Source organism: Triticum aestivum, chromosome 5A, assembly GCF_018294505.1.
Source record: "Triticum aestivum cultivar Chinese Spring chromosome 5A, IWGSC CS RefSeq v2.1, whole genome shotgun sequence".
NCBI lineage: Eukaryota > Viridiplantae > Streptophyta > Magnoliopsida > Poales > Poaceae > Triticum > Triticum aestivum.
This window is the reverse complement of record NC_057806.1, coordinates 113489214-113561302: the sequence shown is the minus strand read 5'-3', so window position 1 is coordinate 113561302 and position 72089 is coordinate 113489214. Positions and strand designations below refer to the sequence as shown.

Here is a 72089-nt window from a genome sequence, read left to right as displayed (position 1 = left end):
TTATTTCCAATAAATCCCATCTGAATTCAATAGTCTTCATCATAAAAGAACTAGTACAAGAAGTATCGAGCATGGAACGATTGTTGTCAGAAAGCCGATCATAAAATTTTTGATTAATCATTTCTCTTGAGAGCTCATGATTGGGGCATGAATATAACAATGACTTAAGCCTCCCCCAAGATTGAGCGATGCTTTCTCCTTCGCAAGGCCAAAAATTATACATATAATTACGATCACGATGAACAAGATGCATAGGATAAAACTTCTGATGAAATTCCAATTTCAATCGTCTGTAGTTCCATGATCCCATATCACCACATAGCCTATACCATGTCAATGCATCTCCCTTAAAAGATAAAGGGAAGACCTTCTTCTTGATAACATCATTGGGCATACCTGCAAGCTTAAATAATCCACAAACTTTATCCACATAGATTAGGTGCTCATCAGGATGTAATGTTCCGTCTCCTGCAAAAGGATTAGCTAGTAGTTTTTCTATCATACCCGAAGGAATTTCAAAGTAAACATTTTCATTTTCAGTAGGTTCAGTAGGTTGAGGAGCAACTCTTTGCTCTACTGGTCGAGGTGAAGATACCCCGAACAAGCCCCTCAAAGGATTACTTTCCATAGTAACAAGTGACAGTAAATTTCAGCACACTATATAAATTTTTCTTTACCAAATTCCACCTACCAAAGGCGCTTCACTCCCCGGCAACGGCGCCAGAAAAGAGTCTTGATGACCCACAAGTATAGGGGATCTATCTTAGTCCTTTCAATAAGTAAGAGTGTCGAACCCAACGAGGAGCAGAAGGAAATGATAAGCAGTTTTCAGCAAGGTATTCTCTGCAAGCACTGAAATTGTAGGTAACAGATAGTTTTGTGATAAGATAATTTGTAACAGCAACAAGGAACAAAAGTAAATAAAGTGCAGCAAGATGGCCCAATCCTTTTTGTAGCAAAGGACAAGCCTGGAAAAACTCTTATATAGAGAAAAGCGCTCCCGAGGACACATGGGAATTATCGTCAAGCTAGTTTTCATCACGTTCATATGATTCACGTTCGGTACTTTGATAATTTGATATGTGGGTGGACCGGTGCTTGGGTGCTGTCCTTACTTGGACAAGCATACCACTTATGATTAACTCCTATTGCAAGCATTCGCAACTACAAAAGAAGTATTAAGGTAAACCTAACCATAGCATGAAACATATGGATCCAAATCAGCCCCTTACAAAGCAACGCATAAACTAGAGTTTAAGCTTCTGTCACTCTAGCAACCCGTCATCTACTTATTACTTCCCAATGCCTTCCTCTAGGCCCAAATAATGGTGAAGTGTCATGTAGTTGACGTTCACATGACACCACTAGAGGAGAGACAACATACATCTCATCAAAATATCGGACGAATACCAAATTCACATGACTACTAATAGCAAGACTTCTCACATGTCCTCAGGAACAAACATAACTACTCACAAAGCGTATTCATGTTCATAGTCAGAGGAGTATTAATATGCATAAAGGATCTGAACATATGATCATCCACCAAATAAACCAACTAGCATCAACTACAAGGAGTAATCAACACCTACTAGCAACCTACATGTACCAATCTCAGACTTAGAGACAAGAATTGGATACAAGAGATGAACTAGGGTTTGAGAGGAGATGGTGCTGGTGAAGATGTTGATGGAGATTGGCCCCCTCCCGATGAGAGGAGTGTTGGTGATGACGATGGCAATGATTTCCCCCTCTCGGAGGGAAGTGTCCCTGGCAGAACAGCTCCGCTAGAGCCCTAGATTGGTTCCGCCAAGGTTCCGCCTCGTAGCGGCGGAGTCTCGTCCCAAAAGCTTGCTTATGATTTTTTTCTCGGACGAAAGACTTCATATAGCAGAAGATGGGCACCGGAGGGCCACCAGGGGGCCCACGAGGCAGGGGCGCGCCCCCCACCCTCGTGCCCAGGGTGTGGGTCCCCTCTGGTATTTTCTTCGCTCAGTATTTTTTATTATTTCCGAAAATAACTTCCGTGGAGTTTCAGGACTTTTGGAGCTGTGCAAAATAGGTCTCTAATATTTGCTCCTTTTCCAGCCCAGAATTCCAACTGCTGGCATTCTCCCTCTTTATGTAAACCTTGTAAAATAAGGGAGAATAGACATAAGTATTGTGACATAATGTGTAATAACAGCCCATAATGCAATAAATATCAATATAAAAACATGATCCAAAATGGACGTATCACACCCCTTGGGCGCGCCCCCCTACCTCATGGACAGCCCGGAGATCCCCCTGACTTGTTCCCGACGCCAAAAGCTCTTATATATACCCAAACTTCCAGAACGAAACCTAGATCGGAAGTTCCGCTGCCGCAAGCCTCTGTAGCCACCAAAACCAAATCAGGACCCTGTTCCGGCACCGTGCCAGAGGGGGGATCCCTCACCGGTGGTCATCTTCATCATCCCGGCGCTCTCCATGACGAGGAGGGAGTAGTTCACCCTCGGGGTTGAGGGTATGTACCAGTAGCTATGTGTTTGATCTCTCTATCTCTCTCGTGTTCTTGAGGTGGTACGATCTTGATGTATCGCGATGTAGGACCTTGAAGTAGATCTGTCTAGAGGGGGGTGATTAGACACTTAGTGCTAAAGTTGCAATTTTTAGGCCTTTTTGGTTTGAGTGGAGTTTTAGGCACAATTTCGACATACACAATACATATCAAGCAAGCATGCAAAGAGTATATGAGCAGCGGAATGTAAAGCATGCAACTTGCAAGAATGTAAGGGGAAGGGTTTGGAGAATTCAAACGCAATTGGAGACACGGATGTTTTTCCCGTGGTTCGGATAGGTGGTGCTATCCTACATCCACGTTGATGAAGACTTCAACCCATGAAGGGTAACGGTTGCGCGAGTCCACGGAGGGCTCCACCCACGAAGGGTAACGGTTGCGCGAGTCCACGGAGGGCTCCACCCACGAAGGGTCCACGAAGAAGCAACCACCCACAAAGGGTCCACGAAGAAGCAACCTTGTCTATCCCACCATGGCCATCGCCCACGAAGGACTTGCCTCACTAGCGGTAGATCTTCATGAAGTAGGCGATCTCCTTGCCCTTACAAACTCCTTGGTTCAACTCCACAATCTTGTCGGAGGCTCCCAAGTAACACCTAGCTAATCTAGGAGACACCACTCTCCAGGAAGTAACAAATGGTGTGTAGGTAATGAACTCCTTGCTCTTGTGCTTCAAATGATAGTCTCCCCAACACTCAACTCTCTCTCATAGGATTTGGATTTTGTGGAAAGAAGATTTGAGTGGAAAGCAACTTGGGGAAGGCTAGAGATCAAGATTCATATGGTAGGAATGGAATATCTTGGTCTCAACACATGAGTAGGTGGTTCTCTCTCAGAACATATGAGTTGGAATTGTGTATGTGTTCTGATGGCTCTCTCCACGAATGAAGAGGAGGTGGAGGGGTATATATAGCCTCCACACAAAATCCAACCGTTACACACAGTTTTCCAATCTCGCTGGGACCGAATCAACAAACTCGGTCGGACCGAAAAGGTAAACCTAGTGACCGTTAGAGATTTTCGGTGGGACTGACATGCAACTCGGTAGGACCGATATGGTTAGGGTTTGGGCATAACGTAATCTCGGTGTGACCGATTACACAAACTCGGTGAGACCGATTTTGGTAATTAGCTAACCAGAGAGTTGGTCAAGCAAACTCGGTGGGACCGATTTGCTCTTTCGGTGAGACCGAAAAGTTACAAAAAGGAAACACTAAATTTACATTGCAATCTTGGTGGGGCCGATTGCATATCTCGATGGGACCGAGAATATTGCAATAGGTAACAGAGAGTTTGCAATCCCATCTCGGTGAGACCGAGATCCCTATCGGTAGAACCGAATTGCTAGGGTTTGGCAGTGGCTTATGACAAGTGAAACTCGGTGGCGCCGGATAGAAAGAATCGGTATGACCGAGTTTGGCTTAGGGTTTAGGTCATTTGTGGAAGTGGGAAAGTAGCTGAGGATTTTGGAGCATATCATTAAGCACATGAAGCAAGAGGCTCATTAAGCAGCACCTCATCCCTCCTTGATAGTATTGGCTTTTCCTATGGACTCAATGTGATCTTGGATCACTAAAATGTAAAATAAAGAGTCTTGAGCTTGAAGCTTTAGCCAATCCTTTGTCCTTAGCATCTTGAAGGAGTTCCCACAACCTTTAGTCCATGCCACTCCATTGTTGAACTTATCTGAAACATGCTAGATAGAAATGTTAGTCCAACAAGAGATGTGTTGTCATCAATTATCAAAACCACCTAGGGAGCACTTGTGCTTTCAATCTCCCCCTTTTTGGTAATTGATGGCAACATACATCAAAGCTTTAGATAAAGATATAAAGAACAGCAAGTAAAGCTTTGGAAGGACATGTAACAAGCATAGGCTCCCCCTACATGTATGCACTCATGTAAATATGAAATATAGAGGCATGTGAGAGCATAACCATGACAGAGTAGGCAATGTGTTACATGTATCTTGGCCATATGCATCAGAGCAAAAGATTATCAAGGAAAATACCTTCATGCTCATGAGTCCTTCTTGCAAACAGTATGTACATAAGCAAGAACTCCTCATACTCATGATTTTGATGCATATACTTACCTTGTGGTCTTGAGTTGGCTTAGGATGGAATGAACCTGCACAAACAAAGTTAGATAACACAGGTACATCCACTAGCCAGAGCAAACAAAAGAAACCACAAGAATACCAAGACTGGGATGACATGTAGAGAGTGAGTACAAGGTACCACATTGGATTCAACATGTCCCCAAGAATAAAGATATGCAATGAATTTGACTGATTTCTTTCCCTTAGGTGTCTTGCTCCCCCTGAATCTTACATGGGATATTGGGAGAAGATAGGGAACAGAAAATCAGAGCTGAAAGATACAAATGAACATGTCTTTCCCCAAAAAAGCATGTGACATCTCTCCTCTTGAACATCAAGCATCTGGGATCCTTGAGTATTTTCTCTCCCCCTGGAAATCTCTTTCTCCCCCTTAATACTTTCTCTTGTAGGTTTGGTCCTTGAGACTTTTTCTCTCCCTTGATGTGATCTCTCTCTCCTACAAGCTTTGATGTGATCTCTCTCTCCCCCTTTGACATCAATTTCCAAGAAGGGCTTTCTGGAATCTGTCGTATAGGTTTGGTCCTTGAGACTCAGCACAAAGCAAAGGATAAAACTGTGATGCTTGTAGAGGACAAGATTCATTGGGTAGAGTTAGATCAGAAGAAATATAGAACAAGTGGCAAACTGATTTTCCTGTTGCGAAGTCGGTGGCACCGAGTGGTATGTTTCGGTGGCACCGAAAAGATTCGGTTGGACCGAAAATTACAAGTCGGTGAAACCGAGTTCACACAGAAAAACACTTGTCACCTCAGCTCACTAGACATGTAGGATCTCACAAAGATTTGCAATGAATTACCTGAAGGATTTGCAAGGAATTTAAATGCAGAAAATACAGAACAAAAACAAAGAGAAAAGAGAAGAAACTGAAAGATCTAGATGAAGTTTTTTTTTGAAAAAGAGAAAGAAACTAAACATGCATGAGACAAATGCAATAACACAGAAAAGAACACAAGAGGACTTCATCTAGAGTTGGGCGGTGACATAGTCACCTATGTTAGAGTATATTGACTTAGGAGTCAAGTGAGAACACTTGATCATAGGTCATACTCATCGTTTAAGCTCAAAATGGGGTTACCATTTTTCGTTTAAGCATCTTGATGTATTCACATCTTGTTGAGTTGCTTTGACTCATGTCTTGGAGTAAAGCTTCTCTAAGATGGAATAACATACCTTGGGTGGTGGTGTGGTTCTTGCTCATGTAGTTGAACTTGTGTGGGTGCTCAAGGTTGATGTAGCTCATCAAGAGTTGGGAGCACCACTTGGAGTTTGAGTTCATCTACCTACATGGGTTAGTTCTTGCAAGGAAGAGCACTTGTGTATCCAAAAATGACAATCATGAAGCTCAACATAGAATTTGTCAAAGGATATGTTTGAATGGTTTTGTGCTTCCTTGTCTTCAACCACCATTGTGTAGAGTCTTGGTGATGTAGAGATTGCTCAAGATGTGAGTGAGTCGCAATCTCATGGAATTAGATTCAACCAAGCACCTACATGGGTTAGACAACATGCAAGGTGCAAATATATCCAAGACATAAGATAGTTATCATAAGAGATATATCATGGATTAGTCATAAGCTCATGTCTTGCATGTATCCAATGGAGTTTCTACTCCAAGTTCGAAGCATCAATGATGTTCAATTCTCCTCTCAACCTGCAAAACACTTTCTCATCAAGTGGTTTAGTAAATATATCCGCTAATTGCTTATCGGTGCGAACGTGCTTAAGATTAATGTCACCCTTAGCAACATGATCTCGAATGAAATGATGACGAACTTCAATATGCTTAGTTCGAGAATGTTGTACAGGATTATGACCAATTTTGATAGCACTTTCATTGTCACAAAGCAGTGGAACATGTTTCACATAAATCCCATAATCTTTAAGAGTTTGGGTCATCCAAAGTAATTGAGCACAACATGAACCAGCGGCAATGTATTCCGCTTCGGCGGTGGATAAGGATACCGAGTTTTGTTTCTTGGAAGACCAAGACACAAGAGATCTACCAAGAAATTGACAAGTACCCGAAGTGGACTTTCTATCAACCTTGTCTCCGGCATAATCCGAGTCGGAATAGCCAACAAGATCAAAAGAAGACCTCTTAGGATACCAAATGCCAAAATTTGGTGTATGGATTAAATATCTCACTATCCTTTTCACAGCCTTAAGATGACATTCTTTAGGAGCAGCTTGATATCGTGCACACATGCACACACTTAGCATAATATCGGGACGTGAAGCACATAGGTATAACAATGAACCAATCATAGAGCGATAAACCTTTTGATCAACCGGTTCACCATCTTTGGTCAAATCATTATGTCCACTAGTAGGCATGGGTGTAGACATACCTTTGCATTCTTGCATATTGAACTTCTTGAATAAGTCCTTGGTGTACTTTGTTTGAGAGACAAATGTACCTTCCTTAGTTTGCTTGATTTGCAAACCGAGAAAGAATTTGAGTTCACTCATCATAGACATCTCAAACTTCTCTGACATTAGCTTTCCAAACTTTTCACTAAAGAGAGGGTTAGTTGAACCAAATATGATATCATCAACATAAATTTGGCATACAAATAGTTCTCCATTAACCCTTTTAGTAAAAAGAGTAGAATCAATTTTACCAATTTCAAAACCACTTGTAGTAAGGAACTTGGTCAAGCATTTATACCATGCTCTAGGAGCTTGTTTAAGACCATAAAGAGCTTTGTGAAGTTTGTAAACATGATTTGGTTTCTTAGGATTGATAAAGCCGGGAGGTTGTTTGACATAAACTTCCTCCTCTATTTCACCATTTAGAAAAGCACTTTTAATGTCCATTTGGTACAAGGTGATATTATGGTGATTAGCATAGGCAAGTAAGATGCGAATGGACTCAAGTCTAGCAACGGGAGCATATGTCTCACCATAGTCCATACCTTCGACTTGTGTGTACCCTTGGGCGACGAGACGTGCTTTGTTGCGAACCACTTGTCCATCTTCATCTTGCTTGTTGCGAAACACCCATTTGGTACCAATGATGTTGTGGTTGTTGTCGGGCTTCTCAACCAATGTCCAAACTTGGTTTCTCTCAAAATTGTGTAGCTCTTCATGCATAGCGTTTATCCAATCCGGATCTTCCAATGCTTCTTCAACCTTCATAGGTTCAATGCTAGAGATGAATGAATAGTTTTCACAAAAGTTAGCTAAACGAGTTTTTGAGCGAGTGATTCTCCCGGTTTGTATATCATTGAGGATTTGCTCGACGGGATGATCTTTGGCAATTCTTGCTCGAACTCGTGAGAGCTTTTGCTTGGGTCTTCGTTGAACATCTTCTTCATCTTGTTCTTCTTCTTGGCCTTCTTCATTGTTGACGTCGTCGTTCTCTTGTCGTGGTGGAGAAGGAGGTTGTTGATGTTCGTCTTGATGTATTTCCTCGTTTTCTTCATCTTGGTGTGTCCCACTTGTGGATGCTTCCGTGTCGATTCTTGGTTCACCTTGTCGTGAAGTAGAAGCTTCCACTTGGACGGATGAAGTACTCTCCTTCACCTCCGTTGGACGAATTTTGCCAATGGACAAGTCTTGGATTGCTTCTGAAGGGTCTTTGTCTCCTACATCAATTGGCAATTGCTCTACTTGCGAGCCATTAGATTCATCAAACTTCACATCTACCGTCTCTTCAACCTTTCGGGTGAAATTGTTGTAGACACGGTAAGTGTGAGAGTTTGAGCCATAACCAAGTAGAAAACCTTCATGAGATTTAGGAGCAAACTTTGAACGACGATGCTTATCAAGAATGTAGCACTTTGAGCCGAATACTCGAAAGTATCCAACTTGGGGTTTGTTACCGGTGAGAAGCTCGTATGCCGTCTTGCCGAGTAGCTTGTGAAGATATAAGCGATTTGTTGCGTGACAAGCTGTCTCAACCGCTTCTGCCCAAAAGTGCTTCGGCGTCTTGTATTCATCAAGCATCGTTCTTGCCATTTCGATGAGCGTCCGGTTCTTCCTCTCAACAACTCCATTTTGTTGAGGTGTGTACGTAGCCGAGAACTCGTGTGAAATCCCTTCTTCGTCAAGAAAGGTGTCCACATTTGCGTTCTTGAACTCCGTTCCGTTGTCACTCCGAACCTTCTTGATCTTCACGTCAAACTGATTTTGGGCCTTCCTAGCGAAGTTTCTGAAGATCTTCTGGACCTGCGACTTGTCATTAAGAAAGAACACCCATGTAAATCTTGAAAAATCATCAACTATAACTAGACCAAAAGAATTTCCACCGAGACTCTTGTAGGCGTTGGGACCAAAAAGATCCATATGAAGTAGCTCGAGTGGCCTTCTTGTGGTCATGATGTTCTTCACGGGATGCCTTCCTCCAACCTGTTTACCTGCTTGACAAGCACTGCAAAGTCTATCCTTATCAAATATGACATCGTTAACTCCAAGGATATGATTTCCTTTAATAAGCTTGTCAAGGTTTCTCATGCCAACGTGACCTAGTCGTCTATGCCACAACCAACCTTTTGAGGATTTAGCAACAAAGCAAGTTTTAGGTTGTGCCTTTTTAGAGAAATCGACAATGTAAAGATCACCTCTACGCATACCGGTAAAGACCATTTTATGATTGTCTCGACGAAATACTTGGCAATCTACCTCAGTAAATAGGACATTCAAACCGAAATCAGCAAGTCTAGATACTGAAAGTAAGTTGTAGCCAAGAGATTCAACGAGCATGACATTTTGAATGGAACTATCATGTGAGATGGCCACCTTACCAAGGCCAACCACTTTACCCTTTGAATTATCACCAAAGGTGACATATTTTCGAGGGCCGTCATTTTCAGCAAGCTCACGAAACATCTCTTCATCTCCGGTCATATGATCAGTACATCCACTATCAAGAACCCATTCCTTTCCTCCTGATTCATATCCCCGAAGATTTGCCATAAGACCAAAATGTCTCATTGCATCATCAAGATCGAAGTCACTATCATCATCATCATCATAGTATCCATGTTCATCATGATCTTGTGACTCATCATTTCCTAGAGAGGGTAATTCATTAGATAAATGATCATCAAAGTGGTCACTTTTATGAATTCTTATAGCTTCGAATATGATATCACTAATGATTCCAACATCTCCTTTAGCATGCTTAAGATTGGTAAGTTCAAATAGACAATTACCAAAACTAGGATCACTAGAGTTCATCTTACTCAAGGCAATAGATTTATGGAGAATTTCATCCAAAGTTTTAAAGGAATGATCGGGAAATCGTTCCTCAAGAAATTTCCATATAGTATAGGCACAATTAAGAGTAGGCAAACTAGCAATCAAATTTTGGGCAATCCTCTAATGATGAGCTCAATAGTTCTAAGATTGCGAATCATGTCAATATCTTCATCTAGGGTAGGATGCAAAGGATCAATATGAGGTGCACAAGGGCTAGCAATATACTTGTTTAAATGATATTGATTGAAGATTACAAGCATCTCATTTTTCCACTCATGAAAATACTCTCCATCAAGAATAGGCACTCTATGTCTAAGACTCCCTAAAGTAGACACATCCATCTTCCTCCAATGGTGATTAAACCAAGGCAATGGAGACCAAAGCTCTGATACCACTTGTAGGATCTAGAAGTAGATGTGTCTAGAGGGGGGTGATTAGACACTTAGTGCTAAAGTTGCAATTTTTAGGCCTTTTTGGTTTGAGTGGAGTTTTAGGCACAATTTCAACATACACAATACATATCAAGCAAGCATGCAAAGAGTATATGAGCAGCGGAATGTAAAGCATGCAACTTGCAAGAATGTAAGGGGAAGGGTTTGGAGAATTCAAACGCAATTGGAGACACGGATGTTTTTCCCGTGGTTCGGATAGGTGGTGCTATCCTACATCCACGTTGATGGAGACTTCAACCCACGAAGGGTAACGGTTGCGCGAGTCCACGGAGGGCTCCACCCACGAAGGGTAACGGTTGCGCGAGTCCACGGAGGGCTCCACCCACGAAGGGTCCACGAAGAAGCAACCACCCACAAAGGGTCCACGAAGAAGCAACCTTGTCTATCCCACCATGGCCATCGCCCACGAAGGACTTGCCTCACTAGCGGTAGATCTTCACGAAGTAGGCGATCTCCTTGCCCTTACAAACTCCTTGGTTCAACTCCACAATCTTGTCGGAGGCTCCCAAGTAACACCTAGCCAATCTAGGAGACACCACTCTCCAAGAAGTAACAAATGGTGTGTAGGTAATGAACTCCTTGCTCTTGTGCTTCAAATGATAGTCTCCCCAACACTCAACTCTCTCTCATAGGATTTGGATTTTGTGGAAAGAAGATTTGAGTGGAAAGCAACTTGGGGAAGGCTAGAGATCAAGATTCATATGGTAGGAATGGAATATCTTGGTCTCAACACATGAGTAGGTGGTTCTCTCTCAGAACATATGAGTTGGAATTGTGTATGTGTTCTGATGGCTCTCTCCACGAATGAAGAGGAGGTGGAGGGGTATATATAGCCTCCACACAAAATCCAACCGTTACACACAGTTTTCCAATCTCGGTGGGACCGAATCAACAAACTCGGTCGGATCGAAAAGGTAAACCTAGTGACCGTTAGAGATTTTCGGTGGGACTGACATGCAACTCGGTAGGACCGATATGGTTAGGGTTTGGGCATAACGTAATCTCGGTGAGACCGATTACACAAACTCGGTGAGACCGATTTTGGTAATTAGCTAACCAGAGAGTTGGTCAGGCAAACTCGGTGGGACCGATTTGCTCTTTCGGTGAGACCGAAAAGTTACAAAAAGGAAACACTGAATTTACATTGCAATCTCGGTGGGACTGATTGCATATCTCGGTGGGACAGAAAATATTGCAATAGGTAACAGAGAGTTTGCAATCCCATCTCGGTGAGACCGAGATCCCTATCGGTAGAACCGAATTGCTAGGGTTTGGCAGTGGCTTATGACAAGTGAAACTCGGTGGCGCCGGATAGAAAGAATCGGTATGACCGAGTTTGGCTTAGGGCTTAGGTCATTTGTGGAAGTGGGAAAGTAGCTGAGGATTTTGGAGCATATTATTAAGCACATGAAGCAAGAGGCTCATTAAGCAACACCTCATCCCTCCTTGATAGTATTGGCTTTTCCTATGGACTCAATGTGATCTTGGATCACTAAAATGTAAAATAAAGAGTCTTGAGCTTGAAGCTTTAGCCAATCCTTTGTCCTTAGCATCTTGAAGGAGCTCCCACAACCTTTAGTCCATGCCACTCCATTGTTGAACTTATCTGAAACATGCTAGATAGAAATGTTAGTCCAACAAGAGATATGTTGTCATCAATTATCAAAACCACCTAGGGAGCACTTGTGCTTTCACGCGAGCTTTGCTATTATAGTTGGATCTTATGATGTTTCTCCCCCTCTAGTCTCTTGTAATGGATTGAGTTTTCCCTTTGAAGTTATCTTATCAGATTGAGTCTTTAAGGATTTGAGAACACTTGATGTATGTCTTGCATGTGCTTATCTATGGTAACAATGGGATATTCACGTGATTTACTTGATTTTTTTTGGTGATCAACTTGCGGGTTCACCTTGTGAACTTATGCATAGAGGTTGGCACACGTTATCATCTTGACTCTCCGGTAGAAACTTTGGGGCACTCATTGAAGTACTTTGTGTTGGTTTGAATAGATGAATCTAAGATTGTGTGATGCATATCGTATAATCATACCCATGGATACTTGAGGTGACATTGGAGTATCTATGTGACATTAGGGTTTTGGTTGATTTGTGTCTTAAGGTGTTATTCTAGTACGAACTCTTGAATAGATCGATCAAAAAGAATAACTTTGAGGTGGTTTCGTATCCTACCATAATCTCTTCGTTTGTTCTCCGCTATTAGTGACTTTGGAGTGACTCTTTGTTGCATGTTGAGGGTTAGTTATATGGTCCAATTATGTTATTATTGTTGAGAGAACTTGCACTAGTGAAAGTATGAACCCTAGGCCTTGTTTCCTAGCATTGCAATACCGTTTGTGCTCAGTTTTATCACTTGCTACCTTGCTGTTTTTATATTTTTAGATTACAAAAACCTATATCTACCATATATATTGCACTTGTATCACCATCTCTTCGCCGAACTAGTGCACCTATACAATTTACCATTGTATTGGGTGTGTTGGGGACACAAGAGACTCTTTGTTATTTGGTTGAGGGTTGCTTGAGAGAGACCATCTTCATCCTACGCCTCCCACGGATTGATAAACCTTAGGTCATCCACTTGAGGGAAATTTGCTACTGTCCTACAAACCTCTGCACTTGGAGGCCCAACAACGTCTACAAGAAGAAGGTTGCATAGTAGACATCACGGACCCTATGGGTTCGAGAACTATGTAGACTTGACCGAGACACATCTCCGATCAATAACCAATAGCGGAACCTGGATGCTCATATTGGTTCCTACATATTCTACGAAGATTTTTATCGGTCAAACCGCATGACAACATACGTTATTCCCTTTGTCATCGGTATGTTACTTGCCCGAGATTCGATCATCGGTATCCTCATACCTAGTTCAATCTCGTTGCCGGCAAGTCTCTTTACTCGTTCTGTAATGCATCATTCCGTAAGTAACTCATTAGTCACATTTCTTGCAAGGCTTATAATGATGTGCATTACCGAGAGAGCCCAGAGATACCTCTCCGATACTCGGAGTGACAAATCCTAATCTTGATCTATGTCAACCCAACAAACACCTTCGGAGACACCTGTAGAGCATCTTTATAATCACCCAGTTACTTATGATTTTTGATAGCACACAGGGTGTTCCTCCGGTATTCGGGAGTTGCATAATCTCATAGTTAGAGGAATATGTATAAGTCATGAAGAAAGCAATAGCAATAAAACAGAATGATCAACTTGCTAAACTAACGGATGGGTGGGTCTTGTTCATCACATCATTCTCTAATGATGTGATCCCGTTTATCAAATGACAACACATGTCTATGGTCAGGAAACTTAACCATTTTTGATTAACGAACTAGTCAAGTAGAGGCATACTAGGGACATTCTGTTTGTCTATGTATTCTCACATGTACTAAGTTTCCGGTTAATACAATTCTAGCATGAATAATAAACATTTATCATGATATAAGGAAATGTAAATAACAACTTTATTATTGCCTCTAGGGCATATTTTTCCTTCATTTCGAACCTCCTCTACCATATAAGGGGCGAGGAGAGCAATATTCATTTCATCTGTCACTTCTCTTCTGACGAGGGATAAAACATCCGGATTCGGTTGAGCAACTTGTGACGTAAATAGATTAGAAAAGTAACCCGTAATATGGTTTCTCATCTCTGTATCTTGCAGCCAAACACCATTATCATCAAGCAATTTTTTAATCTGATTTCTTTTTTTTTGGTCGTTGCCGCATTGTGGAAAAAAGAAGTGTTGCGATCATCATGTAAAAGCCAGTTTGCATGACCCCTTTGTAGCAAGTAGATCTCCTCTTGCTCTAAAAGATATTCAATAATGACAAGAATCTCTTTTTGTCATACTTGGGATTCCGCATTTATAGGACCCCTCCGCAGCTTCTCCAATTCTTTTTTTAATTTATTTATTCTTTTTTTGGTCCTCTCAAAATATCACGGTCCCAAATATGCAAATCAGCATTCACCGCTCGTGTACGCTCAACAAGAGATGGCCCAATACCCCGTGTCTTTGCTTTTTCCCATGATGTACGTACAATTTCTTCAAATGTTTCTTCTTTGAGCCATCGGGCTTCAAATTGTTTCAGTCGGCTTCTTGGTTGGTTAAAAACATTACCTTCAAAATATTCTGTATCCAGAATGAGAGGGCAATGATCAGAGTGTACATGTTCTTCATTTATAACTCCAGATCTAGGGAACTTGTTTGCCCATTTCACTGGCTCAACTGTTTTCTTTACTTCATGTATCCGTGTACTTCTTTGTTGGGTCTAACCTGCTACCTGATATTGGGGGGGGGGGAATTACGCATGGCAAATGGAATGTTTTTTATGTCAAATTATGTTTGTTGAGAATGGTAAATTTAGTTGGTGAGCATGGCAAATTCACCTTAGGTTAATTTTTCAGAAAATTGCCGTGCTTGTACACTAAATTTGTCATCTTCGCGTCAAAATAAATTGTCATGAAAAATGTTCAATTTGCCATACCTAAAAATCCGACTTCAAATTTTTAGCATTCCGGAAGAACAAATAAAGTTTTCCCTCAATTTATGGTTTCATCCTCTCGTCGTCAGCGTTGAGTTTAACCCTACCCTTGTCTCCATGTCTCCTAGCCGCAGACTATTCTCACGATGATCAAGGGGCGGTCTTTTCACTTCTTCCTAGCCTTGGAGCACTTTGCATCTAGGGTTTGGCTAATTTTGCATCTGGTGGCACCTTGTCCTTGGGTACGGCGGGGGAAGATGATGTCGAGAGCTTGATGAGGAGCTTGGGCTTGACAAAAGAGGGATCATGATGATGTTGTGGTAGATGATGAGTCATTGCCGCCAGAATCAATCAAATGGTTGGCGGTGGTTAGGGTTCACCGAGATAAAGAGTATAGCCAGCTCTTCAAGAATATGCACAAAACATGGGATCTAAGGGTGAGTTGAGGTAGCACCGGTGAGTCAAGGAGAGGACGAGGTCTGGGATGTTGGCTGCAACGGATGTGGGGGGTGTTGGCTGGCTGTGGACGATATTCATGAATGGCAAGCATGCGACGAAAAATGGGGAACATGGATCGATTTTATGCTTGAAGAAGGATGGAGACACTGTGCTGGTTGCCTGCTCGGTGATTTTTCTCATGTGTGGCGGACAAAAAACTGGCCGAAGGTGGCAATGACGAACGGAAAAGAGTGTGTGGAACGGACGAAGGTGGCAACGATGAAGCGGGAGTTGGAAGAGGTAAAAACGCTCGTTGAAGGGAGGAAATCAAAGGGAGTCATGCAATTTGTTTTTTTAGTTAAAACCCTCTGTGGAAGAGGGTGGTGGGATGTGGAGACGACGCTACCAGCTCCCTTTTAATGATAGAGATAGGAATCCGATAACGTCCGGACGTCAGCTACGAGCACATGGCAAATTGAACGTTTTCGGTGACAAATTTAGTGACGTGAGGATGCCAATTTTAGTTGGCAAGCATGGCAACTTCGTGCTTTAGTTTTTTTTTAACAGAAAATTGCTTTGTGTGTCAACTAACTTACATCCTTGCGTCACTAGACTTGCCATCGAAAACATTCGATTTGTCATGTGCTCATACCAGGTACTTATCATTTGGGTAGAGATATATGCCTTTTTTAGGGACTAGATGACTCAATCAAACATAAAAAATAAAAAGAGGAATGGAAAATACGCACACGAATCTTTACCTGAAATTAGTGACATACTTCCTCCGTTTCGAATTACTGGTCGCAGAACTGGATGTATCTAGAACTAAAAAATGTCTAGATACATCTATTTCTACGACAAGTAATTTCGAATTGAGGGAGTAGAATTTAGATGCGTAATACTTAGGGCATGTATCTAGATGTGCTTTAGTAAAACTATAGTGATTTTAAAAAATAATCTATGCAAGAATTCAAAAAAAAAATCCATTCTTATTGGCAACCGCCTCGAGTCTAACAATCATCATTGATTCCCGTCCTTTGTACTACAATGCAACCCCTCAGAATATAGTGTTCCATCATCAATAATGAATAAATGTTTGCCCATAAAAAATAAATAAAAATAAAGAATAGCTGTTCACTTTACGATTCACTGCAACAAAACAAACTACAAGCACGCACGTTGTTGCGGTGAGGCCAACGTCTGGGGAGCGCGCCCGGAAACGCAACCGGCGCTCACAGCCGCGTCCGGGTGGGCCAGCCCAAGAACAAAGTGCGGCGTGTAAAAATCCGGCAGAAAATTGCTAGAGAGAAGAATCTCTACTCCTAATGTCTCAGTTGGTAGGTCGCGTTCCGGATTTTATTTTCGTCCCACCTCACTCGGTCTTTTTTGGTACTTCTTTGATACTTCCTCCCACCTTCCTCCCAGCCGCGAAAAACCAAAAAAAAACCGCGATCGAGTCCCGCACCCGCCCAACCTCCCGTCCTGGAAGAAAACCTACGAAAAAAACCAGAAATCGCACGCACGAGCGAGACTGCCCTCTCGATCCCCTCGACCTACGATCTGTGACTGCAGACGCACTAGATCGCCGCCGCGGACCTCGTAGGGAAGACGCGAACGAGATCCCAAGCCGCTGCTCCTCCTCTCCCGGGATGCAGCCGCCGCCGCCGAGTCAGGGAGACGCCGGCGACCGTCGCCGCCGTCGTGGATCACCAGGACGCCGCCGCCTGCACCGCCACCACCGCGCCTCGGATACGTCGCTGCGAGGCCGAGGCGGATCCCTGGGAGCGGGAGGAGGTAGGGGTCAGCCGCGTCGACAGCGGCGAGGTGGAGCCCTGGGGCTGGGAGTGGGCATGGGAGGAGGTGGGGGGCAGCTGCGAGCGCAACGGGGTGAGGGGCGTCGATGAGATGCTCCTGGTGCCTCCCTCCGAGTGGGAGGGGGAGAGGGACGTCAGCGGCGAGCCGGATGGGGCGAGGGGCGTCGATGAGATGCCCCCGGCGCTTCCCTCCGGGCGGGAGGAGGAGAGGGGCGTCGGCGGTGAGGCGGGTGTCGGCGGCGAGATGGTCTCTGACTGGCGTGATGAGGCGGGCAGCTTAGGCGTGAAGCGTGCGTTCGTGGAGGTATTCGCCAGGGCGCTCTTCTATCCGACGGTGATGCTCAACTACGGCCGCAGTTTGATCGAGCCCGAGTTCCACTGGTGGGATCGCATCGACAAGGTCAGTTCACGTCTGTATTCTTCTTCTTCATTCACGGGGAGAATTTTGCGAGAGAATAGCAAGGGAAGGTACCGGATCATGAAATGGAACTGTTCTGTTTTCCGGAACACAAGTAGTGAGCACGGTAGATTCTCTGTACGTTCGCAGAAATCGTCATTGATACTAATTACAGCAGTAATTACATCGAGATGGCTACGGTTAACTCCGTTTGAACTTATCTGGGTCCAAGACATATTGAGCACTTGAGCAGTACCTTGCCGAATACATTCATTACCTAGACATACTCAGCTAATTCACTTTGGTTTGTTAGAAACCTTGTTTGTTGAATCTGTATTGATATTTACTGTATTTTCAGCTGTATGGATGTTGCTGTTTGAGGAATACTGAATGCTGTTCATCTGTATACATTGGACTAATTTTAATTTGTATCGATCCAGGATATTTGGATAGGGGCAGTTCCTCACCAACCAATGTCATAATTTATCACGTCCGCAAATGATTTTTGGACTGTAGTTTGGATTGTTCTGCCGAGCGTATAACAACGCATGCTATCTATCAAAGCTTCGACTCATTTGTTTTGCTGCTCTGGAATATTGAGACGAGAAGAATGGCCTTGATGCTGGAGGTACAAAGAGGCACAAATAAACTTTCACTCATTACACTAGCACTGTTTTACCATTGACGGAGCATTGTGAATATGTTAACAGACTACTTGGGTGTTTTGATATCGAAATATGTACATAATATAAGTATATACCATAACATGCACTGCTGCTTCTAATTAGATGCAATAGCTTCTCTCTTTTTTATTGTACAGCTGAGATCTTCATTACATTACAACCTTATGTTTTGCTTATTTGTTTACTGAAATTGGTGTTCTGTCTCTAGGTTAATGGATCACCCTGGGAACGATTTTGAGGGCATTATGCCAGCTACTTTGATGGCAATGGATTATGGAATGGCAAACTAACAGGGCACATCGCACAACTGGTATAAATGTGTTGATATGTTGCATTTCAAGGCAGTTTCACTCATAAATACTACACAGGTTTACAAAATGTTCACACAGTATTTGGTTCATATCACCATCGTTTCATGCTCGATTGACTGGTGCGGTTCTCTTACATAGTTTGAACAATTTAGCATTTGGGACCACGAGGATTCCGATTGGGAGAACGACGTCGTCCATAGATTAATGGTGAGACTTTGGTGCTTTGATTAATTTCCAGGACCATTGTTTCCTGTCCAGTGATGCAATCTGAAAATCATGCAAAAATTTGTCATGTTTGGGCATTGTCAGTATGGGAACATCGAGCCAACCCACTTTACAGGACAGGAGGGTTGACCGCTGGGCGATGCGCTGCACGAGTAGGCCAGGAGGAACAAGAGTAGAAGAGGACTGTAGCCTGTAGGTGAGAGAAGATGATGCCATTGCCATCTTGACTGAAGGTTGGGCATCTAAAGATGCTTGGCAACCAGAACTCTGAAGGTATATGGTGTGATATTTACTAAAATTATATTGACCAAGCACAACATATCCAATCATCTGGAACCTGTCCTCTTCTTTTCTGGAACTAGCGGAAACCACCGTTCTTTGACTGATTGTTACAGAGTTTATCTGGTTTTGAAAATTAATATTCTCTGAATTTTTTTGCTAGCTAAACACCACTTGAAGGTACCTGGAAATACATTACTTGCTGAAGCTGCACATCCTACGCCCCAGGAGGAGGCCAAATGCATATTCCGATCATGTGATCTAAATACTAAAGCTTCCTTGCTGGATCTAAGGTTTAATTTCTCTGCCCCAATGCTGGTTCTTAGGGTAATACAAGTTCTACTCCATATTTTTTATGCCCTCCACATAAATCCATCACTCTCTTGTTGCCTTGAAGCATACTTCCGTAGCAGCCGGAGCTGAACATTTAGAGAGACCATACTGTAGCAAGCTTGCTTTCCAGGGACCTGGTGTTTCTGCAAACCCAACGATAGGCGTGTTTGAAAAAAAAAGGTCAGTTCGTGTTGCAATTTCATGAAAACTTGCTTATGCGGTGTTATTGCACTGGTACAAAAAATGTCATGGTCTTTTTCTTCCTGTTTAGATCGCCACCTACCTATGAATTACGACTCTGGGCATGGCAGAATGTCACCATAATTTTTGTTCAGCAACTAGATTTCATCCCAAGATGTGCCATCTCTCTAATTTGACTCTGAGCATGTAATACAGTTAGTTAATCATGTGGGTTGGTCTTGTGTCTTCCAGCTGCAATTGAATTAGTCTAAGCAATCGAGGTCCTACTAATTAATTAAGCTGGCTATTTGCTTGCTTCTTGTACCTACGGCATGCTCTCTGATTTTCTTAATCGCAGTATGCAAGCTTCTAAGCGCCGGATCGATGTCGTACTAACAAATTAAGGTGGTTGATTACTTGCTTTTTTTTCTCAATATTGCAAGCTTTACTGTGAATTAAAAGGAATTAAAAGGATGGAGCCAGTATGCCTACAGTTGATTCACTGATGTTCAAATTAACTGCAGTAGCTTATTTTTCCTACACCTTCATTGAAAGTTCCTTTGCCGTATCTAATTATCTAAAGTTTTCCTTGTACCATTTTCCATGAGATTAATGTAGTTGGGAATACCAGTGCTTGTTTGAATCATTTAGTTAATTAATTTTGTAGATAAAACTTGTATTTATATGTTTTAGAATTACTATTATCCTGGTAAAATGACCACAAGTGAAAGGGTTGTAAAGATTAATTATTCTTTGTGGAAGCATTATTGGTCTAATTAATAGATGTACATGCATCAATAATGTTGTTGAGCTTTAGTTGATTCTATAGTGTCGTACTATTCGCAAAGTTCTATTTTGATAAAAATAGCAAATTTTTGCTTGTGGCAGCTAAATGGCGCGCCCGCTGTAGCAAGTGAGTGCCCATCGAAATCACCTTGAGCATATTTGCGCTGATTTTCATGATTGCTCTTCTGCCAGCAACAATGTTCCTCGCACTTCGACCACACAACTGTATGTTCATGTTCCAGAGTCCTTATTCATAGTTAATTTCAATCACAAAGTGACAAATGCCAGTCTATTAGTTAACATGTGTATCTCCGTTTCTTCTAAGTTTCAATCGACCTACTCTGAAGTTGTTCTAAGACAGTGCCTCAAGCAAAGGGAATGAGCCTCAGTTAGTGTATCTAGCGAGTTCGCGATCCTTTGTTGGGATAAACATTTGTGCAAGAGCAAGTCTCGTCACTGTTGGTTGTTCGTACTGTTGCTTGATAATTCTAATTGTTAATTCAGTTCATAAGGCAATGTAGTTATGCTTGACGCACGATATGAAGACTGCCATTTTGCCTTTTGACCTTGGTTTCTTCCTCCAGTAAGTAAATGCACATAGTTCTTTTCTAAATTAGAGCATATGACTTGTTGATCGATCTCTGAGCTCAGTAATAATATTAAGCCTTAATCTGTTTATTGTGCAGACAAGATGAGAAAGAAATGCTACCCAAGAATATGTACTTTATAAACATTTCAACTGTAATCTGGAATAAAATTAAATAAATAAGGAAACAGTATATTCATATATCTTTTTTGTACTTTGATGGTTTCACACCACAAGTTCCTAGATGGTAATTGTGCTGCATATGTCTGCTCTCTTACTTTGTTTTTCTGAACTGGTAGGTTCCGGAAGATGTCATGAAGAATTTCTTTCAGAGAATTTGCGTGAGGTGTGTCTAAATGATTTTTATCTTCTGAACATATTCTTGTATGACTAACTGAATTCATTTTCTCAAAACGTTGGTACTTTTCCTTTTTCATTTATGTTGCTCGACTGAGTCTCTCTCGGATCATGTACACTCCACATGCTAGCTGATCTGTAGCAGTGCGGAAGGTGAGCTTGGCTGCCGGCAGCAGCTCCTTTGGCTGATCTGCGGCGATGCAGAAGTTGGGTTGGAAAAAAGCACGACCGGCTGCTCTGAAGTGGGTCGTAGGGAGAGCTTCGTAAGAGATAGGGAGGGAGCTCTATTGGCCCGTGCATGACATCCAACCCAATGGCATCATGCCCTGGTAAGCTTCTTATCTGTTCCAATTCTTGCACTTGGTCTTTTTCTTTCTAACCCTGAAAATAGAGTTTGCCTTGATTCCTAATCATGCTTTAAAAGCTGATATCCACCTCGTTTATGTTGCTACTGGTGGTAATGTGTGCAAGTATGATTTTGTGATAATGCCAGATGTTGTGTGCCTTCTTTATTCATGGTACGAGTACTCTAACCTGGCTCGTATGATAATGTATCCCTGCTACAGAGCACAAACGACGTGTTTTTAATTATATTTTAGTTGACATGGATTTCATTTATCTTGTGAATTGTATAGTCAGATCATGAATTTTAATGATTGATTGATTTTCATGGTCACAGGTAGGCATGGTTGCATGGCCACGGGGAGAATGGAGCAAGTAGCGTGTGAGGAGTTTAAGAAATGGGGACAAGGGACAGTTTAGTTAATTAAGTCTATGTTAGTTTTAAGTTTTATCCTTGTTGCGGTAAAAAATTAAGGTTGGATTAACCACCATGTACATCTTTAATTACTTTTAAATAAGAAATATAATCAAAATATTCTTTTGAAATCATAAAATTTATATAATTTGTACAAGTACATGAAGGTGGAACAGGAGGAAGGGTGGGAGAAGATTAGGCCCCGTTTGGTAACAAAGTATTTTCTATGTATTCCCATAATACTGCAGTTTTTTATAATACTGTAGTTTTTATTACAAAGGGTTGTTTGGCTGTCTCTAAAAATTTTAATTTTAATACTGCAGTTTTTGGCAAACCACAGTATTTTCTCTGCATAAAAAAAAGAACCACATACCTCTTTTTTTTTAAACTAAGCTCGCTGAGAAAAGAGAGTCCCTCGCTCATACCTTCTTCTCAACACGCCTCATGTCCACGACCGTTTTATCAGGATCTTCTGCTTGGTGATTTAGTTAGTTCGCTTCCGTTTGTTGCTCCAAATTACAGCCAACCACAAAATCGTTTTGAAGACGTTGTTGCCGTCCGGATAGCCAGTTAGAATATGTGTCTTCTACGTCGTGTGCATGGCCGTTCTTGGTGCATGGCCGAGTAGTTGCATAAAATGGCTAGCTAACTAGAAAAGCACGTGTGTCTGCAGCTGCTAATGGTTTTAGCTAGCTAATTTTGTGTCGCTGAAAATGGGATAGCCAAACAGGTTGTCTGTATTATCAATACTACAAAATATTCTGTTATGTTAAAACTGTGGTATTTCACACCTGTAGGCTAAATTACTGTAGTTTTTGATACTTAGGTTTTTGGGATACTTAGGTTTTTGTATTATTGGATACTTAGATATCGTTTCATTTTCTTGCAAGGAGAGGATGGTTACGAAGAAATAACAAGAAATGGAGAGAGAATCAGTTTTATTACTGTATGGATGGAAACCACATGCCAGCTTGTCCAACATATTTCCACATTGAGTCAATTATTCGACCGCTATGTTTTTTTTATTCCATGGCAATGCATGGTCATTCAACTATTCAAATTTACAGGCTGTTCATCCACTTTTTTCAAGCTATTTACATATTTGTCACTTATCAGCAAGTTTGCATATGATGCTAGGAAGTGAGCATAAGGACACATAAACGTTGCATTTTGAATATGAAATAAACTCAACATCCAAATAACAAATTTGTTGCTCCGTCCATCGGCGAGAAGGAAATGTAAGCATCCTTCTAAATAAGATATTACCTATCTTGAAGCTGGAAATGCAAGAATTCTTCTAAGTAAGATATTAGTTATCTTCATGATGGAAATGCAAGCATCCAAAATTTACAACAATATTTCTAAAAACTGAAAACAATCTTTCAATCTTGATATAAGAATGAAACATAAGCAACATCGCAGAGTTTGCTATTTCTTTTGAAACACAATTACCAACAAGTGATATATAGGTGAATGTCAGGACCCCGACTCGATGTCACATCGATCTAGCCGGTAACACTTCATATCACTTTGCGGCCTCACGCACGGTATTCCCACGGGTGTCGCCTTACCTTTGCCCGGGACCGTTTGCGCCTTTTGGCTCACGTATATGATAGTGTCGCTAGCATCCATATGATAAAGAGCCCGGGCTGACATGACTAGTCGTAAACCCAAAGTGGCACAGACTTACAGGGACAGGCATCCATGACCCAGCTTCGAACGTGTCGGTCATCAGCAAGTGGGTCCGGGCTGTAGCACTGGGCTAGCAGGACTCCGGTAAACCGGGCTGTAGCGGGCTAACAGGACTCCGGTACTCAAAGCGTGACATTTCCCCGAAGGGACAGACACAGGAACGAAGAAGGACACATGCCGGCCAGCCTAAGTGTTCCAGAGCAGTAGCAAGCTACCATGGCTCAGCGGTAACACTAGGAGACATTTCCCGGTAAGAGAGGCTACTAAAGATAAACAACTAGATAGTCAGATCCCACACATACCAAGCATTTCAATCATACACACAATATGCTCGATATGTGTAAATACAACGGAGCATCACAACATGACTCTATGACACAAGTACTTTATTTAAGGCTCAGGGAGCCATACATATCATACACACAGGTACGGGTCTCACGACCCAACATACAAGTCATACAGTCATACAAGCCAACAGCGGAAGTAATTTGTCTGAGTACAGACAACTAGTTAAATAAAAGAGGCTTGGAAGCCTAACTATACTATGTGGTCCATCACAAGCTCAGGGTCACCACCTGGGTCTTTAGCCTACTCGTTGATGTCAACGTCTACATAGAACCCATCAGAAGGGGTTGCAGCGTCTTCTGTAAAAATGTAGATTATAGCAACATGAGTACAAAGGTACTCAACAAGACTTACATCAGATCCTACATACATGCATAGTATCAAGAAGGGTCGGTGGAGTTATTGCAGTAAGCCAGCTTTGACTCTTGGCTAGACTATCCTACGATACTCCATTTGAAATAGTTTTGCGCACACGAGTCCACTATTCACCACTTCAATACACTACCGAGGATCCACCTCCGTCTTCCTACGGAAGAGCCATCCTCGGCACTCACACTTGTCTTGAGGCTTTTAACAGTTTCCATTTACTTGTCTATGAACTGTATAGGCAACCAAGTAGTCCTTTACCGCGGACGCGGCTATTCGAATAGATCATGTTAACCCTGCAGGGGTGTACTTCTTCATACATGTTTCCACCACTTAGCGTCTGCACACGACATGTGCTCGGCAGACTTCAAGCGAAAGCCGACGTGGGTGTAGACCACGACCTACCTAAACACTTAAGCCTCTAGTCCAGGTTTATCGCCTATTCAGGTTCCATCCGCAGGGAGTCCGGCCGAGGTTTCCCATACGGCCCCGAACGATGTGAACAGGGTTCCCGAGATACCTAACGGGTATTCGGTACACCGTGCCACGTACCTACCGCATCACAGCCCACCCCTACGGTCAGCGCTGTCCACGGCCTCCAGTAGGCTACAAACACCAGAAACTACTTGCAACTCCTGGACAGAGAGCTAAGGTGAATAAGAAGTCGAGCGGGGTCATATTTCAGGGCCCAATGTATGGTAGTAGCTGATTCTTAAATCACACATACAGATCTCAGTGCCTAAGGTCGGCTTCAATGAAACAACCCACCATGTACTCCTACATGGCCTCTCATCGATACCTTTACCAAATCGTGTTCACCACACCACTCTCATTACCGACATAATCATTTCACTCTAGCCCATCACCCAGATGAACCAGACCTGACACGACTCTAAGCATAGCAGGCATAGCAAGGTAGGAACAACACATACATAGGGCTCAATCAACTCCTACACATGCTAGTGGGTTTCATCTAGTTACTGTGGCAATGACAGGTCATGCAGAGGAAATGGGTTCAACTACCGTAGCACACAGCAGTTTGAATCGCGTTGTCTTAATGCAGTAAAAGAGAGCAGGAGCGAGAACATGGGATTGTATCGATATGATCAAATGGTTGGTTGCTTGCCTGATGGTTCGTTGCACGGATACGGTTCTTCGCTAGGGTAATCACGGTACTCCTCGGGAACAGATCCTGTCGCAAAGGATACCGATACACAACATTACCAAACAATATGCAACAATATGATGCATGCATGGAACATGGCAATATGAGTGTGTTGGGCTAATGCAACTAAAGCCAGTAGGGTTTGAGCAAATTTGAATCAAAGATTCAAATTTCAAATTCAAATATGGCCTTTTAAAGTGCCTTTTCTTATTCTGATTAAAACATCAATTTAACTTGTTTGATCATGCATGAAAATAGTACAGATGGATAGATTGGATTTTTCTGATCATTTTTCATATATAATTTGTCCAATTTGGAGTTACAGAATAAAAGTTATGAATTTTTGAAGTTTAAATAATATTCTGAATTTCCTGATTTAATTTATATCCAGAAATATCATTTACTGCGTCAGCCTGACATCACAGTGACATCAGCAGGTCAACAGAGCTGGCTCGGGTCAAACCTGACGTGTGGGGTCCACACGTCAGTGTCACAGGGGCTAATCCCGCGTTGACCCCGGGCTGGTTAGCTTTGACTAAGCCCTGGGCCCACTTGTCAGCGTCTGTAGGTGGTGGTTTAGTGGCTAATTAACTAGGCCACGTCAGCTCGCCGGAGTTCTGGCCGGCGGCGACCAACAGTGCGGCGGCGATAGTGGTTTTGGTCGTTTCGGCCACCAAATGGACCGCGGAGATCACCGGAGTGAAGCTGAGGACGACCCGCGGCTCTTGGCGGAGTCCGTTGGGGTCGGGGTGGCCGGAGTTGACGGCGGTGAGCTCGGTTGCGGCCGCCGGGGTTTGGTCGTGCACGGGAACGGTGCTGGAGCTCGAAGTCGAGCAAAGTGAGGCGCTAGGGATGCTCTACTGGGTTCTGTGAACGCGTTGGACTCGCCGGGGTGACCAAATGGTCACCGGAGCTGCGTCGACGGCGAGCTCGGCGACGGCGGAGGTTCGGCCGTGGTGGGAAGGAGGCTACGGTGAGGGAACGAGGGGGAGAAGAGGGGGAAACGGTGGCGTAGCTCACCGCGGTTGCAGTGGGCGTCGAAGCGGGCTCGGGGACGCGCTGGAGACGGCGAATTCGTCGACGACGGTGGTCGGAGCCCGAAGAGGGGAACGGCGACGTGGCGGCGATGCAGGGCTTCCGGGGACTCGTGGAGCGGTGGGGAGGAAGAGGGAGTTGTGGCGGAGCTTCTGAGCTACTCGGGGGAGCAGGGGTGGCCGGAGACAGTGGCTACGGCGAACGGCGGCGACGGTGTGCTTCGGCCGAGAGCGAGAGAGAGCGAGGGAGAAACGGGGGAGAGTGAGCGAGAGCAGGGGGAGAGGCGTGGCGTCGTCCAGGGCGTCGAGCGAGGAGGGGAGGCCAGGCAAGCAGGCGAGCAGGTGGCGTGGCGCGGTGGCGCGCGCGCGCCGGCCACACTCCCCTCCCTCTGTCTGGACGAAGACGACAGAGGAGGGAGGTGGGCTGGGCTGGCTGGGCCAGCCAGCTGGCTGGGCCGCACAGTGGAGGAGCCCAGGTAGGTTTTTCCCCCCTTTCTATTTATTTTCTGTTTTCTGTTTTATTTAATACTTCTGCAGCTGTGTTGAATTAATTAAAATACCTAAGCAACTCCAAAATTCACCAAACTACTCCTGGTCCATAGTTGGATTATTTCCAACATGAAACATTTTAGTTTGGAGATATTTGAGCATTTAAAATTTTTATATTATTTTAAATGCCCAAATTCAAATAGTTATGATTTAATTCAAAAACCCTAGGATGGCCTAGAAAAATGTGCACCACTTTTATCAGAGGTTCTGAACCAAGGCTAAAATGATGGACATTTTAGAAGGGCATTTCAGGTTCATTGAAAAATTATTTTAGTAACCCTAGTTGGTTTCAGAGGGGACTGGGGGTTCTGTCATCCCCATTTCAAGTTTCTGATGAAAGAGTAAACATGATGCAACACTCTAATGCAGGACTAGCTAGGATGTGACAACTCACCCCCACTCAAAAGAATCTCGTCCCGAGATTTGGGTTCCTCCGAGAAGAAGGCGGGATATTCGAGTCGAAGACGATCCTCCCTTTCCCAAGTTGCTTCATCTTCAGAGTGATGCGACCATTGAACCTTGAGAAACTTGATATTATGACGTCGCGTGGTACGTTCGGTTTGATCGAGGATGCGAATGGGGTACTCTCGATATGTAAGATTATCTTGGAGATCAAGCGTTTCGTGGTCCACTTCACGGATAGGATCCGAGAAGCAACGTCTGAGTTGAGAAACGTGGAAGACATCGTGAACTCTGGAGAGGTGCGGAGGTAATTCCAATTGGTAGGCAACTTCTCCTCGTTTGGCAAGAATGCGAAAAGGTCCAATGTAACGAGGAGCCAATTTGCCTTTGATACCGAAACGATGGGTTCCCTTCAGAGGGGTGACCCGAAGGTAAGCCTTCTCGTCAACCTCGAAAGTCATAGACTTATGTTTTCGGTCATATTGACTCTTTTGACGGGATTGGGCTGTTTTCAACTTTTCACGAACGATACGAACTTGTTCTTCTGCTTCCTGAATCATATCCGGGCCAAAGAATTGTCTTTCCCCGGTCTCTGACCAGTTAAGGGGTGTTCGACATCGTCGTCCATAGAGAACTTCAAAAGGGGCTTTACCCAAGCTAGATTGATAGCTGTTGTTGTAAGCGAATTCGGCAAATGGAAGGCACTTCTCCCAGTCCATTCCGAAAGAGATAACGGAGGCTCGAAGCATGTCTTCTAGAATTTGGTTGACGCGTTCCACTTGACCACTTGACTGAGGGTGGAAAGCGGTGCTAAAGGAGAGACGGGTTCCCATAGCATTTTGGAAACTTTCCCAAAATCGAGAGGTGAAAAGACTTCCTCGATCCGAATTGATTTCCAAAGGAACACCATGGAGAGACACTATCCGGGAGATGTATAAATCTGCCAGTTGGCTAGCGGTTATACTCTCACGAACAGGTAGGAAATGAGCTACTTTGGAAAGACGATCGACCACGACGAAAATAGCATTATTCCCTCTCTTGGTCCTGGGAAAACCGGTAATGAAATCCATACTAATTTTATCCCATTTCCATTCAGGAATAGCTAAGGGTTGAAGGGTGCCAGCAGGTCGTTGATGCTCTGCTTTTACACGACGACAGACGTCGCAATTTGCAATATACTGAGCAATTTCTCTCTTCATCCTAGTCCACCAGAACCTCTGGCGTAGGTCCTGATACATCTTAGTACTACCGGGATGAATAGTGAGAGGAGATTCATGGGCCTCCTTAAGGATCAACTGCCGCAGATGCTGGTTCTTGGGAACCACTAGACGATTCTCAAAGTACACAACACCATGATCATTTGTGGAGAAACAACTAGCACCTCCGCTAGCAATGTTCTCTTTGATTTTAGATATTCCCTTATCTCGCTTTTGGGCAGCGATGATTTGATCCGTAAGAGTAGGTTTTGCCACCAAGGTGGAGAGAAAACCTTGAGGAACAATGTGAAGGTTAAGCTTTAGAAATTCCTCATGGAGAAACGGTTGACTTTGTTGTAACATCAGGTTGTTACAATAAGATTTACGACTTAGCGCATCAGCCATGACGTTGGCTTTCCCTGGGGTATAGGTTATTCCTAAGTCGAAGTCTGTGATCAATTCAACCCAACGTCTCTGTCTGAGATTCAAATCCGGCTGGGTGAAAATGTACTTCAGACTTTGGTGATCAGTGAATATTTCGCAACGATTACCGAGGAGGTAATGTCGCCAGGTCTTAAGTGCATAGACTACGGCTGCAAGTTCTAGATCATGAGTAGGATAATTCTCCTCATGTGGGTGCAATTGCCGTGAAGCGTAAGCAATTACGTGTCGATCTTGCATAAGAATGCAACCTAGTCCTTGTCGCGAGGCGTCGCAGTAGATAACGAAGTCCTTGGAGAAGCCTGGCGGTACCAGTACGGGAGCAGAGGTCAGGCGTCTTTTCAGTTCCTGAAAACTGTGCTCACATTGTGGAGTCCATTCGAACTTCTTATCTTTCTTGAGGAGTTCGGTTAGAGGTTTAGCAACTTTGGAGAAGTTCTCGACAAAGCGACGGCAATAGCTCGCTAAGCCTAGAAAACTCCGAACTTGCTTGACCGATTCGGGTGGAGTCCAATCAAGGACGGCTTGAACTCGCTCAGGGTTAACCGCAATACCTTTACCAGATATTACATGACCCAGATAGGTCACTTCTGGCAACCAGAATTCACATTTAGAAAATTTGGCATAAAGGCGATGCTCTCGAAGTTTCTGCAACACTAGTCTTAGATGTTCGGCATGTTCTTCCTCGTTCTTGGAGTAGATGAGTATATCATCGAGATAAACTACGACGAATTTATCCAAATACTCCATGAAAATTGAGTTCATTAACCGAGAAAAGGTGGCTGGAGCGTTGGTTAAACCGAAAGACATGACGGTGTACTCGTATTGGCCATAACGAGTAACAAAGGCCGTTTTAGGAATGTCCCCGTTTCTGATTTTGATTTGATGGTAGCCCAACCTCAAATCCATCTTAGAGAAGACTGAAGATCCAGCGAGCTGATCATACAGGTCGTTGATCCTGGGAAGTGGATATTTGTTCTTGATCGTGACCAAATTGACAGGTCGGTAATCTACAACCATCCGGTCCGTACCATCCTTCTTCTTAACGAATAGGACGGGGCAAGCCCATGGAGATGAACTAGGGCGGATGAAGCCCTTTTTCAAGGATTCATCGAGTTGTTTCTTAAGCTCGGCTAGTTCTAGGGGTGCCATCTTATAAGGTCTTCTAGCAATCGGAACGGTTCCGGGGATGAGGTCTATTACAAACTCAACATCCCTATCAGGTGGAACACCTGGCAATTCCTCTGGAAAGACATCCGGGAAGTCACGGACTACCGGAACGTCCTCAAGGTCTGGTAAAGGGCTGGCGTTAAGAGAATATAATTGTCGCTTGGCTATTCGGGTCAAGACATTGACTATCTTTCCCGAAGGATGGGTGAGTTGAACAGTCCTAGAGAAGCAATCAATTTTGGCTTGATGAGCTGACATCCAGTCCATACCCAAAATGATATTAATATCTGAAGATTTAAGGGCTATCAAAGATGCGAGAAAAACAAGTCTGTCGACTTGGATTTCATTTCCATGGCTTACTCTAGAAGTTTGCCATTTGGATCCCGGAGTTTGAATTACCATAGAGGATGGCAAGTCACAGAATGCAACGTTATGCAAACGAGCATAATTTTCAGATATAAAAGAATGAGAGGCTCCGGTATCGAAAAGAACAGATGCCGGGTGGCAATTAACAAGAAGCGTACCGAGAACGACGTTGGGATCTTCTTGAGCTTCTTCGGCAGAGACACAGTTGACATGGCCACGTGAAGCGGTGACCGGTTTAGCATGGAATACTTTCCCTGTCGGCTTGCCACGGCCAACAGCTTTAGCAGATTGATTGGGGTTGGTCTGGGGACACTCACGCATATAATGACCAGATTCCCCACACTTGAAACAAGTCACGGAACTGGTACGTGGAGGAGCATTATTGGTTGGACCCCCATAGGGCTTAGCTGGAGCAGACTGTTGAGCGGGGCGAGGCGCCTGGAAAGATGGCCTCGGTGTGAACCTGGGTGGCAAGGCGGTGTTGGGTACCCACACGCGGCGCTTCTGAGGACCAGCACCGGATGAGGAACCCATGTCACGTCCATGCTTGCGTGTTGCGTCATAGTCTGTCTGACCAGTTTCAGCACTGATGGCTTTGTTGACAAGTTTCGGAAAAGATGTGCACTCATGCAGACGGAGGTCGCGGCGAAGCTCAGGACTAAGGCCCTTGCGGAACCTTGCTTGCTTCTTGGCGTCAGTAGAGACTTCCTCAGTTGCATATCGGGCGAGCTTACCAAACTCTCTGCTATAGGCATCCACAGAAAGTCGGCCTTGGGTGAAATTGCAAAATTCTTCACGCTTACGGTCCATGAGACCCTCCGGAATGTGATGTTCACGGAAAGCCTCGCTGAACTCAGCCCAAGTAGTGACATGGCCCGCTGGGCGCATAGCTCCATAATTCTCCCACCAAAGACTGGCGGGGCCTTCAAGATGATATGCGGCAAAGGTGACCTTGTCAGCCTCCGCTACCAGCGCGGAACGCAGCTTGTGAGAAATACTGCGAAGCCAGTCATCAGCGTCGAGAGGCTCGACGGAGTGGTGGAACGTGGGTGGATGCAATTTGATAAAATCGCTGAGTGACACCACGTTAGCCCTCTGATGGTGTGCTGTATTCTGTTCAATACGCTCCAACAAACGGTTTGTCTCCCGCTTGTTTCTCTCAGCTTCCGTCATCACCTCGGCTAGTGAAGGAGGATGAGGCAGATTTTCATTCCTGGCTTCACTGCCTTCGGCCTGCTCTTGGGAAGCAGGATTAGCGCGTGTGTTGACCATCCTAGGTAAACAAGACAATGATTTAGTCAGAATGTTGAGATTCCGACATGGGATACATAATGTAAGAAATAACTCGGAATGCAAGATGATCATCCGTATGACATGGTAGATACAGAAACTGCTTCTTTATTCCATCGTCATACACACCATACAAGGTTTAGTACAAGCCAAGCAAAGTACTAATACGGTGAAAAGAGGATTACATCTCATCGGAGGCATTCCAAGCTCCTATACATTATTTTTCTACATCTCCGGAAGAGTACAAACTAGTGGTACTACTACTAACTCAGACCGATCCGTAGTAGTCCTCGTAGAAGTCACCTCCATAGCCTGGAAGTTCAACATGATCATCCGGAAACAGACGGTCTCGCGGAGCTTGTGGACCATAGGGGCTAGGATGAGGCCTTGGACCAACAAATGGTGGCCTGCGGGAACCGCGAGGTGGGGTGATGCCTCCTACATCACACCAAACCATCACGTCTGGCAGAGCAGATCTCACAGGATAGAGATCGCGCATATCTGAATATCCAGCTTGCACCGCCGGTGCGAACCGAGTCAAAGTGGCCCAGTGGTCAGCACGGGTATTGAAGAGCTCTAACCTTAAGGCCCGATTTTCACGGTCCTTATCCTCGAGCATCTCAGCAGTGGTGCGAGTCCGTGAATCCTCCTGAGTGGAGTCAGCATAGATAGCCTGGAGATACCCTTGTGCTCCCGGAAGTGATCCTGGCATATACCGGAAGTCAGAGTCCCGAAATAACCCAGATCTGACTCGCATAATGGTCATCATAGAGTAGGCGGCATCCTGCACAGCCATCTCGATAGTAACCCCGAGTCCATAGGAGCAGTGAAGAGGCTCAGTGGATCCAGGATAAGATGGAAATATCCTGACAGTGCAGAGATACTGGCTTTGATTAAAATCTCGGAATTGCTCTTCGACCGTGTACTCAGGATACCAGCGGTATCCAGCCTCAGTCATTACCCCGACCAACTTAGCAGTATGGCCGGGTACATCTAGGCATCGAGTCAGGCGAACCACTTGATTGAGGTCGCGAGTGGCCATCTGAAAGCATAATCATAATGCAAAGGCATTAGAATTTCTAGCAAAATTTCGGCAGCATAACAGCTGTAAATGCTCAAAAAGGATATTGAGACATTTGACAAAGGATTTCGTACACACTCAACATCATCATATCAAGTCTTGAAACCATTCCTACAACATAATGTGGTAGAAGAACTGAGCTAGGCTGATAACCATCAAACTTATAAGGTACTACTGATTAGTAACACGTGAACCTGATAGAGAGAACAGATCCTAATTCCTTAACCCCCGGTGGAAGAATGGACTGACTCAGATCAGAAAGTCATAAGGTATAAGGAGTAAAAAGAGCCTTACGTTCCATCCCACAAGCAATTCCCCTACATATAACTAAAGAATTTCTAGACTCAACATCGACCAGTTTGGCTTGGAGAACCTACAGGCAGTCCGGCTCTGATGCCAACGCTGTCAGGACCCCGACTCGATGTCACATCGATCTAGCCGGTAACACTTCATATCACTTTGCGGCCTCACGCACGGTATTCCCACGGGTGTCGCCTTACCTTTGCCCGGGACCGTTTGCGCCTTTTGGCTCACGTATATGATAGTGTCGCTAGCATCCATATGATAAAGAGCCCGGGCTGACATGACTAGTCGTAAACCCAAAGTGGCACAGACTTACAGGGACATGCATCCATGACCCAGCTTCGAACGTGTCGGTCATCAGCAAGTGGGTCCGGGCTGTAGCACTGGGCTAGCAGGACTCCGGTAAACCGGGCTGTAGCGGGCTAACAGGACTCCGGTACTCAAAGCGTGACATTTCCCCGAAGGGACAGACACAGGAACGAAGAAGGACACATGCCGGCCAGCCTAAGTGTTCCAGAGCAGTAGCAAGCTACCATGGCTCAGCGGTAACACTAGGAGACATTTCCCGGTAAGAGAGGCTACTAAAGATAAACAACTAGATAGTCAGATCCCACACATACCAAGCATTTCAATCATACACACAATATGCTCGATATGTGTAAATACAACGGAGCATCACAACATGACTCTATGACACAAGTACTTTATTTAAGGCTCAGGGAGCCATACATATCATACACACAGGTACGGGTCTCACGACCCAACATACAAGTCATACAGTCATACAAGCCAACAACGGAAGTAATTTGTCTGAGTACAGACAACTAGTTAAATAAAAGAGGCTTGGAAGCCTAACTATACTATGTGGTCCATCACAAGCTCAGGGTCACCACCTGGGTCTTTAGCCTACTCGTTGATGTCAACGTCTACATAGAACCCATCAGAAGGGGTTGCAGCGTCTTCTGTAAAAATGTAGATTATAGCAACATGAGTACAAAGGTACTCAGCAAGACTTACATCAGATCCTACATACATGCATAGTATCAAGAAGGGTCGGTGGAGTTATTGCAGTAAGCCAGCTTTGACTCTTGGCTAGACTATCCTACGATACTCCATTTGAAATAGTTTTGCGCACACGAGTCCACTATTCACCACTTCAATACACTACCGAGGATCCACCTCCGTCTTCCTACGGAAGAGCCATCCTCGGCACTCACACTTGTCTTGAGGCTTTTAACAGTTTCCATTTACTTGTCTATGAACTGTATAGGCAACCAAGTAGTCCTTTACCGCGGACGCGGCTATTCGAATAGATCATGTTAACCCTGCAGGGGTGTACTTCTTCATACATGTTTCCACCACTTAGCGTCTGCACACGACATGTGCTCGGCAGACTTCAAGCGAAAGCCGACGTGGGTGTAGACCACGACCTACCTAAACACTTAAGCCTCTAGTCCAGGTTTATCGCCTATTCAGGTTCCATCCGCAGGGAGTCCGGCCGAGGTTTCCCATACGGCCCCGAACGATGTGAACAGGGTTCCCGAGATACCTAACGGGTATTCGGTACACCGTGCCACGTACCTACCGCATCACAGCCCACCCCTACGGTCAGCGCTGTCCACGGCCTCCAGTAGGCTACAAACACCAGAAACTACTTGCAACTCCTGGACAGAGAGCTAAGGTGAATAAGAAGTCGAGCGGGGTCATATTTCAGGGCCCAATGTATGGTAGTAGCTGATTCTTAAATCACACATACAGATCTCAGTGCCTAAGGTCGGCTTCAATGAAACAACCCACCATGTACTCCTACATGGCCTCTCATCGATACCTTTACCAAATCGTGTTCACCACACCACTCTCATTACCGACATAATCATTTCACTCTAGCCCATCACCCAGATGAACCAGACCTGACACGACTCTAAGCATAGCAGGCATAGCAAGGTAGGAACAACACATACATAGGGCTCAATCAACTCCTACACATGCTAGTGGGTTTCATCTAGTTACTGTGGCAATGACAGGTCATGCAGAGGAAATGGGTTCAACTACCGTAGCACACAGCAGTTTGAATCGCGTTGTCTTAATGCAGTAAAAGAGAGCAGGAGCGAGAACATGGGATTGTATCGATATGATCAAATGGTTGGTTGCTTGCCTGATGGTTCGTTGCACGGATACGGTTCTTCGCTAGGGTAATCACGGTACTCCTCGGGAACAGATCCTGTCGCAAAGGATACCGATACACAACATTACCAAACAATATGCAACAATATGATGCATGCATGGAACATGGCAATATGAGTGTGTTGGGCTAATGCAACTAAAGCCAGTAGGGTTTGAGCAAATTTGAATCAAAGATTCAAATTTCAAATTCAAATATGGCCTTTTAAAGTGCCTTTTCTTATTCTGATTAAAACATCAATTTAACTTGTTTGATCATGCATGAAAATAGTACAGATGGATAGATTGGATTTTTCTGATCATTTTTCATATATAATTTGTCCAATTTGGAGTTACAGAATAAAAGTTATGAATTTTTGAAGTTTAAATAATATTCTGAATTTCCTGATTTAATTTATATCCAGAAATATCATTTACTGCGTCAGCCTGACATCACAGTGACATCAGCAGGTCAACAGAGCTGGCTCGGGTCAAACCTGACGTGTGGGGTCCACACGTCAGTGTCACAGGGGCTAATCCCGCGTTGACCCCGGGCTGGTTAGCTTTGACTAAGCCCTGGGCCCACTTGTCAGCGTCTGTAGGTGGTGGTTTAGTGGCTAATTAACTAGGCCACGTCAGCTCGCCGGAGTTCTGGCCGGCGGCGACCAACAGTGCGGCGGCGATAGTGGTTTTGGTCGTTTCGGCCACCAAATGGACCGCGGAGATCACCGGAGTGAAGCTGAGGACGACCCGCGGCTCTTGGCGGAGTCCGTTGGGGTCGGGGTGGCCGGAGTTGACGGCGGTGAGCTCGGTTGCGGCCGCCGGGGTTCGGTCGTGCACGGGAACGGTGCTGGAGCTCGAAGTCGAGCAAAGTGAGGCGCTAGGGATGCTCTACTGGGTTCTGTGAACGTGTTGGACTCGCCGGGGTGACCAAATGGTCACCGGAGCTGCGTCGACGGCGAGCTCGGCGACGGCGGAGGTTCGGCCGTGGTGGGAAGGAGGCTACGGTGAGGGAACGAGGGGGAGAAGAGGGGGAAACGGTGGCGTAGCTCACCGCGGTTGCAGTGGGCGTCGAAGCGGGCTCGGGGACGCGCTGGAGACGGCGAATTCATCGACGACGGTGGTCGGAGCCCGAAGAGGGGAACGGCGACGTGGCGGCGATGCAGGGCTTCCGGGGACTCGTGGAGCGGTGGGGAGGAAGAGGGAGTTGTGGCGGAGCTTCTGAGCTACTCGGGGGAGCGAGGGGTGGCCGGAGACAGTGGCTACGGCGAACGGCGGCGACGGTGTGCTTCGGCCGAGAGCGAGAGAGAGCGAGGGAGAAACGGGGGAGAGTGAGCGAGAGCAGGGGGAGAGGCGTGGCGTCGTCCAGGGCGTCGAGCGAGGAGGGGAGGCCAGGCAAGCAGGCGAGCAGGTGGCGTGGCGCGGTGGCGCGCGCGCGCGCCGGCCACACTCCCCTCCCTCTGTCTGGACGAAGACGACAGAGGAGGGAGGTGGGCTGGGCTGGCTGGGCCAGCCAGCTGGCTGGGCCGCACAGTGGAGGAGCCCAGGTAGGTTTTTCCCCCCTTTCTATTTATTTTCTGTTTTCTGTTTTATTTAATACTTCTGCAGCTGTGTTGAATTAATTAAAATACCTAAGCAACTCCAAAATTCACCAAACTACTCCTGGTCCATAGTTGGATTATTTCCAACATGAAACATTTTAGTTTGGAGATATTTGAGCATTTAAAATTTTTATATTATTTTAAATGCCCAAATTCAAATAGTTATGATTTAATTCAAAAACCCTAGGATGGCCTAGAAAAATGTGCACCACTTTTATCAGAGGTTCTGAACCAAGGCTAAAATGATGGACATTTTAGAAGGGCATTTCAGGTTCATTGAAAAATTATTTTAGTAACCCTAGTTGGTTTCAGAGGGGACTGGGGGTTCTGTCATCCCCATTTCAAGTTTCTGATGAAAGAGTAAACATGATGCAACACTCTAATGCATGACTAGCTAGGATGTGACAGTGAACTTACAGTTTATTCAAATTGGAATGCGGCTCACTCTACTAAAAGGACGATGTCATCCACTCCGAGTAAAAACGGTCATCTACTCGCATTTAGCATCTGACCAATGAATATATATTGTATATGAGTTTTCTATTTTTTATTTTAATATTGTTTATATGTTTACTTTTGTAGATCAAAGATCAAAACTGATGGCTTTTTATTGACAAAGCTTTATGGTGAACCAGACTGAAAAATCATCGGGTTTTACACAATCAGAAGAGATGCATACAAATAATTGTTCTTTATATATTTGTTGTGCATGATAGTACAAGAGGTATGTTTCTATACATATTTATTTTTGCAGAGTATGAAAGAGATGGAGATGGATTATGTCAACGTTCAAAAAGAATCCATCGACAAGGGTGTTGAGGCGATGTCATTGAAGAGCCCAAAAATTCGTTAAGATTTATACAACAAAAGGCCCGTGGCAACGCACGGGCATTGTACTAGTCGAACTAGTGCCAACGCCCTACCGTACAGGAAAACTAACCACTCCACCACCAAACAGTTACTGACTCCTTACAGTGCAAACTCTTTAAGACATACTCCTACATGCGCTATTTATTGCGCATTAAATAATACGAAAACAGTACCATTCAGATTTTTCAATTATCTGAAAACATGTTCACATATTTCAAATGAATATTACGAACGTGCAAAACAATTTCACCAAAATGAAAAAATTGCAAGTTCGAAAACAGTTTATTAATTTGAGAAAAACACAAAAAGTGAAAAAAAATCATGAGTTTGAAAAAACGTTCAACTGTTTTGAAAAAATTTCATCGATTTTGAAAAAAGTTCATTGAAATTGAATTTGTTTCATTCAATTTGAAAAAAATTCATTGAAATTGAATTTTTTTAATTCAATTTGAAAAAAATTCATTGAATTTTAAAAAAAGTTCGCTGATTTTGAAAAAAGTTCATCAATTTTGAAAAAAGTTTCATCAAAATTGAATTTTTTAACCAATTTTAAAAATGTTCACTTAATTTAAATAAAATATCACTGATTTTGAAAAAAGTTCATCAATTTTGAAAATAAGCTCATCAAATTTAAAAAAGAATCATTCAATTGAAAAAATAGTTCATAATTTTGAAAAAAGTTCATGGAATTTTGAAAAATGTTCATGAAATTTGAAAAAAAATTCACCAAATTTAAGAAAAGTTCACCGATTTTGGAAAAATGTTCATCAAATTTGAAAAATGTTCACCAAATTAGAAAGAACTCATCAAATTTGGAAAAAAGTTCATCGTATTTGAAAAAGAATCCGCCCATTTAAGAAGATAAAAGGAAAAATAAAGAAAAGGAAAAAGAATAAAAACGTGTGAAACTAAAGAGTGAACTGGGAAAAGCCCCAAAAAAAGCAATTTGCACAAGACAATGATGTTGGCGTTGTGGTTTGCGCTGTGACCTAGGAGCGCAGGGATCCAGAGTTCGAGTCCTATCGTCGCGAAGCGCCTAATAGGATTCGCCCAATGTCTGTGCATGTCTTCTATACTTGTAGAATCCGATGGGCTGAATAAATACACAGCCGGCCTTGGCTTTTGGTGGTGTAGCAAAGATTAATGTCAATGCTTCAATCTTTAGTTAGGAATAATGTAAGAGGTGCAAGTGCGGGAGCTCCGCGTCGCGCTACTGGGCCGGCCCAGGTGAGTTTCGACTGAACTATGGGCCGGCCCAGCGCGCGGTGATGCAGGCGCCCGTTTGCGGAATGCACGTTAATGGGCGCCTGCAGCGTCTAATAGGATTCGCCCAACGTCTGTGCATGTCTTCTATACTTGTAGAATCCGATGGGCCGAACTGTTGGGGAACGTTGCAGAAAACAAAAAATTTCCTACGGTTTCACTAAGATCCATCTATCAGTTCATCTAGCAACGAGTGATCGGATTGCATCTACATACCTTTGTAGATCACGCGCGGAAGCGTTCAAAGAACGGGGATGAGGAAGTCGTACTCGACGTGATTCAAATCACCGGAGATCCTAGCACCGAACGGACGGCACCTCCGTGTTCAACACACGTACGGTCAGCGTGACGTCTCCTCCTCCTTGATCCAGCAAGGGGGGAGGAGAGGTTGATGAAGATCCAGCAGCACGACGGCGTGGTGGTGGATGCAGCAGTCACCGCAGTAGGGCTTCGTCGTTCTTCTGCGAGAGGGAGAGGTGTAGCAGGGGAGAGGGAGGCGCCAAGAGTCAAGGGTGCGGCTGCCCCTCCCTCCCCCCCTTTATATAGGCTCCCCAAGGGGGGCGCCGGCCCTAGGAGATGGGATCTCCTAGGGGGGCGGCGGCCAAGGGTGGAGTGGCCCCCAAGGTAAGTGGGGCGCCCCCCTCCCCCCCACCCTAGGGTTTCCAACCCTAGGCGCAGGGGGTGGGCCAAGGGGGCGCACCAGCCCACTATGGGCTGGTTCCCCTCCCCACTTCAGCCCATGGGGCCCTCCGGGATGGGTGGTCCCACCCGGTGGACCCCCGGGGCCCATCCGATGGTCCCGGTACAATACCGGTGACCCCCGAAACTCTTTCGATGGCCGAAACTGCACTTCCTATATATAATTCTTCACCTCCGGACCATTTCGGAACTCCTCGTGACGTCCAGGATCTCATCCGGGACTCCGAACAACTTTCGGGTTACTGCATATTCATATCTCTACAACCCTAGCGTCACCAACCTTAAGTGTGTAGACCCTGCGGGTTCGGGAGACATGTAGACATGACCGAGATGGCTCTCCGGTCAATAACCAACAGCGGGATCTGAATACCCATATTGGCTCCCACATGCTCCTCGATGATCTCATCGGATGAACCACGATGTCGAGGATTCAAGCAACCCCGTATACAATTCCATTTGTCAATCGGTACGTTACTTGCCCAAGATTCGATCGTCGGTATCCCAATACCTCGTTCAATCTTGTTACCGGCAAGTCACTTTACTCGTACCGTAATGCATGATCCCGTGACCAGACACTTGGTCACTTTGAGCTCATTATGATGATGCATTACCGAGTGGGCCCAGAGATACCTCTCCGTCATACGGAGTGACAAATCCCAGTCTTGATCCGTGTCAACCCAACAGACACTTTCGGAGATACCCGTAGTATACCTTTATAGTCACCCAGTTATGTTGTGACGTTTAGTACACCCAAAGCACTCCTACGGTATCCGGGAGTTACACGATCTCATGGTCTAAGGAAAAGATACTTGACATTGGAAAAACTCTAGCAAACGAACTATACGATCTTGTGCTATGTTTAGGATTGGGTCTTGTCCATCACATCATTCTCCTAATGATGTGATCTCGTTATCAATGACATCCAATGTCCATAGTCAGGAAACCTTGACTATTTGTTGATCAACGAGGTAGTCAACTAGAGGCTCACTAGGGACATGTTGGTGTCTATGTATTCACACATGTATTACGATTTCCGGATAACACAATTATAGCATGAATAAAAGACAATTATCATGAACAAGGAAATATAATAATAATCCTTTTATTATTGCCTCTAGGGCATATTTCCAACAGTCTCCCACTTGCACTAGAGTCAATAATCTAGTTACATTGTGATGAATCGAACACCCATGGAATTCTGGTGTTGATCATGTTTTGCTCTAGGGAGAGGTTTAGTCAACGGATCTGCTACATTCAGGTCTGTATGTACTTTACAAATATCTATGTCTCCATCTTGAACATTTTCATGAATGGAGTTGAAGCGACGCTTGATGTGCCTGGTCTTCTTGTGAAACCTGGGCTCCTTGGCAAGTGCAATAGCTCCAGTGTTGTCACAGAAGAGTTTGATCGGCCCCGACGCATTAGGTATGACTCCTAGGTCGGTGATGAACTCCTTCACCCAGATTGCTTCATGTGCTGCCTCCGAGGCAGCCATGTACTCCGCTTCACATGTAGATCCCGCCACGATGCTCTGCTTGCAGCTGCACCAGCTTACTGCTCCACCATTCAACATATACACGTATCCGGTTTGTGACTTAGAGTCATCCAGATCTGTGTCGAAGCTAGCATCGACGTAACCCTTTACGACGAGCTCTTCGTCACCTCCATAAACGAGAAGCATGTCCTTAGTCCTTTTCAGGTACTTCAGGATATTCTTGACCGCTGTCCAGTGTTCCTTGCCGGGATTACTTTGGTACCTACCTACCAAACTTACGGCAAGGTTTACATCAGGTCTGGTACATAGCATGGCATACATAATAGACCCTATAGCTGAGGCATAGGGGATGACACTCATCTCTTCTATATCTTCTGCCGTGGTCGGACATTGAGCTGAGCTCAATTTCACACCTTGCAACACAGGCAAGAACCCCTTCTTAGACTGATCCATATTGAATTTTTTCAATATCTTATCAAGGTATGTGCTTTGTGAAAGACCTATGAGGCGTCTTGATCTATCTCTATAGATCTTGATGCCTAATATATAAGCAGCTTCTCCAAGGTCCTTCATTGAAAAACTCTTATTCAAGTAGGCCTTAATGCTGTCCAAAAGCTCTATATCATTTCCCATCAAAAGTATGTCATCTACATATAATATGAGAAATGCTACAGAGCTCCCACTCACTTTCTTGTAAACGCAGGCTTCTCCATAAGTCTGCATAAACCCAAACGCTTTGATCATCTCATCAAAGCGAATGTTCCAACTCCGAGATGCTTGCACCAGCCCATAAATCAAGCGTTGGAGCTTGCACACCTTGTCAGCATTCTTAGGATCGACAAAACCTTCTGGCTGCATCATATACAATTCTTCCTTAAGGGAACCATTAAGGAATGTCATTCTGACGTCCATTTGCCATATCTCATAATCATAGAATGCGGCAATTGCTAACATGATTCGGACGGACTTCAGCTTCGCTACCGGTGAGAAAGTCTCATCGTAGTCAACCCCTTGAACTTGTCGATAACCCTTAGCGACAAGCCGAGCTTTATAGATGGTCACATTACCATCCGCGTCTGTCTTCTTAAAGATCCATTTATTTTCTATGGCTCGCCGCTCAACGGGCAAGTCAGTCAAAGTCCATACTTCGTTTTCATACATGGATCCTATCTCGGATTTCATGGCTTCCAGCCATTTGTCGGAATCCGGGCCCGCCATCGCTTCTTCATAGTTCAAAGGTTCACCGTTGTCTAACAACATGATTTCCAAGACAGGGTTGCCGTACCACTCTGGTGCGAAACGTGTCCTTGTGGACCTACGAAGTTCAGTAGCAACTTGATCTGAAGTTTCATGATCATCATCATTAACTTCCTCTCTAGTCGGTGCAGGCACCTCAGGAACATTTTCTTGAGTTGCGCCATTTTCCGGTTCAACAGGTAATACTTCATCAAGTTCTACTTTCCTCCCACTTACTTCTTTCGAGAGAAACTCCTTCTTTAGAAAGGATCCATTCTTGGCAACAAAGATCTTGCCTTCGGATCTGAGGTAGAAGGTATACCCAATAGTTTCTTTAGGGTATCCTATGAAGACGCATTTTTCCGACTTGGGTTCGAGCTTTTCAGGTTGAAGTTTCTTGACATACGCATCGCATCCCCAAACTTTTAGAAACAACAGCTTAGGTTTCTTCCCAAACCATAATTCATACGGTGTCGTCTCAACGGATTTCGATGGAGCCCTATTTAAAGTGAATGCGGCAGTCTCTAAAGCATAGCCCCAAAATGATAGTGGTAAATCGGCAAGAGACATCATAGATCGCACCATATCTAATAGAGTGCGATTACGACGTTCGGACACACCATTACGCTGAGGTGTTCCAGGCGGCGTGAGTTGTGAAACTATTCCACTTTTTCTTAAGTGTGTGCCAAATTCGTGACTCAAGTATTCTCCTCCACGATCTGATCGCAAGAACTTGATTTTCCTGTCACGTTGATTCTCAACCTCACTCTGAAATTCCTTGAACCTTTCAAAGGTCTCGGACTTGTGTTTCATTAGGTAGACATAGCCATATCTACTCAAGTCATCAGTGAGGGTGAGAACATAATGATAACCACCGCGAGCCTCAACACTCATTGGACCGCACACATCAGTATGTATGATTTCCAATAAGTTGGTTGCTCGCTCCATTGTTCCTGAGAACGGAGTCTTGGTCATTTTACCCATGAGGCATGGTTCACATGTGTCAAATGATTCGTAATCAAGAGACTCTAAAAGTCCATCTGCATGGAGCTTCTTCATGCGTTTGACACCTATGTAACCAAGGCGGCAGTGCCACAAGTATGTGGGACTATCATTATCAACCTTACATCTTTTGGTACTCACACTATGAATATGTGTAGCATTACGCTCGAGATTCATTAAGAATAAACCATTCACCATCGGAGCATGACCATAAAACATATCTCTCATATAAATAGAACAACCATTATTCTCGAATTTAAATGAGTAGCTATCTCGTATTAAACGAGATCCTGATACAATGTTCATGCTCAAACTTGGCACTAAATAACAATTATTGAGGTTCAAGACTAATCCCGTAGGTAAATGTAGAGGCAGCGTGCCAACGGCGATCACATCGACCTTGGAACCATTCCCGGCACGCATCGTCACCTCGTCCTTCGCCAGTCTCCGCTTATTCCGCAACTCCTGCTTTGAGTTACAAATGTGAGCAACTGCACCGGTATCAAATACCCAGGAGCTACTACGAGTACTGGTAAGGTACACATCAATTACATGTATATCAGATATACCTTTCGTTTTGCCGGCCTTCTTGTCCGCTAAGTATTTGGGGCAGTTCCGCTTCCAGTGACCACTTTCCTTGCGATAAAAGCACTCAGTCTCGGGCTTGGGTCCATTCTTTGGCTTCTTCCCGGCAGCTTGCTTGCCGGGCGCGGCAACTCCCTTGCCGTCCTTCTTGAAGTTCTTCTTACCCTTGCCTTTCTTGAACTTAGTGGTTTTATTCACCATCAACACTTGATGTTCCTTTTTGACTTCTACCTCTGCTGATTTCAGCATTGCAAATACTTCAGGAATGGTCTTTTCCATCCCCTGCATATTGAAGTTCATCACAAAGCTCTTGTAGCTCGGTGGAAGCGACTGAAGGATTCTGTCAATGACTGCGTCATCCGGGAGATTAACTCCCAGCTGAGTCAAGCGGTTATGTAACCCTGACATAGTGAGTATGTGCTCACTGACAGAACTATTTTCCTCCATCTTACAGCTGAAAAACTTGTCGGAGACTTCATATCTCTCGACCCGGGCATGAGCTTGAAAAACCATTTTCAGCTCTTCGAACATCTCATATGCTCCGTGTCTCTCAAAACGCTTTTGGAGCCCCGGTTCTAAGCTGTAAAGTATGTCGCACTGAACGAGGGAGTAATCATCAGCACATGTCTGCCAAGCGTTCATAACGTCTTGTTCCGCAGGGAGAACAGGTGCGTCACCTAGCGGTGCTTCTAGGACATAATCTTTCTTTGCAGCTATGAGGATGATCCTCAGGTTCCGGACCCAGTCCGTATAATTGCTGCCATCGTCTTTCAGCTTGGTTTTCTCTAGGAACGCGTTGAAGTTGAGGACAACCTTGGCCATTTGATCTACAAGACATATTGTAAATATTTTAGACTAAGTTCATAATAATTAAGTTCATCTATTTAATGAACTCCCACTCAGATAGACATCCCTCCAGTCATCTAAGTATAACATGATCCGAGTTAACTAGGCCGTGTCCGATCATCACGTGAGACGGACTAGTCAACATCAGTGAACATCTTCATGTTGATCGTATCTTCTATACGACTCATGCTCGACCTTTTGGTCTTCTGTGTTCCGAGGCCATGTCTGTACATGCTAGGCTCGTCAAGTCAACCTAAGTGTTTGCATGTGTAAATCTGTCTTACACCCGTTGTATGTGAACGTTGGAATCTATCACAGCCGATCATCATGTGGTGCTTCGAAACAACGAACTATCGCAACGGCGCACAGTTAGGGGGAACACTTTCTTGAAATTATTATGAGGGATCATCTTATTTACTACCGTCGTTCTAAGTAAACAAGATGCAAAAACATGATAAACATCACATGCAATCAAATAATAATAGTGACATGATATGGCCAATATCACATAGCTCCTTTGATCTCCATCTTGGGGCTCCATGATCATCTTGTCACCGGCATGACACCATGATCTCCATCATCATGATCTCCATCATCGTGTCTCCATGAAGTTGCTCGCCAACTATTACTTCTACTACTATGGCTAACACGTTTAGCAATAAAGTAAAGTAATTTACATGGCATTTCTCAATGACACGCAGGTCATACAAAAAATAAAGACAACTCCTATGGCTCCTGCCGGTTGTCATACTCATCGACATGCAAGTCGTGATTCCTATTACAATAGCATGAACATCTCATACATCACATATATATCATTCATAATTCATCACAACTTTAGCCATATCACATCACAAAACACTTGCTGCAAAAACAAGTTAGACGTCCTCTAATTGTTGTTGCAAGTTTTACGTGGCTGCAATAGGGTTCTAGCAAGAACATTTTCTTACCTACGTGAAAGCCACAATGTGATTTTTCAACTTCTATTTACCCTTCATAAGGACCCTTTTCATCGAATCTGCTCCAACTAAAGTGGGAGAGACAGACACCCGCTAGCCACCTTATGCAACTAGTGCATGTCAGTCGGTGGAACCGGTCTCACGTAAGCGTACGTGTAAGGTTGGTCCGGGCCGCTTCATCCCACAATACTGCTGAAGCAAAATAAGACTAGTAGCGGCAAGAAAGTTGACAACATCTACGACCACAACAAATTGTGTTCTACTCGTGCAAAGAGAACTACGCATAGACCTAACTCATGATGCCACTGTTGGGGAACGTTGCAGAAAACAAAAAATTTCCTACGGTTTCACCAAGATCCATCTATGAGTTCATCTAGCAACGAGTGATCGGATTGCATCTACATACCTTTGTAGATCACGTGTGGAAGCGTTCAAAGAACGGGGATGAGGAAGTCGTACTCGACGTGATCCAAATCACCGGAGATCCTAGCGCCGAACGGATGGCACCTCCGTGTTCAACACACGTATGGTCAGCGTGACGTCTCCTCCTTCTTGATCCAGCAAGGGGGGAGGAGAGGTTGATGAAGATCCAGCAACACGACGGCGTGGTGGTGGATGCAGCAGTCACCGCAGCAGGGCTTCGCCATTCTTCTGTGAGAGGGAGAGGTGTAGCAGGGGAGAGGGAGGCGCCAAGAGTCAAGGGTGCGGCTGCCCCTCCCTCCCCCCCTTTATATAGGCTCCCCAAGGGGGGGCGCCGGCCCTAGAAGATGGGATCTCCTAGGGGGGCGGCGGCCAAGGGTGGAGTGGCCCCCAAGGCAAGTGGGGTGCCCCCCCACCCTAGGGTTTCCAACCCTAGGCGCAGGGGGTGGGCCAAGGGGGCGCACCAGCCCACTATGGGCTGGTTCCCCTCCCCACTTCAGTCCATGAGGCCCTCCGGGATGGGTGGTCCCACCCGGTGGACCACCGGGACCCATACGATGGTCCGGTACAATACCGGTGACCCCCGAAACTCTCTCGATGGCCGAAACTGCACTTCCTATATATAATTCTTCACCTCCGGACCATTCCGGAACTCCTCGTGACGTCCGGGATCTCATCCGGGACTCCGAACAACTTTCGGGTTACTGCATATTCATATCTCTACAACCCTAGCGTCACCAACCTTAAGTGTGTAGACCCTACGGGTTCGGGAGACATGTAGACATGACCGAGATGGCTCTCCGGTCAATAACCAACAGCGGGATCTGGATACCCATGTTGGCTCCCACATGCTCCTCGATGATCTCATCGGATGAACCACGATGTCGAGGATTCAAGCAACCCCGTATACAATTCCCTTTGTCAATCGGTACGTTACTTGCCCGAGATTCGATCGTCGGTATCCCAATACCTCGTTCAATCTCATTACCGGCAAGTCACTTTACTCGTACCGTAATGCATGATCCCGTGACCAGACACTTGGTCACTTTGAGCTCATTATGATGATGCATTACCGAGTGGGCCCAGAGATACCTCTCCGTCATATGGAGTGACAAATCCCAGTCTTGATCCGTGTCAACCCAACAGACACTTTCAGAGATACCCGTAGTATACATTTATAGTCACCCAGTTACATTGTGACGTTTGGTACACCCAAAGCACTCCTACGGTATCCCGGAGTTACACGATCTCATGGTCTAAGGAAAAGATACTTGACATTGGAAAAACTCTAGCAAACGAACTATACGATCTTGTGCTATGTTTAGGATTGGGTCTTGTCCATCACATCATTCTCCTAATGATGTGATCTCGTTATCAATGACATCCAATGTCCATAGTCAGAAAACCATGACTATCTGTTGATCAACGAGGTAGTCAACTAGAGGCTTACTAAGGACATGTTGGTGTCTATGTATTCACACATGTATTACGATTTCCGAATAACACAATTATAGCATGAATAAAAGACAATTATCATGAATAAGGAAATATAATAATAATCCTTTTATTATTGCCTCTAGGGCATATTTCCAACACGAACAAATACACAGCCGGCCTTGGCCTTTGGCTTGGTGTAGCAAAGATTAATGTCGATGCTTCAATATTTAGTTAGGAATAATGTAAGAGGTGCAAGTGCGGGAGCTCCTAACTGGCGCCTTCAGCGCCGGTTTCGTGTTCGGGCGCTGAAGCGTCGCGCTACTGGGCTGGCCCAACTATGGGCCGGCCCAGCGCACGGTGATGCAGGCGCCCGTTTGCGGAATGCACGTTAATAGGCGCCTGCAGCGCCTAATAGGATTCGCCCAACGTATGTGCATGTCTTCTATACTTGTAGAATCCGATGGGCCGAACAAATACACAGCCGGCCTTGGCCTTTGGCTTGGTGTAGCAAAGATTAATGTCGATGCTTCAATATTTAGTTAGGAATAATGTAAGAGGTGCAAGTGCGGGAGCTCCTAACTGGCGCCTTCGGCGTCGGTTTCGTGTTCGGGCGCTGAAGCGTCGCGTTACTGGGCCGGCCCAGGTGAGTTTCGACTGAACACAGTAACCAAGACGCGAAAAAAAGTGAACGTGAAGAAAAAGCACAATAGCTAGGTTTCGAACTGAGGATCGCAGGCCTTTTTCTCCAAACCGTAATGCAAGAACCACTAGGCCAAACACGTTCTGTTGTTCTCTAACTAGGAAAAAGTTCACTTAACCGTTATTTAGTGAAACAATAACGTAAATCTGAAAATTAGTTAAAAAGTTCATTGATTTTGAAAAAACAAGTTCATCGATTTTGAAAACTAGTTCACTATTTTTTAAAAGTTCACAAAATTTTAAAACCTTTCATCGATTTTGAAAAAAAGTTTAGCTGTTTTGAAAAAAGTTCATGGAATTTTAAAAAAAGATCATCGATTTAGAAAAAAAGTTTATGGAATTTGAAAAAAGTTCATAAAAATTAGAAGAAGTTCATCGAATTTGAAAAATGTTCATCGATTTGAAAAAATAGTACATTGATTTAGAAATAAGTTCATGGAATTTGAAAAAATGTTCATCGAGTTTTAAAAATGTTCATCAAAATTGGAAAAAGTTCATTAAATTTGAAAAAAGTTCATCGGATTTGAAAAAATAGTTCACCAAATTTGAAAAAAGTTCATCGATTTTGATAAAAGTTCATTGAATTTGCAAAAAGTTCATCAAATTTGAAAAAAAGTTCACAAATTTGCTAAAAAGTTTGCACGTTTAAGAAAATAAAAAAAGAAAAGGAAATGAGAAAAGAAAAATGAAAAATGAAAAAGGAACCAGAAAAAAACACCCAGAAATTGACCAGCGAACTTTCTAGAAAAAGATTAAAACAATGGAAAGAAGTTAATGCGCACAAGCGCGTCGTTATTCTGGTGGTTAGCGCGCTGCACTCTCAATCGATCGATCCAACGTTCGATACATCGCTTGCGCACCTTATTTTTTGTCTCGAATGATATTATTCAGAAACGAGCCGGCCCAGACGGCGTGGGGGTGTGCGCCCGTTTGCGCCGTTGCCTGTAACGGGCGCAACGGGCGTCGTTTAGGAAATGCCTGCAAGTGCGGCCATCTGTCGTGATGACAAAGGTGTATACCTGGGAGCTTCAGTGACAGTCTTTGATGGACTAGTCGATCTTGAATGTTTGGAAGCTCATGCTTGCTGTGAGGCATTCGCCCTAGCAACAGACCTGCAATTGAGAAGGGTGGAAGTTGCAACTGACTGCTTACCCACTGTCAACCATTTATATGGTAACTTCATGGGCTCCTCGACGACTATTATCAGGGATATAAAACTGAGCGCACAAGCGCGTCGTTATTCTGGTGGTTAGCGCGCTGCACTCTCAATCGATCGATCCAAGGTTCGATACATCGCTTGCGCACCTTATTTTTTGCCTCGAATGATATTATTCAGAAACGAGCCGGCCCAGGCAGCGCGGGGGTGTGCGCCCGTTTACGCCGTTGCTTGTAACGGGCGCAACTGGCACCGTTTAGGAAATGCCTGCAAGTGCAGCCATCTGTCGTGATGACAAAGGTGTATACCTGGGAGCTTCAGTGACAGTCTTTGGTGGACTAGTCGATCCTGAATGTTTGGAAGCCCATGCTTGCTGTGAGGCATTCGCCCTAGCAACAGACCTACAATTGAGAAGGGTGAAAGTTGCAACTGACTGCTTGCCCACTGTCAATCATTTATATGGTAACTTCATGGGCTCCTCGGCGACCATTATCAGGGATATAAAACTGAGCATGAGGCAAGTCAATGAGTCTAAAGTGATGCAGAATGCAATTTTGAAGTTCATGCTTTGGCTAAGGCTTCGGCCTCTCTTGCCGCTGGACGGCACCTTTGGTTATCCACTTTTTCTACTGTTTTATTTGTACCAAACATCATTGAGGTTTAAATAAAGTGTGGTGACCCCTAAAAAAAGGATAAAGTCCAAAATAAACATTGAAGTTGTAGGCGAAAGCTAAATCAAACCCTGAATTTTGAATCCCGGAAATTGGCACTCTGAACTTAGAATCCCGGTCTATTTTGAACCCTAAACCTGTTTGGCACACTGGGAATACAACATTCCCAGCCGGGATTCCAGCTACTGTCACGGACAAGAATTTGGGCCGGCCCACTATAACACAAACAAGAATTTGTGAGGTTTAAAAAATGTTCGCACATTTCTAAAATTGTTCAGAAGTTAAAATGTTTATGTTTTCTATTTTTCTTACAAATTCAATTCGTTTGGTGCTTTTAAAAACTGTTTGGAATTTTGAAACTCTATTAGCATTTAAAAAACTGTTTGCGATTTAAAAAAAATCACATTTTTCAAAAGATGTTCAGAATTCCAACAGTTTTTCACATGCTATGAAAAATGTTTAGTATTTTCAAAATTGTATCACATTTTTTAAATATTGTTTTTGGAATTTCATAAATAATGTTTTTAAAAAATGTTTCGGATTGTTGGCAGTGGACTCGACTGGGCCAGCCCACCATACATGAAGCGAGTTTTCTTTCCTTAACTCCCGATGTAAAAATTCGTTCTTTCTTTTTCTTAACAGGCGACATAATAATTCCAAAACAAAAAACATGCTATGGAGTCGAACTTGGGACCTGGTAGCCACTACACCAGACGACTATGACTGACATAGTCAGAGGCCCAAAATGTTTAATCAAAAACCAAAGCGTTGAACTTTGAAAACATTTTTTAGGGGCAAACAATTATTGAAAACGTATTTATTTATGAAATCTTTGGACATTCTATAAAGTGTGATAACTTTTTGAAAATTTCAAACACTTTTAAAAAATCAACAACTTTGAAAAAGCACCTTTATAAACATTTTTTGAAACCTGAACAAAATTTTAAAGTGCAAACACTTTTTGAAACATTAATTTTTTCTGCAACCTGAACAAAATTTTAAAGTGCGTGCACTTTTTGATACATAAACATTTTCTGAAACCTGAAAATATTTTGTGACATCTAAAACATATCACAAGTTTTAAAAATTGTACGGGCCAATCCAAATGTTTATACAATGTATAATAATATTTGTGTGATTCAAAAAAATGTTTTATACATTCAAAAAAATGTAACATTTCAAGAATGTTCACGAGTTCCAAAAAATGTGTTTTTGACATTTTCAAAAGGATGTGTCTACAATGTAAAAAAATGTTTGTGTGATGTAAAAAAATGTGTCATAACCTGAACAGAATATATGTGGCATGTCCTTGCAAAAAGCGTATGCAAATATAAAAATGTTGAACCATGTAAAAGAGTGTTCGTGTAGTTTTATAAAAAATATTGTCATTAAGAAAATGTAAAACATGTAATTGGAAAAATATTACCATGTGTTCAAAAAGTTTTGAAAACATTTAATTTATAAATGTACATAATGTATTTGAAAATATCAAAAATTTATCTAAGAATATTTAATGTGTGTGTTAAAAATGTACATTGGGTACTGAGAAAAAATAGACATGTGTGAAAATGAAAAAGAAAAGAAACGAAAAAGGAAGAAACTAAGAAAAACCAGAATAGTGTGCGCGCGCGAGCAACTGCGCTACTAGGCCGGCCCAATTCAGCAAATCTCAGCCATGTCCCGTCAAGGTTTAAAATAGACCGGGATTAAAGAGTTTGGTATGCTGATTTCAGAGATTAAGAGTTTGAGATTTGATTTAGCTTTCACCTATAAATTGAAGGTTTGTTTTGGATTTTTTCCAAAAGAAAAACAAGGTCAGCACCCTCCGACAGGAGGTACCGGGCACGTAATCGACGTGCGCAGTTTTGCATCGGGAACGCAAAGATGACTGTGTCTTCTGTATTCGGTCGTGCAGTCAAAATCCTGCGTTAGATCTCCTGGACATTACATGAGCAAAAATGCTACACGTACAGACACATTGTACAGGTTTTTACAGGTTGAGGACTGCGCGCTCTTCTAATTGACCCTCGCTTAATTTTCATCGGTGAGCCCGTGCGTCTTAATCAATCCACGGCCAATCAATGTTAAGCAACCTGTAAAACCCCGTATAACTCCGTACGTCTAGCATACATCAGCGTGCCCGACTTCGCTAGGAAGTTGACTCAGAGCTTCCTAGAATAAAGAGACAAAATATTACTCCAGTTGAGCCTTGAACACTCTGCGTGCACCAGTTTGACCCCAGCTGCATGCATCCCTTCCCTTCCCTGGACGCTGAACCGAAACCGACTGTACTGCTGTCTCTGGCTCAGTCTTCGTCCGCTTCTTCCACCCCTTCCTCGGCGCGGCGCTGCTTCACAAATCTCGCGTTCGTCCCACTCTCTTTCTTTGCCTTCGTTGGGTGCCACCGATCTCATCTGCTTCGCCTTCGAGGCCACTCACGACTATGGCCCCAATTCGCCGCAACAGGCGGCAGACACAAGGGAAGGAGGCCCAGTCGGGCTTTGAGGCGCCGTCTCTGCGCGGCGGCAATGTGCCGACCGGCGAGTTCGGCACCTGTCCCCAGCCGGATCGCACCGTGCACTTTCCCAGGCCCAAGGGGATCGGGCCTGTCGGCGAGTCCAGCTCCAGCAAGCACCGCTCGCCGCCGCAGGAAGAGGACGTCGAGATGGCGGCCTGGCAGCAGGCGGACCGTCAGCGGCGGAAGTGGAGCGAGTCAACGGCGGGAGGCGAGCAGGCGAGAGCGCCGCGGCGATGGGCGGCGAGGTACTCGACGTTTCTCATGAAGGACACGCCGTGGCACGCGGGAGGGGTCCTCCTCCTCCAGCCCGGTGACAACCCTCGCCTCATCCTTAAGGACAACCGCGGCGTCACCATCGATGCGCGACTCCTTCGTGATGGCGAATCCGTGTCCTTTGATGACACCATCCTGTTCCCATGCCACCGGGCTATCGTCGGCCACGCCCAGGGAGAAGGTGACTCCCGGGTTTGAGTTCGTGGATCTGCGACTGATTGTTCGTACTGCGTCGCTGACGAGGGGAGGCGCGAACAGGGCCGTGTTTTGAAAATTGGTTTATGAGCCCGGGCTCAAATGTACCGTTATCTTTTCTTGCATCAAATTTAGAGTTTTTTTATTACTCTATCCAGTTTATATTAATTGTCGCTCAAACAGATGTATGTAGTACTGAAATACATTTAATATGGGTTGAAGAAAATACTTAATAGCAATATGGTTACAATCAGCCAAAAGGCTGTCAACAAGGAAATCACGGCGGGGGAAGACTTAGACATTTTTGAAGTAGTTAGCTGGGAATTGAGAAACTCCTCAATTTTCTGCAATCTTAAGTTGAGAAGTAATCAAGTGGGGTTTAGAGTGATTACAGTTTATGGATATGCATATGAGGGGGCCAAAGAGGACTTTCTCTCTGAGCTTCACTCTGTGTTTTTAGATTCTAGTACATCCACCCTAATTGGAGGGGATTTTAACCTAGTTAGATACAATAGTGATAAGAGTAATGGAAATACTAACCAGAGATGGGCAGATAATTTTAATGCCTGGATTGAGATTTGGAGTTTGTTAGAAATTAAATTTTCCTCCAGAAAATACATTTGGGCAAACAACTAAGCTGACATGATTATGTCTACAATAGATAGAATGTTTTGCAACACTGAGCTAGATGGCATTTTCCCACTTGCATTTAGCAGTGCTCGCCCCAGATTGGGTAGTAATCATATCCCAATTATTTGGGATTCAGTGATGAATAAACAAGCTAAACCTAGTAGTTTTAAATTTGAGAGATGGTGGCTCCTTAGAGAGGACTTCAAAACTCTGGTGGTAGATATTTGGAATGCACCAGTCTCTGGAATACCTCAATAGATGTGTGGCAAGAGAAAGTTAGGAGATTTATTAGGAAAACCACCAAGGGGTGGAGTGCCAACATTGAGGCAGATCTAAGAAGAAACAAAAATAAGCTTATGGAAGATTATGATAAATTAGATGTTTTAGCTGAGAATAGGGAGCTCGGTGAGCAGGAGCAAGATAGTATGAGAGCTATACACCTAGAACTCCAAAGACACTGGTTGAAGGAGGAGGTGAAAGCTAAACAAAGATCCAAATATAGAGACATTAAGGAGGGAGATAGGAACACTGAATATTTTCATGCAGTAGCTAACCAGAGGAGGAGGAAGGTCTATATCCACTCACTGGAAAGCCCACAGGGGCTGGTGACTAAAACTGCTGATCTACTTAAGGTAGCCAATGATTTTTATAAATATCTTTTTAAGAAAGGAAGTAGAAATGGTCTCATCCCTGACTTCTTCTCTGAAGAAGAAAAAGTATCTGCTGGGGAGAATGATACCCTCCAGGCCCCCTTTTCAGTAGAAGAAATTAAGGAGGCAGTGTTTGGCTCCTATGCGGATGGAGCTCCTGGCCCAGATGGGATTCCATTTTTATTTTACCAACAATTCTGGGATGTAGTTAAGGGAGACCTTATTAGAATGATTGAGGATTTTTATAATACGAAACTAGATTTATTTAGGTTGAATTTTGCTTTACTAACTCTTATCCCTAAAGTGCCTGATGCTACTTTCATGAAGAAGTTCAGGCCCATTAGTCTTTTAAATTGTATCTTTAAGATTTTTACTAAGGTTCTAACAAATAGGATTACCATCATCCTCCAGAGGTTGATCACCTGTACTCAATCTGCTTTTTTGAAAGGCAAGTTTATACTAGAAAGTGTGGTCACTGCTCATGAGGTACTGCACTGTGTCCACTCTGGAAATGAGCATGGTTTAGTGATTAAGCTTGAGTATGAGAAAGCTTTCGACTGTGTGCACCTAGATTTTTTACAAGAGTTGTTGTTGAAGAGATGCTTTGGTCCCAAGTGGATTGCTTGGATCAAAGCCATTGTAAGGGGGGTCAGTAGGAGTTAAAATCGATGGTTGTGAGAGTGAATTTTTCCTAACCAGTAAAGGCCTTAGACAGGGTGATCCTATATCACCCCTACTTTTCAACCTGGTTGTCGATGTGCTTGCTAGAATGCTAATCAAAGCCACTGCTTCAAGGCTGATTGGAGGGCTTTGCCCTAGCTTCTGCCCTGGTGGAGTAAGTTGCCTACAGTATGCGGATGACACTATTCTTTTCTTGCAAAATAACTTGGAAATGGCTCAAAACCTCAAGATGGTTCTAGCTTGTTTTGAACAAGTGTCTGGCATGAGGATTAACTACAACAAGAGTGAGTTAATTCCTATTAAGATGTCTGACGATGAAACCATGAGGTATATAGATGTCCTGAAATGTAAAGAGGGGACTTTCCCTATTAAATATCTTGGGATACCACTGCATTATGACAAAACTTAGGAGAGAAGATATCCAGCCCCTCATAGATAAGATAATCAAGAGAATTGCTGGGTGGAGAGGGAAACTGCTTTCTTATAAAGGGAGGCTACTGTTGATTCAAGCTTGTTTAGCAAGCATACCTATTTACCTTCTTTCCTTTTTTTAAATTTCCTAAATAGGCTATTGAGTTGATCACTTCTCATATGGCCCATTGCCTTTGGAATGACTTTGAAGGACATAAGAAGCTACACCTAGCCAATTGGAGACTAGTGTGTATGAAGAAAGAATTTGGAGGTCTAGGTATACCTAACCTTCAAGAACTCAATATGTGTCTGTTGGGGTCCTGGGTGCAAACATATAATAAACGAGAGGGTAAAGTGTGGAGAAAGGTAGTAGACCAAAAGTATAACACCCACAAACCAAATATTTTTACTAGTAACACTCTCCATGCCTCCAGATTCTGGAAAGGGGTGATGAATGTAGTCAAGGCCATTAAATTTGGCTACAGGTGGTTAGTGGGTGATGGTAAGCAAATCAGGTTTTGGGAAGATACCTGGTTTGGCACTTCCCCCTTAGCTATTCAATATTGGCCCCTATATGCTATTCGCAACGAGACCTCGAAAACTATTAGTGAGATCTGGGATGGGGCCCAGGACAAGCTCTCTTTCAGAAGAAATTTTAATGATAAGATGATGGAATCTTGGTACCAACTAGAGGAAATTGTTAAGAAAATCACCCTAGTTGATGAAACAGACTCCCTGGTCTGGCAACTAGACAGTAAAGGAGTGTACTCTAGTAGCTCTCTATATCATGTGATTAATTTTAGAGTGGTGAAACCGGTGTTCATCCTTGTTGTGTGGAAACTGCTTGTGCCACCCAAAATTCATATTTTCCTTTGGCTAGTCTCTTATAATAAGATCATGACCAGAGATAATCTTAGGAAAAGACACATCATTAAACCTCTAGATTGTGTGTTTTGCTCTTCAGAAAAATCTATTCAGCATCTGTTTTTTTATTGTGTTGTTGCTAAAATTATTTGGAGTTTGGTGAGAGACCACTTCAAGAAAGACCTGGGATCTGATCATCTTGTTGGAAATATGCCCTAGAGGCAATAATAAATTAGTTATTATTATATTTCCTTGTTCATGATAATCGTTTATTATCCATGCTAGAATTGTATTGATAGGAAACTCAGATACATGTGTGGATACATAGACAACACCATGTCCCTAGTAAGCCTCTAGTTGACTAGCTCGTTGATCAATAGATGGTTACGGTTTCCTGACCATGGACATTGGATGTCATTGATAACGGGATCACATCATTAGGAGAATGATGTGATGGACAAAGACCCAATCCTAAGCCTAGCACAAGATCATGTAGTTCGTATGCTAAAGCTTTTCTAATGTCAAGTATCATTTCCTTAGACCATGAGATTGTGCAACTCCCAGATACCGTAGGAGTGCGTTGGGTGTGCCAAACGTCACAACGTAACTGGGTGGCTATAAAGGTACACTACAGGTATCTCCGAAAGTGTCTGTTGGGTTGGCACGAATCGAGACTGGGATTTGTCACTCCGTGTAAACGGAGAGGTATCTCTGGGCCCACTCGGTAGGACATCATCATAATGTGCACAATGTGATCAAGGAGTTTATCACGGGATGATGTGTTACGAAATGAGTAAAGAGACTTTCCAGTAACGAGATTGAACAAGGTATCGGGATACCGACGATCGAATCTCGGGCAAGTATCGTACCGCTAGACAAAGGGAATTGTATACGGGATTGATTGAATCCTCGACATCGTGGTTCATCCGATGAGATCATCAAGGAGCATGTGGGAGCCAACATGGGTATCCAGATCCCGCTGTTGGTTATTGGCCGGAGAGTCATGTCGGTCATGTCTGCATGTCTCCCGAACCCGTAGGGTCTACACACTTAAGGTTCGGTGACGCTAGGGTTATAGAGATATTAGTATGCGGTAACCCGAAAGTTGTTCGGAGTCTCGGATGAGATTCCGGACGTCACGAGGAGTTCCACGAATGGTCCGGAGGTAAAGATTTATATATGGGAAGTCTTGTTTTGGTCGCCGGAAAAGTTTCGCGCATTATCGGTATTGTACCGGGAGTGCCGAAAGGGGTCCGGGGGTCCACCAAGGGGGTCCACCTGCCCTGGGGGGCCACATGGGCTGTAGGGGTGTGCGCCTTGGCCTATATGAGCCAAGGGCACCAGCCCCAAGAGGCCCATGCGCCAAGAGATAAGGGAAAGGAAGAGTCCTAAAAGGGGAAGGCACCTCCGAGGTGCCTTGGGGAGGATGGACTCCTCCCTGGCCGCACCCTTCCTTGGAGGAAGGACCAAGGCTGCGCCTCCCTCTCCCTTGGCCCTATATATAGTGGGGGGGAGGGAGGGCAGCCACACCTAAGCCCTGGCGCCTCCCTCTCCCTCCCATGACACATCTCCCTCCTCCCGCAGCGCTTGGCGAAGCCCTGTTGGAATCCCGCTACTTCCACCACCACGCCGTCGTGCTGCTGGATCTCCATCAAACTCTCCTCCCCCCTTGCTGGATCAAGAAGGAGGAGACGTCGCTGCTCCGAACGTGTGTTGAACGCGAAGGTGCCGTCCGTTCGGCGCTAGGATCATCGGTGATTTGGATCACGACGAGTACGACTCCATCAACCCCGTTCTCTTGAACGCTTCCGCGCGCGATCTACAAGGGTATGTAGATCCACTCCTCCCTCGTTGCTAGATGACTCCATAGATTGATCTTGGTGACACGTAGGAAAATTTTGAATTATTGCTACGTTCCTCAACACATCTTTCGGTGGCTAGATTTTGGGTTTCTAATAAAAAGAATGGTGCTCTTAATGTTGCTAGTTCAGCCACCATTGGGTGCCTATGGAATTTTAGGAATTCCATGATCTTTAATAACATTGCATGGTCTAATATAAAGCAGGTGATAGGGAAACTTCAAGCTATGATCCAAAGCTGGATGATTCTTTCTGGGGACCAAGAAAGAACCCAGTTGGAAGCATTTGTCTCATTCCTGGCGACGCACCTGTCGAAGTCGCTCTGCTTGACGAGTGGCTAGGCGGCTGTGGAGCTCAACTGTTGGCGGAGAATCTCGAGGGAGAGCACTCAGTCTGCGTGCTGGGGAAAACAAAGACGGTGGGCGACTAGGCTCCTCAGCCGAAGACTGCGCCCCTGAAGGCAAGAAAATCATTCCAGGAGATTGAGGCCGTGGCTTAGGGGTTGTGCAAATTAGGAAACTGCTTCTCCTGCGTGGAATTTGCAGTATGATACACTTTCTTGCTTCACAAAACTTGTTAGTTTTTGCTTGACATTTGGCTTCCCCTCTCCTCTTGGAGTGAGGGGGATAAGCGAGAACCTGAACTGAACTAGGTAAGTCCGAGGTTTCATTTTAATGGAACCGGGGAAGGTTCCCTGTTCTTCTAAAAACAGGAAATCACGGCTCATATCAATCCAACACTCGCATATCCAAATGCAACGAGTAAGCTAAATTAGCACACTGGTATGCCACTTTATTTGTCCTGCTAATCCACAACCAAACACCTAATAAAAGCGTACAATACACAGTGCACATCGTATGGCAGCATGAGGCCTGCGATGGAGGTGGTGGGTGCCACTCCCCATTTTTTAGCCACGACAAGTAGGGGGAATTTGTCGGCAGCCGGCGAGCAGGGAAGATGGTGGCCGTGACCTAGTTTTAGCAAGGGGGAGCAACAATGACGTAGGGGATGGGGTGGAGGTGACCGCCAAAGCGGGAGCGCATGTGTGTGGGGGGTGTAATGGCGCAACCATGCCCTGTATTGACCGCCAGCGAGCAGGGAAGACAACGGCCCTAAGGTTTAGTAAGGAGGAGCAGGTGGAGGCGACCATCGAAGCGGGAGCACTGGGTGGGGGGAGGGCCTCGAGACAGGGTCCTCTTCTCGTGCCCATACAGTCGCCACGTTTTTCCTTGGCTAGTACTCCCTCTGTAAACTAATATAAGAGCGTTTAGATCACTATTTTAGTATTCTAAATGCTCTTATATTAGCTTACGGAGGGAGTACGTGGGAGTGGGCCAAAACAGAAATCACCAATGATCCACCCCTCTAATAGATCAAGTCAGCTGGCTGATTGAAAACGACCATTTTATAGATCAAGTCAGCTGGCTGATTGAAAACGACCATTTTATAGATCAAGCCAGCTGGCTGATTGAAAATATTTCTTTCCACCAATACTTTATTACGGGTAGCCCAAAGAACCAAAGCAAATGCGGCAAAGCCCATCCACACTAATCTCTTGTCTATTCCTATCGATCCTGCAAAGAAACGTTGCAAGTCGGAAAAAGCCGTCAGGTTCCAATTACAATTTATCGCTGCCCGAATTACACTCCACACGAACCGTGCAATAATGCATCTAAAGAGGATGTGATCACAGGTCTCATCCTCACCACACCATACACATTTGCCCATCTCCCGGTCCATGCCTCTTAAGGACTTGATCTCCACTAGGGATACGGTTGTGGGCTACTTGCCACAAAAAGATCATAATTTTGGCCGGGACTCTTGCCTTCCAGATATCCATCACCTCCCACTTAGGACAGGACTTAAAAATTTCCTTGTAGAATGAGACTGTCAAAAACACACCGTCGCCATCTGAAATCTGTCGGAAAGGAAGATACATCCTCATTTGATCCCAGTCCTCTCTTTCGATCAGGCCAAGAGCTCGACGAAATCCTGCGGCCCAACGCCCATTAACCCATATATCCGCCACCCTGGCGTTTGGGTTGGCTGCAATCACAAGTAAGCATGGCTACTTGGTCCGAAGCAGGCCACCCTCAGACCAAAAATCATACCAAAACATTGTAAGAGCATCTCCGATAGATTATCTTCCACGCCCATTTGGTGATGAGGCACCAATTCTCCTATTTGCGCCCTATATGGCTGAATAGTTCGCTTCAGATCTGTAACGGGTGAATAGCCAGACTGACTCCTCTCATCTGTTCCTAAACAAGTGAACATCATGTTGTCGAAAAGGATTGCCATTTTTGCGGTTTATTTCGACTGGGTTGTTTTAAGGGAAGATTGGCAAAAGGAGTGCCAATGGATATGTATTAGGCTGCACTTCCCAGTTGGGTGTTCAATTGACTTGCAGTATTAATTAGGCTCAGCTCACGCGGTAACTCCAGGTGCCGGAACAGTGGCTGAAATCATATCATCACCAAGTAAATGTTACTCCGTCCGTTCCGAATTACTCCATGTGTAAAGAAATATAAGAGCATTTAGATCATTATTTTTCTTTACAGAGTATAAGATGTTTGTAAAAAAATTCTGAATTGGATGTATTTTAGTGTGTTTGTTGACTCATTTCAATTCATATGTAGTCCATATTGAAATATTCAAAACATATTATAATTGGAAACGGAGGGAGCATGTAGAGCACTAACAGTAACTCGTTTTATCTTAGCCGACGACTCGTCATAAACTTTTACTTGTAGTAGCGGGTGATATTGATACATATGCTTTATACTGCCATACCAGGCAAGCAACTTACTTAGCAACCAGTTACAGCATTTGTCGACAACAGCAGCACAATGGCTCCTAGGAATACAAGATACAGGTAGCCAGCCTCAAATTCTGCCCAGCTATGTACCCGAAAATAGGAGGAAGAGAAGGAAAATTGGCCGACAAAAAAAGAAACCTCAAGTTGTTCCAAATGAACGATCAGAGCGGTCGGAGACTTTCTACCGGTTCTGATTCCTCAAGCATCGAGGCCGCCTGAAAGCAATCAGCGGCCTCAGCTAGCCTCCCGTCATGCTTGTGGACCTGTCCTAGGTAGAACCAGGCCATCCGGTTCGTAGGCTCGAGCCTTAGGGCATCCGACAGGAAGCTCCTCGCCACAGGGAGATACTTGGGCCCTTGTTTCGACAGGAGAGCACCGATGGATACCTTGGATGGTACATGATCTACCTCTGTCGAGAGTGCATTCAAGTATGCAGCCAGCGCGTGCTGCGTTTGCTCACCAACCTCATGCATGTCACCTGGAAAGAAATGAACGTATCATGACTGTAAGAGGATATTTGACAGAAAAAAAAACTAGGGATGTTTTCCAACTTCTAAATTCAATAAATGCCTAGCCTAGATGAATGAGATAAAAAAAAGGTGAAGCAAAAACTAACACTTTCTATTTGCAGGTTTCATACTCTTTATTTGCAAGGATGAATTCATACTTCTACCAATAACCAGAGATGCACGCATGGCTCACGAGTCATGAACCGGTGACCAAGGTTTCCTCACCTTCTGCATGAAGTGTTGTGGCAGAATAAGTTTTCAGAGCTTTAGCCTTCTGCAAACATATTTCGGCATCTCTGCAGTACGAAAGACTAGCATACAAGTTGGCAAGACCTTGCCAAACTTCAAACTCACTCACTTTATTATCCCTTTCCTGAAACAAATTTCACAAAGTATGAGATGATAAAACAAGAACAAGGTGCATTGATGAAATTATAGTGGCAGTTAGTTTCAGCAGCTAATACAAACAAGAAAAGCAGTTCAAAGGATATTGCTATTTGAGCAGCATTATTCAGTGTCAGGATCCAATCCCACTCCAAACTAACTAGAAAAGGTATGGGCCAGGCATCATATCTAGAGTAACCTCAGAACCCTCTTACAAGCAAATAAACATTTTGAAGCAAGCATGAGCTTTTAATGAGACATTTGTGTAATTGAGAAGACAAACCTCTGTGCCATTTTTTAAAGACCCATAAGCCTTCCGTTGTGCCTGAACAAGAGCAAGAAGGGCACGGTATGCTTCAACTGCTTCCATGGGCAATGATTGGGCTGCTTTCAGTTTAGCCCTTATTCTAAGTAATGGCCCTTGTTCCCATTTTGCAGTTTCATCTAATGCAGCATCAGTCACCACTTCTGCTTCTGAATACCTCTGCTGTGCTGAAAGAACCAAAGATAGCAACCTCCAGCCCTTAGAAACAGATCCACCAGTTGTGTCAATGAACTGCTTTGCACATTTCAGTGCAGCCTGCATGTTTCGTTGCTCAGCGTACTCAACCCCCATGTCAAATATTAAATCTGGGTTGTGCCGGTCAAGGGAAAATGCCTCACCAAGTGATTTCAAAGCTTCAGCCTGTAAGAGAGATCTTTGATGATCGGACGAAGCAATTTTAGACTTATTAGCCAGACAACTCCCTAAGAGATGGAGCGCAACACTCCTTAAATGCCCATCTAATAATTCGTCATCAGTGATTGCTCTCTTTGCATACTCTACACCCTCAGAAGCAAGATAATAGTCCGAACTACATATCTTAGCAGCTAAAAGCAGGGCATTTATGTCATTGGGACTCTCATTTTTATTCAAAGACTTCTTTAGCAAATTTAATGCCGCTTCATTATCCGAAGCTGCAGAATAACAAAGGGCTAGACTATACCATCTCTCAGTTCGAGGGTATATTCCAGGCAAAACTTCTTCAAAATGCTTGGCAAGCACAGATGTCTGGCCACAGAGTGACAATGCAAAGGTTAGATGCTCCATCACTGAGGGATCCCAGTGAGTCTTTCCAAGGTACCACTTCTTCAATAGTATCATGAGCAGAAGGATTGCCTCTTCCAAATTATTCTTAGGAACAAATGAACCTTCGGTTTGTGAAGCCAAGCTCGGCGGACTTGCCTCAACACCACCATACAACAGAAAAACAGAAAACCTCTTCTGAATCCTCGTGCAGCATTCATCGTCGAGATTCCATTGACTAAGAAGAGCACGCCGGTAAGAAGCAAGTGCTTCTTGATAAGCCCCAGCTTGCTTCCAAAGTTCTGGGAGTAGCTCAACTGATTTACTGACAGTTTCCTGCAGCTTTTGTTCAACCATGACATCAGGTATGCCACGTTGGAAGATACTTTCAACAGCATCAAGGACGCTTTTACACTGTTGAGCGGCCTCTGCAAGTGAATGGATTCATGGTGTCACAACAAGCATAACAAAATGGCCAGAGTGAAAGTTTGCATTCGTACCTATTGCTTTCCCCAACTTTTGAAGAGACATTGCCTTCAAGTAAATGGCTTCAAGAACAAGGCTAGCAGCATGCTGTGATCCTGAATTCGATGAATCTGACCGTAGTTTGTTATTCCGCTTGGAAGATGGTTTTTCTGAAAGCGACGGTTGGAAACGCTGAATAGCAGCTTGAAGGTCTATTCCATCAAATACTCGAAGTGCAGCTTCCACATTTCCTCTCTGATATTCTAGTCTCCCGAGGAGAGCTCTTGCTTCCTAATTTTCAAAGCAAATACGTACATAAAAGGCAATGTTAGCAGCAACAAAATATAAGAGGTGCTGAGTATTCTTTGGCTACTGGCCTATCAGCAATCACAGTTTAGGAGCATTCAGCTAGTCAAGCACAAATAAACTTTTTAGCACATATTGGTACTCAGTATCAGTAATCACAACCAAACAATTTAGCTTATACTACTTGTTTAAACTTAATTAGGGTTCTGAACTCTGGGCATAAACTATGTCCCGTTGTCCTAAAAATGATACCTGAAGATCATATATTTTTATCAAAGATGCAGACAAGCATCTCTACTCTAACGTAATTTCTTGTTGATAGTTAAGCACGAAACTCCAAGATTTCTGATGTTTTCAAACTCATCAGAAAAGGAAATCGTGTAAACATTAGAACATGTGAGATAAACACAAAACTGTCGAATTATCATTTGTCGCAAAATATAGAGAAATAAGGGAAATGAAATCGTTTTGCCGCAACAAAGACTAAACAAGAACAAAGAGCTGCCCAACTGAACTAAACAAAGAAAACGATCTCTTTTTTTCACATCCAATTCCCATTGTGTTAATCATGCAAATTGCTTCTGAATTCGACCACACTTGTACCTTCCATCCATTACAAATTGCACAAACTTCTTACTGAGTGTTAGAATGGCTGGCTAGGTCCCAAATTCACTAGATAACATATCACCCACTGACCAAACCATGGTCAAACGGTTATACAACATCTAAAAGCAAGATCGTTTTCCACATCTATCCACGAGTTATTTCACTTTCTTTGAGTTCTGCATTCTCTTCTGAATTTTCAGATTTGCTCCAAAGAAAAAGCACGAATGCTGAATCCTCCAAACATGGAGAATCATTTCCACAAGATAGCATCTTAGTATCCTACATCTCCCCGAAATGCTATCTTATCTTTCAAGCAGAATGTATCATTCTAATCTAAATTCTTGCTCAGCTGACCAACTCAGAATGGCCCCGCAACCTTGTGAAAACAATGCCATCTCCCGCATGAAGAACCACCAGTCCTTGAAATGAGCAAGGAAATCAGGCACTACGATCTCCACGCGAAGATCCCGATCTTCCCCCAAAACGCATCAAAGGACAGAAGCAGATAGGCACAGTTGGACCCCAAAATTATCTAATCTTTTCATTCTATCTCGCCCAAACAGACCTCAAGAAACTTGCGCAACCGCCCAGATTAAGATTAGGCAGAAAGGAAAAAGAAAAACAGAAGCTAGAGGCAGCGATTCCGTACCTCGTAGTTGAGGGAGAGGCCCTCGCGGAGCGAGGACTCGGCCTCCTGGATATTGCCGTCGTCGACCCTCGTCTCCGAGGACTCGGACGCCGTCGCCGCCGAGGCGCCGGCCTCCGACTCCGGCGCCCTCTCCCTCGCCTTCACCGGCGAAGCGAACGCCCCCGAGTCCCCGGTCGGGCCCACCTCGCTCCCGTTGTCCGACTCTGGTGCCGCTGCCATTGCTGCCTCAGAGCCGCCGCGCGATCCCTCCGGCGAGCATGCGCTACGTCAATGCGTATGCGTGGGTAGTTGTTCTTGGCTAGTAGACGGAGGAGGCGAGATCCATGGCATTGGACTTCTTGGCCTTTCTACTCTGGGAGTGGGGAGCTCATCGTTTTATTTTTATTTTTGTTTCCCTTCGAGCTCGCCGGCACGTTCTTGTACTTGTAGTAGGTCTTGTGGCTGTTGTAGCATATTTTCTTTTCTTGTTGCATTTTCATTTGGGAGTTCATAATTACTGCAGTCTGGCAGCGAGTGTGCCTTACCATTTTAGATATAGATATATACACGTTTGCTCAATTTGAAATATATGTTTGGTATAGAAAGTTAGCCGTTAAACTTCTTAATCCATGGCACAGGGAGGATAATCTATTTAGGTTGGTTAGATACAATGACAGAGGTATACTTATCATTAGAAAATCATAATAAGAAAACACCATAAATACTCACCCAAAAGTAACAGCGAAGGTCGTACTCCCTCCGTTCCTAAATATAAGAGATTCCAATACAAACTAGTACATACGAAGCAAAATGAATGAGTCTACACTTTAAGGTCGTATTGAAATCACTAAAAGAACTTATATTTAAAAATAGAGAGAGTATATTATAAACTTGCAAAGTATTTTGTTGCAAAAAGATCAGATCTATTAAAAAAGCATCTCAAGCATAACAAAAACTACATCGAAGTTCCAATACCACCGAAGGACTGCTATTGTCGCTAGAACGAGCCGTCAACGTGCCGCTATCACCGCTCCCCTACCGGAGCCGGCTTAACCTTGTCGATGGCAGTCGGAAAACCTTCGTGCACGTGCCCCTAAGGACCAGTGCCCTAGAGAGTGGTCGTCGTTGTTGAACCCTTGATAGATCTTAGGTATCTAACATCAAATCTCACCACGTGACGAGAAACATTAACCTCACTGCCCCAAGAAGATGGCAGGAATCTACGTCGGAGCTTTGTCGACTACTTCCAGACAGACGAACTCGAGGAGGATCGGAGCCTGCAAGACAAACTCGAACAAGAATCACTACCATCCTCCTGAGCACGCACCTGCGAGGACTAAGGGTCAGTTTGGTTCGCTTTCTCACGTCTTTGTGCTTAGCCTGAAGCTTGCCTGATACTAGCCTGAAGATTGATTGTGCCCTGAGTAAGAAAAAGCTTGCCTGGAGCATCTGTCATATTAATTAGCCTGGCTAGAGCACCAGACACTTTCATTAGCCTGGCCCAGGCGTCCCCTTCCTTGTGCCTGGCGTGCTGAAAGTAGTAGCCTGGGAATATTTAATACTAGAAGCAGTACGGTCTGCTCTTTGTATACATTTTAAACACTCAACAAGCAGCAGCATACAAGGACGCGATCCAAACACGCACGCAACAGGCTAGCCTGGACAGGCAAAATTTTCCATCGGTCCAGGCACTATCCAGGCAGTTGATTCTCTCAGGCATATTGTCCAGGCTTCGAACCAAACTGGCTCTAAAAGTCCTAACCTAAACTACTAACCAGAGTAAAGGCACCGGGATTCCCCTCCCACCACCGGCCACCGGAGCGGCAGACAGAGGGGAGACATGTAAAGTTGGTAAGAAGATAATTTTGAAATGGCGAGACTATTTGATGACCGACATATTCTCCATTCTGATCTTGAAAATGTCGATAATAAAGAGTTAATATAACATGGGTTGTGAGGATCTGAATTAACCATGAGAAATCTTCTCAAATGACGCTTGTGTGTCATGTCTTGGACTTTTGAGATATTACGTCATTTCTATAAATGAAAAAATAGTATTATGGTAAATATGTACTAACCAAAATGTTTTTCTCCTCCCCACGAAAGGCGACTTCCAGTCGACGAGGGTTTCTTCCCTCTCGTTAGCGCCACCGTCATCTGCCCTTGTCTCTTGTGGCCTTAGGACCATGGAGGCGTGATGTACCCTAACTTTTGCCGACGAAAGGGCTCATGTTCCGTTTTAGGTATTTTTTTAGTTTGGTTAGGGTTTGTGCCCTGCTCAAGAAGGTGAGGCGGCTCTCTGAAATGAGATAAGGTTCTCCCGGGCCCATCTCCATCCCGGTCGTGCATCTAATGTCGTTGGAGGGCGCATGGAGGTGTGTCTCCAACGGATCTCGCAAGATTCGATCGGTGTTTGTCTTCGATGGATCTACCTTCGTTCATCTATGATTCGTGTGTCTACCCTTTCGATCCTTTCAATCTATGCTTCTCTTCATTAGTGACGGCTGTTGTTCTGGGCGTTCGTCCCGTGAGGACCTTAGAATGACGCCTTTTCGATTTTTTACTTCAACAAGGTTTATCTGACTCCTGTAAAAAAGGAATGATGACGATGACGTGTCATCAACTTGCTTCAGTGATTGTGGTCATCTCTAGATGATCTAAGGACCTAGTAGATGTAATTTCTGTTACTTCAAGTGTTCTTTCTACTACCATGACAATTGTTGAAAATATCAAAAGTTTTTTTAAGAAATAGTACTCCCTTTGTTTCAAATTACTTGTTGCGGAAATAAATATCCGGATGAAAGGGAGTATACAAATGGTAGTATGGTCGCTTCATAGATCATTTTGCTCGAACTTTTCTTTTATGCGGGTTATTTTGCTCCAACTTTTACGTGTTTTTTTTTCAATGATGCTACAGGTGAAGGACGCACGTATCTGTAGCCAACAACAAAAATGCCTGACTATGGTACTTTGTTGTGTTGTACCCCTAGCCAAAATTTCCTTGTCTGCCTGTGGCGTGGAATGGCAACTCAGCCGGAGCTTTCTGGGAGGTGCGCCCTACCGCTGAACGGTCGCCACGCTTTATTCGATAACGGGGCACTGGCAGGTGGCCCCAGTGCGAACCAGGAGCAGGACCCGCTTATGTAAAGGCCTGGCTTTGCTGCTGTTCAAAAGAAAAGGTCTGGCTGTCGCTCCGGCTTTCTCTTGTTATGATCGATGTTGGAGCAATGGAGCAGGAGAAAAAGGCAACTGGCCCCCTCTCTCCGTCAACACCAAAAGTATGAATTGTGTGCCACATACATTATTCTCACCAAGCATTTGAATGGTCATATTACAATTTGCAATCAGAACATCCCATCTAGAAATGTTACAAGGCCATTTTTTAAGACCTTGATGTAAGAGCTTAAATTTTGCAGCAAGAACTTTGGTACTGCCTCTGAATCCTAATATTATACTCCCTCCGTTTTTATTTACTCTATATTAGATTTGTTTAAAATCAATTTTTATATACTTTCAATAAGTTTATAGAAAAATATATTAACATATACACCACCAAATCAATACCATTGGATTCACTATTGCAAATATTTTCACATCATACAAATTGTTATTGTAAATGTTCATATTGTTTCTACAATTTTGGTCAAACTTTATAAAGTTTGACTTCAATCAAAGCTAATATGAAAAGTAAATAAAAACGAAGGGAGTGCCTAAATAGCTGATCCCCACTATCTCAATTCTTTCAACATGCACACATGACAACTCATCATTCCATTAATTATTCCTCTTAACATGCATTGAAAATGATATTATATCCTTTCTCAACATGCACACATCCCAACTCACCACTGAAAGTGCTAGTGATCGACTAGGGGGGGGGTGAATATGCGATTTTTAACAAAGTCTTCAAAACATGGAAGTTTCGAAGACAAACAATAGAAGTAAACCTATTACCACGCAGCGGAAGGTAGACTACACTAGACAACCTTAGTCAAGTAACCAAAGAAGTGAAAGCACAATGACTAATAGTAGCTAGGCAGTAAGGATCAGGTAGGAAGATATTGTGAAGCCAATCAAAACAAGTAATCACTTAGTGAAGACAAAAGATAATGCAATCATGCAATGACTTCACAAGGACCAACAGTAAGTAAAGGGAAGGGAAGGAAGAAACCAGTGACTCGTTGAAGACAATGATTTGTTGGACCAGTTCCAGTTGCTGTGACAACTGTATGTCTGGTTAGGGCGGCTAGGTATTTAAACCTGAGGACACACAGTCCCGGACACCCAGTCCTGAACACGCAGCTCAGAACCCTTAGTCCTCACTGTATTCCCCTTGAGCTAAGGTCACGCAGACCTCGCCCAATCACTCTGGTAAGTCTTCAAGGTAGACTCCCAAACCTTCACAGACTTCGTTCACTGGCGATCCACAATGACTCTTGGATGCTCAGAACGCGACGCCTAACCGGCTAGAGGATTCACAGTCCTCAAGTGTAATAAGTCTTCAGATCACACAGACAGGACGACTTAAGTGATGCCTAACACTCTTTGGCTCTGGGTGGTTAGGACTTTATCCTCGCAAGGAATTCTCTCTCAAAGGCTTCGAGGTGGGTTGCTCTCAAACGACAACAGCCGTACTTTAACTCTGAGCAGCCAACCGTTTATGGTTGTAGGGGGTGGGCTATTTATAGCCATTAGGCAACCCGACCTGATTTGTCCGAAATGACCCTGGGTCACTAAGGAACTGACACGTGTTCCACCGGTCAGATTTCAAACACACACGGCAACTTTACTTGGGCTACAAGCAAAGCTGACTTGTCCAACTCTGGACAAGATTCGCTCTCATAATCTTCACTCGAAGACATAGGATTTTGGTTAAGCATCACTTCAGTCATTCTGACTGGTTCTCTTGGACCCCACTTAACAGTACGGTGGTTCCTATGACTCAACAGAGAAGAAAAAGAACTACGAAGGATCTAAGTCTTCGCGCTCCATAGTCTTCATGCAATGTATTCTCTTATCATAGTCTTCAATGTGAATGTCTTCACATACCACCTTTGACTTCAATGTCTTCATACATTTTTAGGGGTCATCTCTGGTAGGAAAACCGAATCAATGAGGGACTTCTACCTGTGTTATCCTGCAATTCTCACAAACACATTAGTCCCTCAACTAGGTTTGTCGTCAATACTCCAAAACCAACTAGGGGTGGCACTAGATGCACTTACAATCTCCCCCTTTTTGGTGATTGATGACAAACTAGTTGAAGTTTTCAACGGGGAATATAATATATGAAATTGTAAAGGATAAGGAATTGTCTTCATAAGTTGCAAGGGCTCCCCCTGAAGATGTGCATATAAGTAATTTGCTTTTGGAATGCAAATGCACATGGCAGGTTGTACTTCTGGAGATCCTCTTCAACTTATGATGACAATTCATTATGCATGAAAAGTATGTGAAGATAATGACATGCATAATGGAAAATGGACGTCCGCAAAATGATCTAAGTGCGGAATTTATCGTCGCACATGCGGAATTTATCATCGCATCACAAAGTAGCAAATAAGTGGCAGACGACCATCGAGTTTAAGTGTTACAACTCAAAGAACCAAATGTATCAAAATGAGAGTTGTAAACACTAGGCAAAACATAAAGTAACCGCCCATATGGACCCGCTTGAAGACTATCAAACTCATATGCTTCTCCCCCTTTTGTCAGTAAGGACCAAAAAGGTTTGAAGACATAGAGCATCTACTCGTTCCCAGGAGGAGTAGGTGAAGTAGCAAGGTCGTCGGTGTTGTGAGGCGGTGCAGACGAGCTCGGGGCAGTGTCGACGCGTGCTGAAGGAGGGGGCGGTGAAGTAGCATCATCTTCGTCCTCGATCACTCTGGCATTCACAGTTGCCGCAGAGGAAGAGAACTCAGAGTCTTCAAGTGAGGGAGTTTGTCGCAGCACAGCCCTTCGGGGAGGTGTGGAGTCAAACGTGAAATGTTCAGAGAAGCCATCCTCTTGAAGATCATCCTCAGAGCACATAAGCGTCAGCCCTTTCCATGTACGCCGACAAGTTTCATGGGCAACAAAGGCATTCTTGGTGGCAAGATTGCGAATGCGGTTGACATCCACCAAGAGGCTCTGCATTTGGCGCTTCAGCCAGTCATGATGGCTATCCTGTTTCTGATGAAGAGCAACCAGAAGCTCTCGGTCATTAAGAACACGAGATCGCTTCTTGGGCCATTGGGCAATAGTGCTTTCAGTGGCTTCAGTGAGAGCATGATGAGGTGTGTGTGTAGTGCCAGCCAGAGGATAAACATGAGTGACTGCTTCAACTCCTTCAATGTTCTGAGAGAAACTTTGATGCTCCGCATTCTGAAGACTAAGAGGCTCCTTGGCAGGCTCTGGATAGAGGGCTTCAACGGACATATCCACGTCAGGCATAAAGATCCGATGATTGCGAGCAGAGGGCTGATATGAGATAGCCGAGTGGAGTTTGATCAGCCGCATTATCCATGGAGCGTAGAACTTCAAGCCAAAAAGATCAGATACTGAAGCAGCAAGTTGGCGGATGAAGAAGTCTTGTGCGTTGAAGCATTTGCCGTGAAGAATATAGAAGACCAAAGTCTTCATTGCACCTTCCGGCTTTGCATATGGGGAATGTCCTTTGATGGGCCAGAGAGTTCGCCTTATAATGTGATAAATAGTCCGTGGCAGATACTCCAGGTCTTCAACAAGGAACTCCTT

At 44.2% G+C, this 72089-nt stretch overlaps 2 protein-coding genes across 13 annotated transcripts; one reads left to right on the top strand and one right to left on the bottom strand.

Moving 5' to 3' along the window:
- The first annotated feature begins 16739 nt into the window (after positions 1 to 16739).
- Positions 16740 to 22126, top strand: LOC123102543 (phosphatidylglycerophosphate phosphatase PTPMT1). Of its 12 annotated transcripts, XR_006449037.1 has the most exons (12): positions 16757 to 17498; positions 17936 to 18123; positions 18387 to 18546; positions 18628 to 18696; positions 18799 to 18987; positions 19157 to 19286; positions 19391 to 19506; positions 19865 to 19911; positions 20395 to 20517; positions 21178 to 21224; positions 21367 to 21564; positions 21915 to 22126. XR_006449037.1 is itself a non-coding variant. In XM_044523932.1 (3 exons), the coding sequence occupies exons 1-2, from the start codon at positions 17190 to 17192 to the stop codon at positions 17975 to 17977; spliced, it is 351 nt and encodes a 116-aa protein (XP_044379867.1). In that variant the 5' UTR covers positions 16740 to 17189; the 3' UTR covers positions 17978 to 18123; positions 18387 to 18617. The 12 variants fall into 12 exon arrangements, 1 of the variants encoding a protein (XP_044379867.1); XR_006449034.1 differs by having other exon boundaries at positions 16758 to 17498; positions 21178 to 21564; XR_006449033.1 differs by lacking the exon at positions 19865 to 19911 and having other exon boundaries at positions 16760 to 17498.
- A 39206-nt stretch (positions 22127 to 61332) lies between these two features.
- LOC123102542 (protein NPG1) lies at positions 61333 to 65770 on the bottom strand. Its single transcript, XM_044523931.1, has 5 exons — positions 65376 to 65770; positions 63850 to 64105; positions 62567 to 63777; positions 62125 to 62272; positions 61333 to 61868 (listed from the first exon to the last, which is right to left on the bottom strand). The coding sequence occupies exons 1-5, from the start codon at positions 65592 to 65594 to the stop codon at positions 61552 to 61554; spliced, it is 2151 nt and encodes a 716-aa protein (XP_044379866.1). The 5' UTR covers positions 65595 to 65770; the 3' UTR covers positions 61333 to 61551.
- Positions 65771 to 72089: the final 6319 nt, after the last annotated feature.

Bases quoted from the DNA above. Each gene is read 5' to 3' on its own strand.
- LOC123102543 (XM_044523932.1), top strand. From the start codon at position 17,190: ATGCTCCTGGTGCCTCCCTCCGAGTGGGAGGGGGAGAGGGACGTCAGC. The intron at 17,499-17,935 runs GTCAGTTCACGT...GTATCGATCCAG, and splicing joins GGTGGGATCGCATCGACAAG to GATATTTGGATAGGGGCAGT.
- LOC123102542 (XM_044523931.1), bottom strand. From the start codon at position 65,594: ATGGCAGCGGCACCAGAGTCGGACAACGGGAGCGAGGTGGGCCCGACC. The intron at 64,106-65,375 runs GTACGGAATCGC...TTTGAAAATTAG, and splicing joins GCCTCTCCCTCAACTACGAG to GAAGCAAGAGCTCTCCTCGG. The intron at 61,869-62,124 runs GTGAGGAAACCT...ATTTCTTTCCAG, and splicing joins CACAACACTTCATGCAGAAG to GTGACATGCATGAGGTTGGT.